This window comes from Rhea americana, unplaced genomic scaffold (genome assembly GCF_003343005.1).
Source record: "Rhea americana isolate MKP2758 unplaced genomic scaffold, rheAme1 scaffold_97, whole genome shotgun sequence".
Lineage (NCBI taxonomy): Eukaryota > Metazoa > Chordata > Aves > Rheiformes > Rheidae > Rhea > Rhea americana.
Window position 1 is genome coordinate 1548041 of NW_028187166.1, and position 69246 is coordinate 1617286.

A 69246-nucleotide genomic window follows, 5' to 3' on the forward strand; every position below is an offset into this window, starting at 1 on the left:
GTGGTTGCTGATAATGTCCCAGCTTGTTTATGTAGCACATGGTCCTCCCTGCTGTTAACCCACAGAGTTGGTCAGAGCTTGCCTAACTGCAGCCTTCCCCAAAAATGCTTTCACAAAAGCAAAAGGAAGGGGGAGGGGGCTGCATCCAACTCGCATTTGCTCTTTTTTGGCTCCTGGATGGGCTACCATGTCACAAGAACGAGCGTGTAAACAGATACTGCAAGTCATTTGTGTCACATGTCAATGCTGTGTCTGACAGCGGCACGCAGCACCCAGACACATGCAGACAGATGGGAGCGGGTTGTGGCCAGGCAGGCATGCAAACACATGTCTGACTTTGCTCTTCCTTAAGCTGGCATGTGGGGAATTTATGCCAGAATGGCTCTGCAAGCAACAGGATTGGCATCCTGGAAAAAAACAGGGCTGATGGGTTGCTTGGGTGTCTCACAGAGTTCATAGCACCGGGGACAGATTTTTGATGCCCTAATCCATTCTTTGTTGCTGACAATCTGTGTGCAGCCATGCTGCAAGGACTTATGCACAGTTGCAAGCCCTAGAGCTACAGTGCCAAATGATGGTAATGACTGCACCATCTCCCCATCACCACTATGTACCAGGAGAACTGGCACAGGGATGTGGGCATCTCCAGCGCTGTGCAAATGGCCCTTCAAGAGAGCTCCCCAGAATCATAGCATGGTAGCAGGGGAACAGACCGAGTGCCAGGACAGGAGGTCCCATCTGCTCCTGAGTTTTCTACTCACCTCTCTGTTTTTCCCTACAGATTGGTTGGTTTCCCTCAACATATGTGGAAGAAGAGGGGGTACAATGATGGTGGAACTGTCTGGTGGAAAGTCATCAAGCGCCCAGAACGAGCCGCTGCAGACCATGCACAGTTGTCCCAACACCCAAGGCTCCAAGTGAAACACAGTCGGACGTCTCCCAGTACTGTYGAGAACAACACGTCTCTTGCAGACTCTTTAGCAATCAGTTCCTCTGTACAGTGTGTGTGTGTGCGCGTGCATCAGGGGGTTGCCGCTGGCCTTGGTTGTGTTACTTGTATAGAAGATTCATGATCTATCAGATAATGTTTGTGTAGCAGCTGCAGAAGAGTCCTGGGAAAGGCACATTCCCCTGCATGGACAGAGCTGAAAGACTCTATGCAGTTACCACCAGAGGATGGTGTCCAAACTTGTTTGTGTTTTAAAATCCACCATGGTGTTGGTGGGAGGGTGAAGCTGAAGGTTTGCTCCTGGGCTGGTGCCCAGGTGTGCAAAGGTGAGCATTTTCAGATCTCTAAGGAGAGGGAGTGATGTGGCCCCGCTACAAGGAAATGCAGTCTCCTACCTGCCAAGCTGCCTCACCTGCTGCTCACATGGGACTCCACTGGATGATGATTTTGGTAGTCTAATTGGTAGGCTGAACAGCAGCACCCAGCGCCGCTGCTCTCTGACTGGGATGAGAGAGCACAGCAGGGACACTTGTGCTTGGAAYGAAGAAATGTCTGTTTGTTATTTCTGTACGGATGCCAGCTGCAAAACAAGGAGCAGTTTTGACCAGCAGACGTAGGCTGGAAGTCGAACTCCAGGCTCAGGCAGGGCAGGAAAAAACCTCTTGGCATCCCAAGCCCATTTTCTTTAAAACTACCTTTAGTCCCACTAGACTTGCTCAGGGTGGACTGGACAACCCTGGATGCTGACTGGTCCCACTGGTTAGCAGGAGGTCTCATCATGTTGCAGGCCCAGGAAGCATGCCTTGCTAAGCAAGGGTTTTGGAAGCCACCTGAGCACCAGGCACGCACACAGGAGCGGACAAGGGCGTGCATCTGCAGGTCCACCATGCCATCGCTCCCAACCTTTTATGAACGTGAGCAGCCTGGGCCAGGGCTGTTGCCTTTTCCTGCAGCTGTTAGAAGTCCCACCTCACTGAGCTTGGTGGGGCAAACCCAGACGAGTAAGGGCTACAGTATCACATCCCAATTTATCTCAATAGGTTGTGAAAGCATCTCTTCTTCCCCACCTGTGTGCACTTTTAGGGGCTGTGAGCATTGCCCCTTCCCTTCCTCCCACTGGCTGTTACCTGCTGCTGCTGTAAAGGAGATGATCCATCTCTCTTTGTATTGCCACTTTGTCCTGAGTATTGTCCTTCTGAGTTTGTTGCTTTTCAAACTGAGGCCCCCTGTAGTAGATAGAGCTGTTGGGTGGAAATCCAGGCCAAGTGACTTCTGCCAGGCACTGGCTTTGCTCTCCAGCTCCACAGTTTCCTTTCAGAGTGCTCTGTTTCGAGCAAATACGTGTGTGCGACAAGGAACAGCGTTCCTCTATCCTATTTTCAAGCTCCCAGAAATGCCCTCTGGTCACCTTGAATAAGTAGCCTTTGGAGTTGGTGSTTCCATACCTGAAATTGTTCCCCAAACACACAGGCCTTGGGGCTCACCGAGGCTTTGCTGTGGGGCACTCAGTCTCCAGGCCAGATTGTTGGTGTTACGCTAGCGCCCATCCAGGGATGCTGATGTTGCCCAGGTGCACCTCGATGTCCTCCAGAGCAGCCCTGGGTCTCTGACACYGGGGTGCCAAAGCTTCCTACAAATGGAACAGTGGTGGCTTGCTCAGGATATTAAAGAGGAGAGTTTGAAGCTGTCAGTGAAAAGGGAAATGGATTAACTTTGAAGCTGAATTTTGTTGCCCTRTGATGAGCCCTAAGCCCCATCGCTTTGCTCCCCAGCAGGGCCTGGAGTCAAGCAAGTGCCCCGTTGCTCCACGATCCCTGGGGCCATGGCTGCCGGTGAAGCTCTTGTGTTGCACAGTATCACAGGGCGTATGTTGCGTTACAAGCGTTTAGGCTGTACATGGCATATGGCCAGGGGAAATTTGCACCGTGTGTTTTGCTCTGCAAAACAATGGTGAGAGTGGTGTGGCTGCAGAGCATGGCTCATGGCTCTGCCAAGGTACTGTTTGGTGCTAATCTCTTCCAGACCAAGCCAACAAGATTGTCTTGGTGCTCGCTTGCGATGTTTTAAAGGGGTCCAGTTTGCAGAAGRAGTCAAACTGCTTGTGCTCTGGAAGGGAGAACTCCTCGGGGTGTAGCAAGCGAGGAGCTCAGAAATTCCCTGCTCGCTCCTATGCAAGCTGAAGGGCCCTGCTCTATTTTCTGTAGTTTTGGTGTAGCTGAGGGTGTATTTGAGGCGGATGAGACGCACACACACACACATGGAAAAACTCACGATGGTTCACATATGCCTCAGATACTGCTAAAGCCTTATGTGACCCTCCTGTTTCAAACACCTGATTTTCCAAACCTTTTTGTGGCAGTGAGGGCATCCCCTCTCGAAGAGCGTGCACGTCTCTGTCGCAGGAGATGAGGAGCCGTCTCTCTTCCRTAGATCCTGTAGCGTATCTAGTACCTTTGCCAGTTACCGAACTATGTGATAGACGCAGTAGCTGCCTGTAAGTGATGAGCGACTCCCCCCTCCCAATGCCCAGCCAAATCAGTCATTCCTCAGAAAAGATCTCTCTTGTGTTTACTGTTGTAAGAAACTTGTTTAAAAAGATTGTTTTGTTTGTAAGTAATTATTCAGCCATTTGCCACAATATATATCTGTGAATAAGAAGGGAAATGTTTTTTATGACGGTGAGAAAATTGTATATATATTTTAGTTCATCGCAGAACATTCAAAATTGCAATGGAATACGTTGGAAAATAATATGTAAATTCCTTGAGTTTTTCCTTTGCACTGCACTAACTGGGGTAGAGTGGGGTTGGGTGGAGGGGATTTAAAGATAATGCTGTTTGTTTATGGAATAGTTCATAGCTGGGAATTTGGAAATCATTTGGAATAGCTTGTAATGCTGGAATAGAAACTTTAGCTGCTACTTAGAAACCCTTTTGCATGTGGTTTTTCCAGATCTTTAAGTTACAATGCATCAGAACAAATTCCACAACAACAACAACAAAAGTGTAATTTTGTTGATAGGTTTTTTCGAACCATGGTTTTTACTGCCAATAAACATGCAATCTTTCCTGCGTAAAGGGTTTGGTTTTGTGTTGAGCTTCTTGTCATTAAACCCTTTTTGGTGCCAGTGGGGATGTGGGGAGCAGCAGTGGTTTAGGGTACTCAGGGGGACAGGTTTCACTCCAGAAGAGGGACAGAAGATACCATAGTGAGCTGCCATTCGATTTAATTAATAATAACTTATTAAGATTTTGCAGCTCTGTGAAGCCCACAGTGTTTTCTCTTGTTTTCTTTGACTTTCAGAGGGGCTGCTAAAAGGGACTGTAGAAATGAGCAGAGATGTTTTACCAGAAGCAGGATATTAGTTGTGATTTTTCAGGACCTTGGRTGCTTTTTTGGAAGGGTGCTGCTCAGCACCATGTCTGAGGTGTCAACTCCTGCTGGGGATAAACCTTTTCCCTGTTGCTGCCGGTCAGTCTAAGGGACGCTCTCCAACATGCACAACACATGAAATACAGATTTTCGACACTCTGGTGCTCTCCTGCCAGCTATAAGCAACTGCCTCTGCCCTCAGCAAATTGGACCCCAGCATTGGACCATCAAGTCGTGGTGGGACTGCAGGAACACAGCGCTGGAGCACAGAGCTGCCCAATGGCTGCTGACACTGCTGCAAGACCAGGTAAATGCAAAAACTTGCTTTCATGTGAGGTCCTGTCCCTACGGCATCACTGTCACTCCACGGGTTGGCTCCTCGGTGGCAGAGATGGAGCTGCAGTGTTGCAACCTGGGCATAGATAGATAGGCTCCGCTGCATCCTGGGGACATGATGGTGGTCCCCACCAGTACAGGTCCAAACCTTCCCACGGGGCTGAGTGGGTGAGGACTCTGACACCGTGGGGATAAATGGTGCATTTGTTAGCTGCGCACAGCTACAGCTGGGTGCTGAAACCATGGCAGGAGCAGCCTTCTTGGGGCATTAGCGTGACTGTAAACCTCACGGATAGCAGGGCCCRTGGCAGGGGCTGCCTGGTCAGCTGCTTTGGATGCACCTCCCAGCTTTACTGCTTTCCCAAGACCAAATTCAAACGAGTGCAATGCCGGGGAACAGCAAGGCAGGCTGTGCAYGTGGACCCGTCTGGTGGTGGCACAGGCACGTGCTTGCAGCCTCATGAACGCTGTGATCAGCTGCRGTTTTGCAATACGCTTGACTAGCTCGTTTGTGCATTAGTCATAATGTTTGATATGACCTGGAAAACTCCAGCTGGCATGCACAAACCACTGTGCTCCTCTAGTTCATAGTTAATCTATAAATTACATGGAAAGATGGAACTGGTTTAGGCCCTGTCTACATAGGACTGAGCAGCAAAAAAAANAAAAAAAAAAAAAAAAAAAAAAAAAAAAAAAAAAATTTTAGGTCTATAGCTGATCAGGGCATCAGTGCTCAGAGGGACTGAAGTCACGGCCACTTTCTCTGCTTCTTTTCTAGTGCTGTTGCGAGCTCGAGGAACATCTCAGGCTGTTGTAATACGTACTTCAGCTTGTATTGCCTTAGGTCATGCCTAACCCAAAGGTTATATTTGTAATCAGTACATACTGATGAAATGATTCTGTCCCGCCAAACAAAAACACCCCACTGCAAACGGGAGTTTAGACTTGTTTGCATTTCTTTGTCTGGGTGAGGGTTATCTTGACTGACTAGTTTGCTGAGTTTAGGGAAATATAGGGGAATTTTCTTGAAAATGTAATAAAAAAACTGATTTTATCTTTAAAACAAGAATGCTGTCTGAGACTAATTCTGAAAMAGCAGAACCCCATCCCATATATCCTAATTCTTCCTAGACTGGGGAAGTTTGGATGCAAATCTTTTCTGTATGGCGTATGCAGAATGAAAATGAAAAGGCACCAGGAGATGGGGAGCAAAGCGGGAAGCAGTCAGGATTACGGCGCAGCTGAGGGCTAAGAGCCCCCAGACGCCGGTGCCTGGGCTCTCCGCTGTGCAGCTCTCCTTGGCGGCCCGGCGGCCGTGGCGAGGGGGCCCTGAGCACAGGGGCAGGAGACACGGCTCAGCCCCCGCTCTGTCAACCACCCAACCCAGCCRCAGCTCCACCCAGAGCCCTGTTTCTCCAAGATAGCTAAATTACCCTGTTCGGAGGCTCCTTCAAAAAAATATATAGCTTGTGCATATCCTGCCCAAACAGGCCCTAATTTTGATGGTGAGTTCTGGGCAGACTGAAGAATAAAACTTCAGTTTGGGAGTTCTGAATTAAGTTTTTGGTTTTGTTTTTTAATCCTCCCTCTAGCATAAATTTTTGGTGTTCCCACCTTAGCTTTGGGCTCCTCAGGTCTGGCTTAGGAACCTTGCAAATTTAGTTGAATTCTGCCTTTAAAATTTAACTGCTGAGAACGTGTGCAGAAGGCTCAGATGTTGCTTTTCCTCGCTTTGTTTGCTTTGTGGCATCTGGCYGGCGGAGGAGCGAGCCCTGGAGCCGGCGGGCGCCCCGGGCACTGGCCCCAGCCGGGCTGTTTGTTTTGCACTGAGCCAGGGAGAAGAAAAGTAGCATTTTTCTCCCGTTTCTGATTTCTCTGCTCCCGCTGCCTTTTGCTCTTGGCTGAGGAGCGACAGAGGCGCGAGAAGGGGTGCGAGCAGGGCTGGCTTATCACCGCCCGCCCCGGGCAGCTGGAAGAGCTGCAGCAGGCGGCCGAGGCGGCATTGCTTTCTCCTGGGCTGGTTAATATTTTTGCGGCAGGGCAGCGAGGCGCGGGAGAGCCGGCCAGCCGGCGCRGAGGAGGCCGTCGGGGGAGGCAGGGGCCCCGCTGCCGCCTGAGTGCCCGGGGCCGCTCTGCAGGCCGGTGAGAAACTTCCTTGGGGCTGTCGCGGGATTTCTGCGGCGGGATTTCCGGGCGGGTTTTTGCAGGATCCTTCAGCGTGGYGGTGGGGGCGGGGAGCGGAGCGCGGGTGCGTTTCGGGCGGCRGGGTGCTGCGGGATCCCGCCGGCTCCGTGCCAGCTCCGGGGAAATTCCCGCTCCTTGAGAAGGAGGGGGGAGGATCTGGCGGGGCCGTGGCTGCCGCGAGACCCCGCAGGGTCTGTCCCCGTCCCCCTCCAGCAGCCATTTGCACTCCCGTGGGGGGAGGGGGGGCAAATCTCGCGCCTTTAAGCGGCCATCGTGGTCCCCAGCGCACAAAAACCGGGGGCGGCAGTGACCCGCGCCTTTCTGAGCTCGCCGCCCCCCGAGCTTCGTCAGCGGAGCCCCTCGGGGTGTCTTGGGGCTGTGCAGGGCTGCACCCGAGGCCCTGCTGGCACCCGCCGGGGGGGTGGGGGGTGAGGAGTGGGGCACCGAGGGACGCAGCCTTCCCCCCTCCGCAGCCCTGCCACCGGGGACGGGAGAGCTCCCGCCCCGAGGGCCGGGATGGCGGCGGTGGCCAAGATGGCATCAGTGGCGCCGCGCGGGACGAGGGCCGGGATGGCGGCGGTGGCGGTGTCCAAGATGGCGTCAGTGGCGCTACGTGGGACGAGGGCCAGGATGGCGGCGGTGGCGGTGTCCAAGATGGCGTCAGTGGCGCCGCGCGGGACGAGGGCCGGAATGGCGGCGGTGGCGGTGTCCAAGATGGCGTCAGTGGCGCCGCGCGGGACGAGGGCCAGGATGGCGGCGGTGGCGGTGTCCAAGACACCGTCAGTGGCGCTACGTGGGACGAGGGCCGGGATGGCGGCGGTGGCCAAGATGGCGTCAGTGGCGCTGCGTGGGACGAGGGCCGGGATGGCGGCGGTGGCGGTGTCCAAGACGCCGTCAGTGGCACCGCGCAGGACAAGGGCCGGGATGGCGGCGGTGGTGGCGGTGTCCAAGACGCCGTCAGTGGCGCTACGTGGGACGAGGGCCGGGATGGCGGTGGTGGCCAAGATGGCGGTGGCAGCACTGGCGGGGCGAGGACCAGGATGGCGGCGACAGCCGGGGTGGGTGCCGCCAGGCCCGTGCCTCGCTGCAGCGCGGCGTTTTCGGTCGTTGCAGGTGGCCATGGCCTCCCTGACGCGCGCCCTGCAGCGCGCCGCTCCCTGGAGAGCCCCCCGTCCCCTCGGCGGTGCCGGCCCCACGGCRGAGAAGAGCGTGCCGTACCGCCAGACGCTGAAGGACGAGAGCGACGGCGGCGGCCCCGGGCGTCCGCTGCCGCCGGCGGCCGAGGTGGTGGTGGTGGGGGGCGGCAGCCTGGGCTGCCAGACCGCCTACCACCTGGCCAAGATGGGGGTGCGCGGCGTGGCGCTGCTGGAGCGGCACCGCCTCACCGCCGGCACCACCTGGCACACGGCCGGTGAGCGCCGCCGCCCCGCGGGGCTCCCCTTCCCTCCCCTTCCTTTTAGAAAGCATCCCTCCCCCCTCCGTTTTTTTAAAAGCCTTACGTATCCAGAGAAATCCCAACGGCGCTTGCCGATTTATTTATCACGGAGCCGGAGCGGTTTCCATCGGCGGGGAGGGGGAACTGGGCATTACTTCAATACGATGCTCTGTGTTTTTTGGAGAGCGTGTTCCTACTCCATAGATCGCTTCCCCCCACTCCCTTTTCCCGTTCTGATAAGACACCAGGGCGGGGGAGGGAGATGGATGATCCATGGGGGGCCGGCGGGGCCGGCGGCGGCGGGCATGCGGAGCGCGGTCCTTTCTCCCCGCAGGGCTGCTGTGGCAGCTGCGGCCCAGCGACGTGGAAGTGGAGCTACTGGCCCACACGCGCCACGTGGTGAGCCRGGAGCTGCCGGAGGAGACGGGGCTGCACGCCGGCTGGATCCAGAACGGCGGCCTCTTCATCGCCTCCAGCAAGCAGAGGCTGGACGAGTACAAGAGGCTCATGTCGGTAGGGATGAGCCCTCGGTCACAGGTCCCCCCCCCCTTGCCCGTCTCTCCTAGTCTTGTTCACCTTCTTCCTCTGGAAGCAAGGCTGGTATTCCCAATGCAGACGAGCCTTGGGTGTTTAAATGGCCCGTCCCTGCCCACCTTCCCAGCTGGGAAATGGTCAGCTGTGCAATTCGAGGACAATCTCAGTGGCTACCCAAGGCCAGGCCATAAGGGTGCCATGCCTCCTCATCGAGGAGCAAGGTGAGGTCAGGGAGCAGGAATCACTGGCTGGATGGGCTTGCCTGGGAGCTGAGATTGGTACACATGGAGAAGCCATCTGAGAGCTGCCTCTATGGATGAGCTACGTGGTTTGACCTTACGTGCCCTCTGCTAACGGGTCCCTCACRCTGCAGAGGTCTGTGGAGGTGGTGGAAATGCAGAGCTGTGGTCAGTGATGTGGAAGAGCCAGGCAGGGATTCAGGTTTTGCTGCCAACAGTTTCTCTGCCACGCATGAGCTATGTAAAGCCGGTCCAGTGCCCTGCCCTGCCTGGCTGACTCTGCCATTTGATTTCAAAGGGCTGCAGTACATACAGGGTCTAGGGCAGCAGCTTCTTCAGTTCAGTCCCTGAGTTCCTGTGCTGTCAATGATATTGTTTGTTTGGAAATATCAGCATCCCTGTTAATGCTTGCTGACCTCTTGGTGCAGATGATAGTGGATGGACATGGTATCCTCACTCTAACCCTCTGTGCCCTCTTCCTAGGCCTTGATAGAAGAGTTCCTGGATTTAATGTATCTCACTTGAGCTTTGCTAAATGAAACCAAATCATAGATTTCTTCCAACTGCACAGGCAGTTGATATGGGAATGATGGGACAGTGAGCCTTTAAAAACTCTGCAGAGACCTTCTTGTGATGTTCACCATGCTCTATTTTGGGGCTTGCCTTGGAGCAGCTCAGAGCCGCAGGGCATCTGTGGCCAGGCATGGAAGTTCATGCAAGGTTATCTGGGAGCTAAGCATGTGGCTTTCTTCTTCATCATCTACCAGCATGTGATGATCCAAAGCTTCTGTTGCCCCCTGAATTCCTCGTTCTTTCATCTGCTTTACAGCTTGGGAAAGTCTACGGTGTGGAGTCTTATGTCTTGTCCCCCTCGGAGACCAAGGACCTGTACCCACTGATGAATGTGGATGACCTGTATGGCACATTGTATGTCCCTAAGGATGGCACCATGGATCCCGCTGGCACCTGCTCAACTCTTGCCAGAGCAGCAACTGCCAGAGGCGCTGCGGTAATTACTAATTAATGCCTAGTGAGTCTGGGAGGAGATATCATCCCCTGCCTTCCTCTATTCCCAGCTCCTCCTTTCACACTGGAGCAGAGCTACTCTTGCAACATTTCCATGTTGGTTTGTTTGCCTGAGAAGGGGGTTGTCCTCTCTGGCTTTGATGGTTCTTGTGGGCACAAATGCAATGCTAGCAAGATGTTGGCGTTGTTTGAGCTGGAACTGTGAGGTCTAGGAAGATTATACAGAAGAAAAAAAGGCCTTTGGGAGCAAGATGAGGCAGAGCTCAAGGCAGGKCCTCAGGAGAGCAGAGGTTTTAGGGTAAAGTAGCACAGTCCACTCTTCAAGGCAGGGACTTTCAGCCCATCTTGCTTAGTTCACATGCAAGGCATGTAAATAATAAATATCCTCTGCAATTACAGGTGCTCAGAGTAACTGGTAGCAGCCATTTAAGCCCAGGATTAGTGAAAATCTTGTTATCGAGCAATAGCGGTGATAACTGTTTGCAAGCAAAGGAAGGTGGCCAGTGTCAGACCTCTGCTTAGATTCACCTTTCCCATCATGGAGAGATTTTGGAACCAGATGTCAGGAGAGCTGGATTATCCCACTAAAGTTTCAACCCTGCCAATGCTTGTGTTTCTCATTCTCTGTCACTAGATTATAGAGAATTGCCCAGTGACGGGTATCCAGGTCAAAGTCGACGATCTGGGTGTGAAGAGGGTGTCTGCAGTAGAGACGCCCTATGGGATTATACAGACTCCCTGTGTGGTGAATTGTGCAGGTATGGGGCAAAAAGCAGTGTGGGTGTTGGACCTGTCTTGCTGGGGTAGCAGCCTGTTCACTACAGTCTGGCTGCAAGGAAGGATGTGGCTTCGCATTGCGAGAGCCAGAGGGTCTTATTCAATCCCTCTTTCCACATTCCTGCCTGTAGCCCCCCAAACAGCCTTAGGTCTCCTGCCACTCTCATGCATGCTGCAGCTGCTCATTGTAGGGTGGGTTGTCTCTCTGATAGGTGTGTGGGCCCGAGCCCTGGGCCAGATGGCCGGCGTTCATGTGCCGCTGGTGGCGATGCATCACGCCTATGTGGTGACGGAGCGCATCGAGGGCATTCAGGTCAGTCCTGCGCTGTGCTGCATGTGTGATGGCTTTGCTGGCAGACCTGGGAGTGTGGGGTTGGAGCTTCCCTGGTTCCTTTGCRTGTGTGAGCACGAATCAGAGCAGTCTTGAAAGCCAGCTTACCCAAAGGGCAGGGCAGGTTATGTTGTCGGATTACCCAAAGAAGATTCACACCAAAAGCCAGCTGGGTATTTAGCGTCCTTGTCACAGCATGGAGCAAGATGGTGAGTTTGCCTGTCCTCAGACTCTTGTCTGCACAGGCCATAACCACACCTGAARTGGAAAGGGATGTGTTGTGTCCTTYYTGCATCATTACTGGCTGYAGGATTTCCTGTCCTGACGCTGCTGGGCTTGTGCCTGAGCTCCTGGCTAGATACTCCTATGGCAACATGAGTGCAGTGACAAAAAGTAGACTTTTCCAGAGACACCCCACAAACCCACCATGSGGTTCACCACAGCTGGAAGGCAGCGCTGGCTCTCCTGTCCCCCAGTCATGGGTAGAAGGAGACAGGATGGAGCACCTGGGTACTGCAGACCGTAGAATCTCCCCACCCTCCTGCCTTCAGGTCAAACTGGTGCCACYGGGCCAAGCTCTGCAGGCACATATCGAGCAAGGCACTCCATGCCAAGTGCAATTTTCTGCATGGAAGGCTGAATTAGAGTTGTGCATTGATGTACAGTTCAGTTATTCAGCAGCAATAGCAGCACCACTGCTATGGATGCTTACCTAGGGCTCCTTGGTGCAGATCTCCAAGCACTTTCCAGGCCCCTGTTTTACAGGGGAGAAACAAGAGCCCAGGGCTAGCCAGGACAGAGCTCAGGTCTGTGAGGCTCGAGTTGGTGTTACAGCTGCCTGGCTACACAGCTTCTCTTTGTACCAAACGTTCATGAGTACCTGACTATTTTAATAGAGTCATATGTAATATTTAACAAGGTTTTAATTAGCAAGATAATTTTTAAATCTTTTTTCCCTCTGTAGGATTATTTTAGGGTCTCTGATGTGTTTTGTGTTTGATAACAGCATTCATAAAGATGCCAAACACTTTCTGAACAAGTCCCAGTCCCCAACAGGAAGAGGTACAGCTCCAAGCATTTCTAAATCATCCCAAGAAATCTGTTCCTGCCTTCTGGCTACAGAGATTTGTTTGTGAATCAAAGCAGACTTCATTCGCACAGGCTCTATGGGCTTTAAGGGTATCKTGCTGGTTCTCTCCTATTCCACTGTATTGGCATTTTCAGTCCTAGATACCTCATTTAAAAAATATAATATTGGTGTCAATAATTGAAGTTATAGTCTAGTAACTGCACTATACTATGCATAGGCAGTGCAAAAGCACTGTCTTTCACAGAAGAGGCTGCAGTTTGCACACCCCAGTGCCTCTTGTTTAATCCATGTAAGTTTGTCAATGTGAAATACAGTCAGCCCTACAACAATACTGTTCATGTTACCTAAATGTTTGTCAATCCTTTACTGAAGAGAACGAATCCCTCATTCTTTGCACACTGCTGCCTGTGGTGTTGTATCTTCCAGTGTAGGTGGGCAGAGAGGAATGATTCTTTCTTTAGTTTGGGTCAAAACATGGCAGGGGCTCGCTCTCACCAGAGCAGCTTCGGTGCCTTGCTTGTGGTAGAGGAACACCCAGAAAGGCACGGCGGTATTGCCCTGGCATCTGTACGCCCATTCCCACTAACCTAGTGCTCACCCAGGCGTTTCTGGAATTGACTAGCTGTTAACCAGGCAGGGCTTGTATGAGATTTGGCTTCTGACTTATGTACTTGAACTCAGGCCTTGTGAATACCTCTCACTTTCCTTAACCCAGGATAGACACGGGGTCCCAGCAGCTCCCAGGCATGTGCTACAGTGTGTGCTTGGGTCTCTGCAGTGCCCAGGTCATTTCAGCACCTCCTACTCCACCTCAGGCCCAGGGCTGGTGCATGTAGCTGATGTACTGGGAGTGGGCTCAGCCTGGTGCAATCGTTGTGGCCTCTCCTTTCCCCACAAGCTGCATAAACACTTTGCTGCTCGTGGTTTGATTGGGCTTGCTGGAGCTGAACTGGGCATCCCTCTTTGTGAATGGCATGGGCACCAAGAGAGGATTTGGGGGCTGCAGGAGCCTCAGAAGAGCCACTACTGATGCCACGGATGTGCTGGGAGCACAAACAGCAAGGAAAATATGCAGGTATTTGAGCACCAACTTGTCCAGCTGGGCCTTGCCAATGAGAAGACGACAACCCCACTGGCACGGATGGGGAACAGGAGCTCCCCATCAGCTTTCAGCCCCTCCTGTCCCATCTTGCCCCTCCTGCCCTGTCTCACCGTTCTGCTTTCTTTCCCTATTTTTAGAACATGCCAAACGTTCGAGATCACGATGCCTCAGTGTATCTCCGTCTCCAAGGCGATGCCCTTTCTGTGGGTGGATATGAGTCAAATCCAATATTCTGGGAGGAGGTGAGCGATGCTGAGCAGTTTTTTTCAGAGGAAATGAAGCATGTTACCAGGAAACCCACTTTGATGGAGTGGGCGCTGAAGTGAGCTCCTCATCTCCTAGCTCATGTGCCAGAAAGGCAGAACAGCACCTGATAATAACCAGCCTTCATGAGGCCCAGGAGGTGGTAGGTGGTGGGGGAAGCACAAGACCATGTTCCACTTGAGTCTATCCAAGATGCAGATATGGGATGGATGCACTACTAGCAAAAATGAGATAAGAAGGCTGGCCTGGCCCCTGAGAGGACTTAGGAGGTTATTAGGCAATTCCTTGCCCTGCTGCAAGCGCTTCTTCAAGTCAGCAAGGAGATGCCTTAGTTTGTGCTCTTTCCCCAGCTTTTTCTTCGAGTTTAGTGCTACATCCCTTCTGGAGGGGTGGCTCAATCTGCCCATAAGTGGTTTCCAAAGATGTACTGTAGATCCGTGGTTTCTCTTGCCATCTGAGGGAGAAGGTCCTCCACTTTCCCAGAAAATACAGGAGGGGTTCAAGATATCCAAGCCCACAGTCTCTTGTCTGCAGAAGACAGGAGGCTGTGCTTACATTCTGCCCTTGGAAGGTGAAGTGCTGGTGAAAGAGCCTTTGCTCTGGAGAACCAGCCCTCACTGCAGTGCTCTTTGGTGGGGTTCTAATTGGCTTCACACCTCAGTGCTTGTCTAGGCAGCTCATAAAGACCCAAAGAAATCAGAGTCTCAAAACCGGCCTCTGTTTTCCATGGGCTTATAGACTGTTAAAGCTGAGAATTTTTGACACCATAAGCCGAACTCACCATTTGTGTTCTGATTCCTGTTTCTCATCTTCAGGTATCTGAAAAATTTGCTTTTGGCCTCTTTGATCTGGACTGGGATGTTTTCATGCAACACATTGAAGGTGCTGTCAACAGAGTTCCAGTGCTGGAGAAAACAGGAATTAAGTCCACTGTCTGTGGGCCAGGTAATGTTTCAGTAGTGGTGTCATGGCAGCTGTATTTCTTGGCAGCCTTTTTTTGGAGGCATGCTGACCCCTTCCCTCCACTTTCAGACTTTAATTCTTGGCAGGTATGGTATTAGGATGGAGGATCAGACTCTGACCAAAAAGGAGAGAGGGTGTTAGTATGGGCTAGGTCTGAGATTTAGGAGTTGAAAAYGGCTTTCCAGATCACTGTGTGCCATGACCACCCTGTGTATTAGTCCAACCCTTCCTTCCTGCATTAGCTCTTACCCATATGGCCCCATTTATTCCTTGCTGTGTGGCCGTGGGATGCTAGGGTTGGGTGGAAATGATTAGTTTGATGTGCTCAAAGACAGGAGAGAATTTGGCATGTTCTGTGAACCGCTCTGCTTCAAGCAGCTTGTGGGAATGTTAATTAGAGCCAATATTGACTTGACTGACCTGCCTTGGCACTGACAAGCCTGGCAGAGCTGGTGCTCTCTCCTGGCACWGTGGCTGTTTTGATTCTTGCACATGTCTGCTTTGGAAAGATTGCAGATCTGGTGGCAGTGATTGGTGAGTTTGTCATTCTTGGGGGCGGAAGGGAAGCAGGGGTGGGCAAATTGGCTCCTCTGAACYTCAGAATTTATACAGTGTGTTATTTTCCTGTTGTGCATCATCTTTCTCTGAAGCAGCTGCTCATGTCCCAGATAGCCCTTGGTGTTAGAGAGCTTGCAGATCTCATCCTGTTCAACGATGAGATCTTACTGCCCTGTATTCCTACTGCAAGAGTGCTTGAATGTGAGCACTGGCTCCAGGCGCAAGAGGTGCAGTGTCTCCAAAGCCTGMTGAGGTCAGGCAGGCAGAAAAGCAGGGGCTGGGGAGCTTCGGGGCAATGTACTGTCCTCCAGTGGGCTGTGTCCACAGAAAACTTCATAATTCATGGGAGACAGAAACTTACTGAACACAGAGAAATGCTTTGATTTAGCTGCAATAGTGCTGTCTTCCTAGAGGTGGCATCCTAGGCTAACCGTAGGTAGAGAAGTAGTTGGGGAGAGTATTACCCATTAGTACCTTTTTTGGTCCAGATTGGGGGGGGGGATGGATTTAACAGAGATTCACAGTAAAATGAAAACATTTGCAGCTGATGATGTTGCCRCTAGTTTGGAGAATTAAGGGGTAGATGTTCTCAATCAGTGGCCTGTGTTTTTGCAAGTGTTATTTTTTTACTATTATTTTTACAGTGGGTTTCCATGCTCCTGGGCAGATTAGATTTACCAAGATGTATATCAAAAGGTGTCCGGTGTGAAGTTAAAGGCAATACATTTCTTTAGGGAAGTCCAAGCAGTAGCTCRGCTATCCCAGTTCAGATGATGCTATCATTACGGGGAACTTCGCATGGGATCTGCCAGCAGTTGAACCCAAGCCCTGCACAAAATCACAAGCCCCTTGGCTTGCCCCTGCAATCCACCATATATTAAAAAAAAAAAAAATCACCTCTCATTTTGCTGAAGCACTTAAAAGAAAACCCTCTAGCCCCTCAGGGAAGGAGCAGTGCTGTTGTACAAAAGAAAAGTAGGGCACATGTCTTGCCCCAAAGCAGATGAAACACGCTGAGTACAAGGTAGAGGTCTTGGCTCTGGGTGGTGCAGGTTTGGTTCAATTGCAGTGTAAGTACAACTGGTGGTCTCCAGTGGGAGGCTGACTTCTTATAAATATAGGCCTAATATTTGTAATACAATAATGTAATGTCTAAAGCAATGGGAATCTTTTTGTCCTACTTCTTGATTTGAACTAGCATCTGCTCTGCTTGCAACAGCTGAGTCGCGCTAGATTAAAACAAATAGCAAATGCTTGTCATTTCCTCTGCATGGTAAATATTTCAGCAACAGAACAGCTAACCCCTTTTAGAAAGATGTCCTTTGGAGGGGGAGTTGCTTGTGGGTACCCGAAAGGGCCGCCAGTGTGCCCAGCAGTGCCACGACCCTCAAGCTCCCGGCACTGGGGACTGCAGCAGATGTCRCTGCGGTAGTTTAAGGCGTTCCTACCCCAGCTGCTTTTTCCATTTCTGAYGGTTTTGAGGTGAATTCAACCCAGAGCTGGCCTAAATGTTCATCTCGTTCCTCTGAGCTCTGGAATGAGTAGCCAAATCATGGGCCACTATGAGATGCGAGCAAGGGTTTCAAAGGCACCCAGTGTAGCTATAGGAAAGAGTCTGCAAATACAGGGAGAGATGGGACTCTTTTTCTAAATTCACTTTCTGAAGAGCCTTGCTGTACCTTCAGGCTGATAAATTATTCAATATTTATTATTATGGTAGTGGAACTGAGGTGTTGGAGTGACGGACTCCACTGAATGGGGTGTTGGACAACCATCAGAGGTGCAATTCTTGCCCAAAACATTAATTAGCTCCTGTTGACTCTTCTTTTGCCTTCTCCTGAGGACCGAGATCTTGGGAAGCAAACTGGCCATTGCCAGGGAGTGGTAGAAGCAGACCTAGCCCTGTCTCTCCTCTTTCCTTCGTGTGGCTGGACAAATCAAATCGCTTTAAAACTGGGAGAAGGATTACACCCCTCCCATCAGGCTGTTTTGTGGTGTTCTCTGACAAGCCATGCAAAGGCAGAATGGCAAAGCAGCTGGTTTTTGCCACCTGCAGCTGCTGTCGCCCATCCCTGCCCCACCACGGCAGTGCTATATATATGTATGCGCTTGTATGCAGGTATGTGTGYGTATACTCATACCAGCTTCTGAAGCAATGTCTAGATGCATAAACTTGCTTGAGGAGYTTGTGTGAGAGCTGGGTGCTGTGCTGGGTGTCACAGCACCTGGCAGTTTCCCTTTGGTCCCCACTGCCTGGGCCCTGCTGAAGAAGTGGCAGATGGAGGGTGCTCAAAGCTACTCTGAGTCTTGCTTCATCCACCTCTTTGGGAGGAGGAGCAGGATGAGACCAACATTGGAAGTTGCAGAAAACCCACTCCTACCATGGGTACCTATATCGTGGTATATTCCCGAAAAGCCTGGCCTGGCCTTGCTGATGAATCCTCCTGTCTCTGTCTTCCAGAGTCATTCACGGCCGACCACAAACCACTCATGGGCGAAGCCCCAGAAGTCCGAGGCTTCTTCCTTGGCTGCGGCTTCAACAGTGCTGGTAAGAGGAGAGCTGAGGAAATCACATCTCATGCATCTTAAGCTTTGTGAGCATTTAAATCTCTGTCTACAGACCCTGAGCAACTAAATGGGGAATTTAGCCTCTTTGCCTCATTTTAGTCCTTGTCTCTTTCCCCAGGAATGATGCTTGGAGGTGGCTGCGGGAGGGAACTGGCTCACTGGATCATCCATGGGCGTCCAGAAAAAGACATGTATGGCTATGACATCAGGCAAGTCCCCCCTGGCTCTGCGACACTGCTTCAGGGCACGTCCTCCTTTGCTGAAATGGCTCTGGTCTGTCTTTGGGGAACAGTTTTGAGGTAGGGCTGGTGCTGGAGCCTGAGACTGGACTTGCCTGTCACTAGAAGTAGGTGATGGGGACAGAGGACAGCCATTCCCCTGCAAGCACGGGGCAGTCCCTGCACAGCAGCCTGCAACTCTTCGAGAAGCTGGAATCAATTATGCTTAACGGCTTTAATGAATTTACATGTTGGGTTTATCTCATTTGCCTCATTCCATTTCTACACAAACAACTTCCATTAGACACGAGGAGATTGTAATGATGAGAAAGGACAGGGTAATTACGTTTGGGTTTTGTTGTTGTTCAATTAGTGCCATGCCTAATCCTCTAAGTTAATAATTGGAGGTGATGATTTCAACTGGAGAAAAATTAGCTTTCCCCTACTCTCTCTGCAGCATGACATGGGCCCAGAGATTTTCAGTGTGCAAATGTTGGCTCGTGAGTTGCTCTTTACTTTTCCAATTATATTTGACTAGGTTTGGGCTTTCTTGTGGGGCTCATAACAATGGCAAAAAACTTGTCAGAGACAAAGCTTTTAAAGTCACGTTGCTTTAGAAGAAAAGCTGTTAGAGAACCACTGAATCAGCCTGGGACCCTGTGAAGGAGAGAGGAAATCGGTGCTGTTGCCTGTAGAGGTCAGCAGAAAGATGCCTCCAGTAGCCTTCCTCCAGCTGGCATTGCAGCCAGAGCCCTCAGAGACCCACTGCTCGGATAAAAGAAATCACTGTGCTGGGCAGGCACACTGCTGCAATGTCAGGAGCTGGGGTTGGCACAACCCGAAACCRTCGTGAGACTAGTCTGGGCTTTGAAACCTCACTTCCACTCAGGAATCTGCAGAGGAGCTCTCCAGCCCCTGCAGAGGCACCTGGATTACCCGAGTGTCTCCAATACTCCATCTCTGAGCTGCAGTGACATTTCCACAGTTGTTGCGAGTCCTCCCTCTTCAAAGCATTCTGCAGTGTTGAATCTGAGCAGGTAGCCTGCGAGGCTGGCATTTCCCTCGCTGCTGTCTAGCAGATGGAGAAGCTGTGGCCCTGAGGAGAGCTTGGTAACTTGACAAAGGTCACAAGAGGGAGTCTGTGTCAGAGCCAGAGCTGTCACRTCTCTGTTTTGCCTCTCCTCATTTTCCCCATGATCCTTTTGTCATGGGTTGCAGATATCAGCCTAGAACTCATCGTAAGCTTCCCAAATAGACCATGTCACTGTACCTCCTTCTACAGTTTTAATTTCAGTTTCCAAGTGGGGCTGGATGCCAGAAGGTCATGCCTCTTGCGGTCCTGCCCATCAGGAGTAGCTGTGGGGMTGTACCTGCTCTTGCCAGCCCCCGCCAGCCTGCTGCTAAACTGCCCGGGAGGCACCCCCATGCGGACTCTGCACCACTCCCCAGCCATCCTTTTGCCAGCCATCTTTTGCTTTGCCTTGAGCACTTGCTGATTTTGCTTTACATTAATGTACTGGGCTGCAAATGGGGCAGCTGAGGAGTGGCTTTGTGCCCACTGACATCCTSTCCTTGAGCTGGGGTGTTCTGGTCAGAACTGCTGCCAACATGATGTCTTAGGGCCCTAGACCCTAGTGCAGCTCCCATGTCTGCTGCCTTGCTCAGAGTGCTCTGCCCGTTTGAGTTTTTGTTCTTCCTGGAGTTCTTCAACTGATGCCATTGCTCATCGTGGTTTCTTTTCTTTCTTTTCTTTTCTTTTCTTTTCTTTTCTTTTCTTTTCTTTTCTTTTCTTTTCTTTTCTTTTCTTTTCTTTTCTTTTCTTTTCTTTTCTTTTCTTTTCTTTTCTTTTCTTTTCTTTTCTTTTCTTTTCTTTTCTTTTCTTTTCTTTTCTTTTCTTTTGGATGATGATGATTACTGAGCTCCTCTTTAAATAATTCCCTTTTCTACATATTTAAATATTTATCCATCTAAAACGCTTGCTGTAAATGTTTCCTCTGGCAGCTGTTGCTCTTCTCACTGCTGTCAAAAGTGTGGCATGCTAGGAGATGGGCTGCAGCTGAGGAGGTGAGCGGGGCTGTGCCATGCCGTGCCGGGTGTGCCAGACTGGCAGCAGGGTGGCTGCACCGTGTCGAGCCCAGAGCGATACGGAGCCCCACAGAGCTGAGTCCCGCAGAGCTGGCTCATGGGATGCCCACAGCTGCTTTTCAGGCAGCGTTGTTTGCATTTTGGAGCTCTCAGGACTTGGGTCATGCCAGGCCTGGAAGGATTTGATGGTGTAACATGACCCATGGATCTGTCCTAGCAAAACTAGAAAAGGCAGCACACGAGCACCTCCGATCCCTGCTCTGTTCTGCCCCTTTGGACATCTCCTGGGAAGCACCAATGCAGTGTACATAGCGGTGGAGCAAATCCCAACAGAGTTGGGAGGAGAAAACCCCTCTTGGCTGCCCCTATAAAACAGGSAGTGGGAATAAGGAGAAGCAGAGCTCGGCTTCCTGCACAGCCTGCCCCAGTGCTGCCATCCACCACTTCCCAAGTGCCCTGCATCTCCTCGGCATGCAGAAAGCAGGGAAGACCATTGAAAATATTGTTTTAAAAGGCCCTATAAATTACACTGCCTGGCCTTCCCCCCGATGTCTGGATCCCTTTCTGCAGACCTGGGGGCTCTTGGCTGGATGGGAGCCTGCCGCAATGCTGAAAGCCGCATTCCCCTGCTCRCCAGAGGCAGCGAGTGGGAGAGGTGCCACCAGCGTGTACGAGAGGTTATTGTCTGTGAGTTATGGGTCTCTGGTAATAATAATAGGAGCATGTGCTGAACTGGCACATTCCTTCAAGGAGCTTTCTGTTTGAAAGATGAAAATATGTCAAACAAATTTAAAATGCTTTGTTTTTTATTTATATTGCAGTCTAGGGAGAATTGGATGAAAAATGTGAGGAATGTTCACGGCTCTTTCCTTTCTGAGGGCTGCCTTTAAAGCAAGGTTGTGCAAAAGGAGTGCTCTGAGACCATTCCGATGCTGAAGCAGAGCAGAATGAACCCAAATTCTCTTTTTTCCCCCCACCCACAGTATTCTGCTCTCAGTTWCGCTGGGGTAAATTCGCATAAATCAGGGCAGTGGCACAGTCTGGGCAGCACAAAAAGCCCCTGCTTGGGAGGGCAGAGCTACCGGCATGCGCGGGGCTATGGGTTGATGGGTCCATGCCTTTCTCCCTGCCTTCCAGGCGCTTTCCCCACTCTCTCACAGACAACAACCGCTGGCTGCGTGAGCGAAGCCACGAGTCCTATGCCAAGAACTACTCTGTGGTCTTCCCCTACGACGAGCCCCTGGCAGGACGCAACATGAGGAAAGACCCTCTGCATGAGGTGAGTGGCTCCCCAAGCAATGTGCTAGCTCCAAAGCCCTGTCCGCCCATGCTAGGAGGGATCCCYGCAGTGGATAAGCATTTTCAAGATACAGCACTTAAACACAAAGCTGGATTTTCCGCAGTTTTGCAGGCAGGCAGCATTGCAGCTGCTGCTGCTCAGAATCACCTAAAACACCCTGCTGTTGCCGGTGACTCAGGAGTGATCTGAGGGCTGGCTCCAGGTCTCAACCGACTGCTGCAAAGCAAAGAAACTCCATTTACCTTCCTCACTGCAAAGAAGGAACCAAGTTTCCGGAGCCCGTTGCAGCTCATTGTTAATTCAGACCATGCCATTTCTCTTCCGATGGAGAACAGAGACTTAAGCAGTAAAACAGACATTCCTCCCTGCTGTCCCCCATTGTTTGCTTGACAGCTCAGTTGTTTTCTGTCACCGAGGATGCAATTTATTTTTTAACAGAACGTCTAATAAGCGATGCCCATTTGACTGACAGCCTGGTATTTATACATGAAGCTCCAGAACATGTGCTATGTTTTATAAATAGACATTGAATCATTTCTAAAATATTCAACAAAATCTATTATTTTCTGAACAGAGGCACCAAACAAAAATATCTTAATGGATCCCTAATTAATTGCATGCAGAGATATTTGCTTGAGAACACAGAGGAGGAATGAAAAGGTTGCCATATAAAGCTTAAGTGTTATTATATAATTACCATTAGAAATGTTGGGGAGAATCTTCCTCTCTGGATTTAACATCTTTTGATCACTAGTGCATCCAAACACAAACTTCAGTGCAGTGCACAATTGACCTGTGGGACTGCTTGCTGTCAGATGCTGTTAAGGCAAATACTTTTGGTGGACAAAAATATTAGGGATTTCAAGGGAGTTGGAGTTTCCCACTGTTTTGAAAATCCAGTCATAGAGCTGATTTCTAGTACTGTTTGCCCTTCTTGCCACAGCCAAAGCCAGAGTGTCGAGGATCTGGTCTTGTGCATGCCTTTAAAGAGGGCAGCCTCAGTGTTACCAGCTAAATGAGAATGGCTCCACAATAAGATTTTTATTTTTTCCCCATTTTGTTCCTGTTTCTCTGGCCTCATCTTACCTAGGAGCTGCTGCAACAAGGCTGTGTTTTCCAGGAGAGGCATGGTTGGGAAAGGCCTGGCTGGTTCAACCCCAACGGAGCAGCTCCGGTAAGGATAGCAATTGCTTTCAGGGGGATTTTCAGCCTGTGCCTTGCAGGTCCTCGGCAGTGCAGGATGTGCACTGTGCATGCAGGACATGCACTGCACATGTAGGCAGCATGCTGCACTGTCTTTCCCAGCGCGGTAGGAATGCAGCTGAAATCTCCATCCGCCTGGGGCCRGCTGCCTTTTTTAGACACTTGGCTTTGGCTGGTCGCCACCTTTCTCACCGCCCTCTGTCCTGCCTGCTTCTCTCCTCAGGTCCTGGATTATGACTACTACGGAGCTTACAAGCGGCAGCGTCACAGCAACTACACATACAACCGGCTACTGGGGGATGAGTACACCTTTGACTTCCCCCCRCATCACCACGTCGTGAGTGGGGCCTGCTGGGGAGGCGAGGGGCCGTCTGGGGCAGGCGAGGAGCTCTTAGGGAGCAGAGCCCAGCCATGAGCAGCAGCATGGTGCTCTTGGCCTGGCCCACGTTGGAGGCAAAACCTGCCCCACGATCGGTTCCTGGTACATCCACATAGAGAGCCAGGGTTGGAGCACAGAGATGAGGTGAAAGCAGTGTTGCCCACCTGAAACCTCTGCATATCTGGACTGGGAAAGTCAGTGATGTCAGAGCCTGGGCAAGCAGCTGTGGGTCTAGAAAACCCGGTCAGTGAGGTTTAGAGGAACTTGAAACCAAGGTGGCTTTGCCCATCTTTCACTGGGAAAAATGTCCCAAAAAGGATTAAGAAAAAAGAGTGGTCCGTGCTTGGAAATCTCAGTGGGGGAACTTTGCTGGGGGAAGTTCAGACACATATGCAGAGTAAGCATATTTGTTCCCTACGGCAGAGTTCAATGGAAAGTCCTCCCTGAGTTGCGTTGCCTCTCTGCTCCCCTGCAGAGCTGCCAGCTGGAAAAGAAAACCAGCCCTGGCAGTCTGAAATGGGGGAAAAACACCCAACTTGATAAGCTTTAACTATCACTGTTGGYAACTATCACATGTTATTGCTGTAAAGAATGGGATTGGGTAGACAGGCAGTGCTGTCTKTTTGTCAGACTTGCTACATTTAGTGTCTAATTTTTGAGGAACGTTTTGAAGCACTACAAGCTTTAAAGGCACTGAACATGGCCTGGTGTTGTTTCTCATTACATACACGGTTTAATGTGTCTCTCTCTTTTTAGAGTGAGGATATGGCTCGACTTCAGCAGTGTGTTTGCTTTAATTTTAGATCAAGAATGAATGCTTAACGTGCAGAAATGCCCTGGCTCTCTTTGACATGTCTTATTTTGGGAAATTCTACCTGGTTGGTCCTGAAGCGACAAAAGCAGCCAACTGGCTTTTTACTGCTGATGTTAGCAAAGCACCAGGTACTGGCTCAACCTTGTTATTTCAGCTTCAGAGTGCCAGGGGTTTTATTGATGTTTCTGCTGAGCATTGGACTAAAAGGCTGCCCTAGGAAATTACATCTTTAACTAAAACAAATAGTGGGTGACCCAATCTGGCTTTTATCGTAAATGTTTCTTTTGCAGAGGATGTGGGAAGCATCCAAGAGTGACCRCTTTCCCTATCCTCTCTGAAGGCTGGATTTTGCTCTCGTTTGCATTGGTGCAAGCCTGCTCTCTGCACCTGGGATGAGAGTGGGGAGTATCTGCCCATCAGAGTCCAGCTGGAGTTCACAGCTGGAGAARTGGATGTACTGGAGTAAATAGCAGTGAAACCTAGCAGGCAGTAGTTTCATCAGCTGGTAGGAGCAGGACAGTGTGGTAGGACTGATTCTGAGCTCTCTTGCCGCAGCATGAGTTGAAGTCCRTGAGAGTAACAAATATAAGGTAACAGAAGAGGAGGATCAGCCCTGCTCTGCTATTGCTGCTCCTTCTTGGAGTGAGCTGGGGGCAGAGGCAGGCCTTCAGCTGGGGGTGAGCTGCTCTGCATATGCAGGCTCCTGTGGCCCTGAACAGCTCTCATATCCTCTGCCTCTTGAATCTCTCTTCCTCCGGAGCTGAAAATCTAAAGCTCCTCACTGCCACCCAGCAGATCTGCTCTCCTTCACATGCTCCAGTTTTCTCACAGCTCTGCAGGTGCAGTCATTGCTTGCTGCAGTGTTTGCAGGTGAGAAGCTGGCCCCCTTCATCAGGGCTGYGAGGTAGTTGGTTGACATGTTTCCAAGAAGTAGCTTCAATAAATCTCCAGGGGAAAAAGAGTTGCTCCTGTCTCCTTTCTAGCCCTGAGAAAGCCAGGGTAGGTCACRTCATAGCCAAGAAGTGACAAGTGATTTAGTGACTGTGAAAACGTTCATCTTGCCTGCTCAGCTCCCCCAGTGCTGTTTTCTTGGTGCCCTGGATCTGCAGCAGGTGCCCATCGTTCTCTCTGCTCCTAGGCTCAACTGTGTACACCTGCATGCTGAACAGGCGAGGGGGTGTGGAGAGCGACCTGACTGTCAGCCGGATCAGCCCTGGGAACCCAGCCTCACCACTGGCCCCTGCCTTTGAAGGTAAAATCCTGAGCACAGGGGATGCTTCATGTCCACTGCCTGCTGGAAGCAGGGAGCATTTCTGCAGCAGACATGGGGGTGAGGCAGGGATCTCCAGCTGGGTTTACTTTCCTGTTGCCATCTCGGGAATGGTTTGGCACTCAGCCTGCTCTGTGCCATGGGGCCAAACTCTGCACAAGTCTACCTTGCGCTGGGGAGCACATCCTGTCCCRTGCTCACCCGTGGGGCCACAGCTGTCCTGGAGCTGATGGTTCAGTGGCCACAACACCATTGTGTTAGTGCCTCATTTTCGTGCTAGCTCTTTAGCTAGCATGCAAAGGAATTCCAGCTCTTGGTGCCAGGTGCCTCTTTGGCTGAGCTGGGGGAAATCCAGCATAGCAGGAAGGCAGAACCAGRGATCTTTCATTTCATGATTCTGGTCTCTCCTTAATGAAGCCTCAAAACCTTAGCTAAACAACAAGTTGACCCAATTTAAGTAGCTGACTGTCAGGGGGAAGAACACCACCAGTGTGAGCAGYTTTTGTGCCTGAAATCCACTTTGTGCCTGGTGCCCACCCAGCAGTGAGGTATGTGCCAGTGGGGCATCCCCTGTCTGGGATGCTCCCAGCTCTCTGTCTGCTTTGGGAAAGAGAAGCTGTAGCTGCATGTTCAGTTTGAGCCCTGCCAGTGTCCCTTTAATCTTTGCCACACTCGGAAGTGAGCTGTGCTTCTGTTGGCCTTGGCCAGTGCGTGTGGAGGCTGATTACGTTACCTGCTCCCGGCCACCTGGCCTTTTCCCGCTGCGCCCCTCCTTGGTCCACATAACCCAATTATCCTTTTTTTTCCTGGGGGCTTATGCTCTAACTAGGTTCTCATTGACTTTATTGGGTTTCTTAAGCTCTGGATGGCTGCTCTGGCTTCTCCCAAAGTCCTTATCAGCTGCAATAAAGAGGAATTAAAAGGAAGCAGAGCAGTCAACCCAGAGGCRAAAACGGAATTAGGAAGCAATAGTGGAGGAGGGCTTTGTGCTCATCTCCAGAAGTGCTGCCAAATGGCTTTGCCTTGCAGTGATGGCTGTCTGCTGGTGCTACTGCTCTCCCAGTGAAACCAGTGCCTCTCGAGGGAGGAAGGGACATGGGAAGCAAGGTTTTAACTTAGATGTTGAACACAGGCGGCAGCCCTGTTCCCACATAGTGTCACTCTGAGATTTGCTGCTTAAGAGCAGCTCAAGGAAGCGAGCGGCCCGGGAGCACAGTCACAGGCCTGGGGAGTGGCAGCAAATGGTGCAAGGTTGCAAGGTGCAGGTGGGATCTCCCTGCTTCATCAGCCTCCCTTTCCCCAACTTGGGATCGTGCTGTGCAGCTCCCTTCTCCCGCAGGTGAATGCTGTGTCCCTCTCCTCTCTCACTCAGATATGCACCTGTGTTGAGCAGGAAGTACGAAGGGAAGTGGATAGCAGAGCTGCGGTGTTTGGTGGGTGATGGAGGAGTTTAATAAAAGCAGATCTATTTTTTTCAATTATAGTAGGTGGCTGCACTTATTATCATTATGACAGATTATTGGAGAGCAATTTGGTAGTGGCAGAAGAGGCAGAGGGAAGATCGATTATGTATTAATCGGCTCCGTAACCCTGTGCCTGGGTAATTCTCACCTAGAATTACTGACAGAATGAATTCCCCCTCATATACACATGCAATGCTCACACTGGTTACGGCCTGATATCTCCACCCCTCCTTTTCTCCTCAACAACATAACAACTTCTACATGAGCCGTCCTGGTGAGGACCAGGAGAATCTCATGCTTTGCCCAGTGGCAGGGATTTCAGCTGCAGAGTGTGTATCTGCATGCATATGTTTGCAGAATGCTCTGAGTGTTCCTCACTCCCTTAAAACTGATATGAATTCTGTATTAGGACAAAATATTGGAAACTTTTGCGGTTGGTCTTGAGGGACAAGGAGTTTTCTCTTTCAGGATCACCTAGTCCTGCAAATTGAAGGACCTATCCTTGACGCTGCTGGCAAAGCTTTGTGTGGAAGCATAGTACATGGGCATTTCTAGGGCTTGGAGAATTGGGAAAAACTGCTCTAGGAGGAAAGCAGGAACAATGCAGGCAATGTCTACAAGCCATGCCATGGAAGTCGGGGAAGCTCTATGCACAGAAAAACAAACATAGTGTTATGCAAGCCTGGCGTGGCTATAGCCGAGGCAGAGGCAGCAAGCGCTTGCATAACACTACCTTTGACATTAGCTTCTTGGAGCTGCTTGCATAACAGCAGAGCAGTAAACCCTGAGGGGAAGAGCTTTCTGATCTGACTTTCAAAAGTTGTGCATTTTCTCAAGATAGAGGTAGGGGCTGCTCCTCTGCTGGCCCCAGCGCCTGCAGAGCAGCCCAGTGCCCGCTGGCTGGTGCGGCACGGGCAGAGAGAGMCGTTCCTGCTGTCTGGGTGTGAGGAGGATGAAACTATGCCTTCACCTGGCTTCAACTCCCAGCCTTCCTTTTTTTTAATTGCAGGTTTTAAAGGTCATTTGATTTTCAATTTGCTGGCTGAGCCCCACAAGTAAAAGACAGTTTGGAAGTTAGCAGAAACACCCCTCTTCTCCCAGCATTATTTAGCTTTCCACAGGCAAAGCAGCCCTAAACCAGCCAGGGTGATGGCCTGGCCCCATGTTTCTGTCACCTCCCCTGGGAATGGAGAGTGCACGGTGCTTTGCAGGATCAAGCTCATGGGAAGGGCTTCCCATGGCTTCCAACCTGGGGAAGGACTGCAAGATTTTCCCCCTTTTTTGAAGTTACCCCTCAGCCATGCAAGCTCAAGAGACCCAGAGCTGCAACTCAGCCTCTGGAGAGCAAAACCAGCCAGGAGCTGAACTGARCATCATCCCCGGCCCAATTCTGCTGGGCCTGAAAGGCTGCGGGGTGTTTTCCAGGGGACGGCTACTACCTGGCTGTCGGTGGGGCTGTGGCGCAGCACAACTGGTCGCACATCACCACGGTGCTGCAGGACATGAAGCTGCAGAGCAAACTCATCGACTGCTCAGAGGAGCTGGGCATGCTGAGCCTGCAGGGCCCACTGAGGTGAGCGTGGGCAGAGCGGCACCCAGTTTTCCTCATCACCTGGCAGGGAAGGATGGTGGAGGGAAAGCTTGCTGGGGGCTGAGCACTGCGTGAGCCTCTGCAAACTGGTGAGCATGCAGGGTTTGGTGGGGAGAGGAGCCCAGGGAAGGAGGGGAGCAGATGGTGATTGTAGTGGGAGAAATGATAATTGGTGAACTGAACTCATGTGGGTTCCCGTGCTTCCGCTGAGCTGGTACAGTCCTCTCCCCAGTGTTACTTGGTGTAATTTTCCCCTGGTTTTGTTCATGCACTTGCTTGCATTCAGGGGAATGTGTCCGTGTTCTTGTTTTGGGCAGTAAATCAGTCCCCATCTGTAGTGCCTGCCCTTGGGTCCGGGCATGTCTCTAAACTACCCTAGCTATAGAGCCCTCTGCCAGGGCAGGCTCTTCTCCTGGGCCTCATTAATACATTAATCCAGAGGCAGGTTCACGGTTCTGCAAGCGTTTTGGCAGCAGGACAGAGCCTTTGAGCCCTCCTTTCTCTGCTTCTACCCATGCCTGCCTGGCGGCGTGGAGGAGCTGTGCCTCTGCACAGGGACCAAGGAGCCCCTTCCTTCCCTGCTGCTGGCGCTGGGAGGGAGGCATGGGGAGACAGATGGGTCTCCACATGGGGCATTGGGTTTCAGGGATAAGTGCCAGGATCTGGCTAGCRAGCGACATCCTTTCACTGGAGCCACTTTGCTGTTTCCCCACAGCCGCACCGTGCTCCAGGAGGTGCTCGACACCGATCTCAGCAACGAGGCCTTCCCCTTCTCCACCCACAAGCTGGTGAAGGCAGCAGGATGCATGGTAGGACAGAAACCCAAGCCCCCCGCAGGACACTGCCTCTTGGGGGTTGCTTGCTGGGACCACCATCCTCTTGTGTTTCTTGAACCAGGCACCTTTCCCTAGGGAGACGTAGTGCCCCCATGTTTCTGCAAGGGGTGGCTGGGAGGTTGTGTTGGTTTCTTGGAAGTCTGAGAGTTAGTTTATCCTAATTTTGGAAGAAAATATATCTTAAAACCCCCAAGGYTATTGTAGAGAAGAAGTTTAATTTTCTGGCTATGCCTGCTTCAAGGTGTGCAGAGCTGTGAGAAGAGCTGTTTTGGGGTTTTTTGGATGGAGACACATGTCTACCAGGTAACGCAAGTATGAGTGCAGTGACACTTTCCAGGAGCTATGAGAGTTGTCACAAGCTGGGTCGTCCCTTGYGCAGCATTTGAGCTGTGGGAGCTTTGGGCTATGGTCCTGTCATCTACAGGCGGCTTTTGGGCAGTTTTTCAGGGGCCTTGTGGCAGGTTCTGGTGGAAAGGAAAGCTGGAAGACCAGAGCAAGAGCTTGGCTTGTTCCTGCCCTATTTGCCTCCCCTTTCTTTCCCAGCTCCTAGCTGCTTTTTAGCTGGGCCCACTCTGAGCTTTGGAAGGAGCTCAAAGTTGTCTGTGTGCTGAGTCTTTCTGTGGGAACATCAACTTGCAGCTCTGCGGTGGTGTCAGAAGAATAAAAGAGGCCTGCTGCAGATTAGGGGCTAGCGCTGATGGCAGAGGTTTATCTGACACTCTAGATCCCCTCCCCATTTCCCCACCTTTATAAAGGAGGGTGAATTAAAAGCAGAATGTGTCGTGTAGTCCCTGTAAGGGCTCGGGAGCCTGAAGAGCCAGTGCATTTGATCACAGGAGAAGTCTGACAACCTTAAGCTTTCTGTACGAGTCCAGATCATCTTGCATTTGCTGAGATTTTAGGACTCACGTCACTAGTTATACAACAGAAATGCAGAAATGGTAATGCTCCATGCTAATACCTAGGGCTAAGCCCCTCGGCATCTGAGGGAGAGAGCAAGTCTGCTTTCAGCAGCGTGGTGAAAATCCACCGCTATTGCCCGGTTGTGCAGCCTGGGACAGCGTTGCGGCTGGCGGGGTGCCAGCCGGCTCCCGCACAYGGAGCAAGTTGTCCAGGCCCCTCTGATGGGCCACAGGCATCACCCCAGCGCTGCTGCAATGGGCTGAGGACGTGGCGTGCCCTTGCGAAAGGGAGGCTTGGCTTAGAGCGCACGACTGGGTTGCAAAAAGACGAATCCGTCCTCATTGCTCCGGGTTTCACAGCTCCAGCTGATCAGGTTCTTCCTTCTCATTCGGTGCTGTGCAGYGAGAAAAGTGCCTCAAGTCTCTTCCCCCGTCTYGCCTGACAGGCATAAACGTTGTCTMAAGTTATCCCTAGGGAAGGGGAAGAGGGTGGCTGTTTGGGTTTGTTTTTCTTCCCATGTGTGAAGTTGCTGATTTAGCCAGTTGAAACACTCTAAACAGAAGAGTCTCTGACCATGAAGTGTTGTTTTGTCAAAACAGAAACATTCTGGAGGAACTTACTATTGTTAAGTTTTGATATTAGGGGAAAAAATTCTGCAAAGGTTGGACGATGAGCTTTGCCTAGGTTTCCTGTTGATGTGTGCACCACAGTAAATATTACTTTTAATGTTTTTTAGCAAAAACACCGTTTGAGGAGAGGACTTTCATTTTGTAGCCCTGCTTTTGTAGCCAAGGGAAATCTGTGATGGTAGCAGTATCAGCGCATTTATGGGGCAATGATTTCCAGTTGAAGTGGATGGAAAATAAGGAAAGTTTAGGATTTTGACTGCTCTTGCAAACGTCTCAGTCGTGTGCTGCGTGTAGTTTTCCTAGTGCAAGTAAGATGCTTGGTGGTGCTGGGACAGAGGCTCAAGTCCTTCCTCCCTTCCACCTCCGACTGACAGATGCCAGTTTGGCTGCTCCAAGCAGCACGTGACGCTGCCAGCTGGTAAAGGCTGTGGTGCCCCATGCCCCCATCTGCGGGAATCACTGTAARGYGGCTCACAGATAYTCACTTTTTCTCCTCAAATGAGTGYGAGGCTGCAGCAGGGAAAGAGGTGCGCATACCTGGAGGGGAGCGTGGTTTTGATAGGTCTAATTGGTTGTTACAGATTGCCCAACATGCTGCATATAACGGTTTCTGCTGATGAGTTAATAATTCTCCTTAGGCACTCACATCTGTGACAAGCTGATAACATCTATTAATAACCTACTTATCCCCTATGAAAGGTATATAAATGCTCCCTTCTTCAAAAGTATGATTATTTCGTTTGCATTTCACTTAAAAAAAAAAAAAAAGAAGAAGAAGAAGAAGAAAAAGAAGAAAAATCTGTTTTGCAAGGAGGAAATATCTGGTAGAAATGTTATGGCTTCTTTTGAGAGTAAATGCCCTGACTGTCAGAGAAAAGCTTTCTGGCCTTTGCACAGAGGCAACACTGAATTGCAAATGTCTGAGTTGAGATGGAGAGGAAAATTAAGCTATATTTTCAGGCATTTTTGGTAAAATGGGCCATTTTATTACAACACAAAATTAAAGCAAACACTAAAGTGTTTATGTCAAGCAGATCCCAGGGCTGCAAAGTATAGGATTCTTCCCCTTCCCCCTGMAAAGTTCTATGAAAAAAGTGAAGCTCTTCTCACATGGGTTTATTGAAATACTTTATTGAACTTACTTCAAACCAGTCATCCCCATATCCCTAATGGTAGCTTGGGTCTGCATGGAGAATTGTTCAATCAGTTTATTTCAGTATTTCTGCAGTTTTAATAACCTGCAGGATGCTCTCAGGAAGGATTAAAGGTTCTCCCTGTGCAGGGCGGCTGCCTGCTGCCCCGCGGCAGCCAGGGCACCACTCCTGCTGCTCCCAGCAGAGATTTGCCTCCCTCTGCAGACAAAGCGGATGCCAGGAGATGAGTTGTTGGAGGAGGGTGTGGGAAGACCAGAGTTAGATGTGCAGTTAGGTTTTTTTTGATTCCCAACACCTAGTCCTGTGTTCAAACCTTGCTTGCATAAAATTTCCAATTTGCACCTGGTATCTAAGCAGGAAAACCCTGGGAGATGAGCAACAGCCAGGTGTGAGGTGTGCAATCATGGGGGAAGGATGTAGGGTACAGTATTACTAAAAAGTTGGGGGGGAGGAAGGGGATAAATAAAAACTGCAGGTGCATCAGAGCATGGAGCAGCCTTTCTGCTCCTGCCAGGCCCGGTGTCGCCCCAGGAGATGCGCGCTGGCGCTGCAGGGAAAGCCCAGCTGTGTTAGCAGCTGTAAAGCTCTGCTTCTGCAAGCACAGAAACCCTTCTCGACTGGTGACTTACGCAGGGAACCTTCCCTTGCCTGAGCAGCTGAACAACATGATGGGAAAAGGAAGAAAGCCTTGCTCCTGCCGTTGCAGAGCACCGCGCTCTCGGCGGCATGCGGGGCTCCCCGTGGCCACGCAGTGGGGATGAACAGGGAGGAATTTGTTACATGCAGAAACCAGAGCAGCAGTTTCTTGGGCTGCTGGACTGAAGCCATCCTTGATGTCGTCCTGATGCCTTCCATTGAGATTAAGCTGAACCCAGCATCTTTAAAAAGATATTGTTAGGTTTTCATGTATTAACTCAGTAGTTGAACAAAATCAGCTAAAGTAAAAGGAGAATTCCAGTGGAGTTAATGACCCTGGAAATTACTGATTGGTTGTGAGTTTATATATAGCATATCACTCTGTATGAAGTGTCAGAGAAAGAAACCCATTTGAATTTCACTGCTGGATACAGGGTAAAGTTCAGGTTTTCATTTTCTAATACACTTAAAATGCCTTTGAATTGCTGCTCAAAGGCTCAGGAATTGATGCTCTTTTATAACTCCATTTGAAATCTAATGGAAATACCTGCTCCTAAGAGAATTTGACTTGAGAGGGCCAAAACCTGGCAGGAATGGTGAGTCCGACTGTTGACACCCTCCTCTCTTTGCTGGGCTTTTCCCACAGGCTTTGCACTGTCGACTGGGATATGCATATGTGGGTGCAACTTCTGATCCCCGACTGTACAAAACTTGGTACTGCATTTTCAGATGATACTCATGTCACTGATCTGCCTCATCAGGACTGCTGGGTGTTTGGTCCTCCCAGCAGCAGTTATTTGAGGGGAAGCTTCTCTCTGGAGGAACTTACTCTTGAAAGTAAAGTGTATTTTAGCTGCAGCGCTGCCTGCTCAGTCACAGGCAGGGTTAATGAACCGTGGAGTTGACTGTCAATCCCCAGAGCATCTCCTGCCGTGATTAATACAGTAGCTGCCTGCCACGTCTTGATCCCTTGCTGTTCCCTAATTAGGTGACACCTTTGTGCAAAGTGAAAAGCTTTCCCGTACCCCTCGTGCTTGCGCACCTCCTGAGTCGATTTTCCAGCTTTCATGCTTCGTTGCGCCGCTGCGATGATGGTTGAAGGAAGGCTGGCTCCCTCGGCACGGCTCTATTGTGAGGAGGCTCAAAATAAATTCACAATACCTATTTTGTTTCATTTCCCCTCCATCTCCTCTCCGGTTCCATTGTTGTAAAGGTTAAAAAGTTAAAAGCTGCCTTCAACTCTGCTTGAGCACACTTTTATTTTAGCAGTGTCTTTCAAGCACAGGGGTGTTGGGAGCACRGGGGGACGTGCCAATCGATCTGGGAGAAGTTTTCTGATTACTGTTTATTGCCCTGGTGGCCATCATCTCAGCAAGCKCCTGCCAACAGCTTGCCAGAAAGACCTGTGAGGAGGTTGGTTATTGCTCTTTATTCCTGGTACGAGGTGAGAAGCGAAYTGAGGCTTTTGCAAAGGAATGGGTGGTCCACGTCAGGACCAGCACCGGGCTTCCCCACTGTGTCCTCCTGGCCTGGCTGCAGGCAGGCAAGGCRATGGCTGTCATGAGACCAAATCCAAGACAGGACAGAGCCTGGAGGGAGGCACAAAGGCGCATGCATTCCCGTTGCAGGGTTGCTAGTGTTGTGCGGATGCTTTGCCTGCCTCTAAGTTGGTGGCAGGCTGTACGTGATCCCCTTTATCAGCTGGCTGGTTGGCATTTGGCCACCCTCTGCTTCTCCCTTTGGCATCCAGGAAGGTGGAGCACAGGAGACGAAGGCTGTCAGGGCAGCGTGGTGGAGCGCGTTGCTCCTGCACAGGGTGCATCGCGTCTGCTCCCGATTACCCCGGGCGCTCCTCAGCCAAGGAGTTGTACCGAGGGAAAGAGGAGCAGGATTTCTCTGCTTTGGCTTGGAGTTTTTTCCTATGGCCTGCAAAATTTCCTTGTGTGAAGTCTAAACACAGTACCCAACAGCTTATTCTTTGGCTTTTTCCATCCCTGCCTGTTCTGGGTAGAGGCTGTGGTCATCAGTTGTTAYGCTGTCTGTCTGAGGGACCACAGCTGAGCCCAGCTCCCAGTGGCAGTAAGAGCTAAATAGATAGCGAGAGACATTTCCTGCCCCAAAGCAATCCAGAGTTAATGTAGGTAGGACAGACCCAAAGCTGAGCTGCTGATCGTTTCAGGCTCTTCCTACTAGCTACACAATCTCTTCCTATCTGGAAACCACTTTTTAAAGACTGCATACCATAGTCTTGCATGAAACTATGGGCTGATGCCTCCTGGCAGCCGGGGCGTGCCTTTGCCGTTGACATGCGTGTGTGTTTGCCTTGGGAAGCTCCTGTGGRTTTCGCTGTAAGGACGCGCACAGATGGTGTGTCAGATTTAGAGGAATGGCAAATTACAGGCAGAGAGGGTAAGTCAATTTTCCTCTTTACTGTTAATTAGGATGGGTAGGAAATGTTCTTTGTTCCCACAACACCGAGAAGCCCAGCATGTGCTCCCAGTGATGCAGCCAAAAGGAGCGTTTAACTTGCTGTGAAAAGTTGCGAAAGCTGCCCCTAGTCAGGGTGCTGGCGTGTGAACCCATCGCCTCTGGTACCAGGGGCACATTCACGCACAGGCGCCCTCAAGCAGCCTTTATTCTGAGCAGATTTTGGCCATGCYGATGTAAAACAGGCTGCTCTCTGCAAGATGCAAGCAGCAGGTCTGTGCTATTGGTACATCTGAGCAGGGAGAACAACAGGRAAATACTGGTAGGGTGCTTGTTAAAGCACACGATGGGTGTTGTTTCTTTAGGTGCCTTGATGTGAAGCCTTTGGCTCTAATCCTGGCTAGGGTAGGTACATGAGGAAAACAGCCTCAGTGGAGAGAGCTGGACCCTGAAATCACTGTCGTGCCAGCTCCCTGCAGCACCGTCTGACCTGGCCGAGCAGCACAAACCCTAACTCTGCTCTGACACGTTTTCCTGGTGGAGGCAGACAAGCTTTAGGATACTGCCATGTAGCCTGGGATTCATTAAGGGCTATCACTTGCTTTTGAAAGCTGTCTCTCCCATTAAGGCTTACCAAAGCTCCAGGGGTTGCTTGTCGCTGGAGACATCCCTGGAGAYAGCAGGTAACCAACACTAGGGCAGGCTGAAGAGTTGCTTGTGGCTGCATCACATGAATATTTCATCCTCATAATCTAGATTACTGCCGTGTGTCATGTTAAATGATGGTCTTTGGAGCTGGCTCAGATGAGTGTTGCTGACAGCTTCTCTCCTCTGAGCAGTTGCAAGGGGCTGTCATGCCATTTGTACTGCTAGATAGYGTTGTTCATTGCAAGCATGTCATGGTGACTCAAGGCTCTGCGCGGGCTACAGCTTGTCGCAGCACGCCTTCATCTTCCTGAACATGTTGTGCTGTTATGAAGACATGTTAGCAGGCAGGAAAGGAAAACACTAGGTAGTGGGAGCTATGCATAGGCCTGGAGCATGTGCTGATATCCCCCACCCCTTCTGTATTCCTCTGTCCATGGGAAGCTGTGTCAGGGTCTGGAGCTGGAGTCCAACGAGTCCAGGCCCAGAGTCTGAATCACCAAGACCTGCTTGTCTCTCRGGGACCTGAAATTGTGGCTGGCCCCCAGTCTGCATGTGCTGCTTGTTGGTGGATGATACGCACACGGCCTTAATTCAGCTGCTGATACATGTTTTCCTGGTGCCACAAAGGCCCCTGCAGGTCTTCTTTCATTCTTTATTAATACAAGTTCTAGCACATGAGCACTGAGCAGATAAATGTCTCTGGCTCAGAGTGCTAGTGTGAAACAATGTGCATCAGAAGTTGCTGGACTGCTCATAACTGCATCYTGCAAGGATATAAGATATAGCATAAGTACCACAGGGATTTCCTCCTTGAGCCCTGGGTGTCTCTGCCAGGCGAGAGGCCAGGAAACCTCCTCACTGCTGTGAGCGAGGGTGGTATCAAAGTGAGCAGTGCCTGTTTCAGTCCAGAAAACCCRGACAGGGAGAAAGTGGAGATGGCAGAGGCAGTGAGCCAAACTTCCAGTTTCTCTGCTGCTTTGTGTGACCCAAGGGAGCTCTGAACTTGAGCCACCAGGTGCCTTGGGGCCGTTCTGGAGCAATCCTCTGGAGAAGGTCTGCCCACCATTCATCTCCKGGACTTTCCTCTCTACCAGGAGAATCAGCCCCTGGATAAAGTAGCGTATTCTTGTTCAAAATGTCTTTTTCTAGAGCTTTTGAACTTCCTCTCCTGTCACACCACATGACTCTGCTCCTTCCCCTTTACTCTCCGTATTTAGCCTGGGATGCTTTTTGCCCAGGGCTGCACCATGAGCCRGACCTTCTCTGAACGTGGAGGACATTATGGCCATTAATGATTAAGGAGACTTGGSAAAAGTTTGAGGGCGCTGCTTTACCTTGTAGCAAACTCAGGGCACCAGCTTTTTCAAGACACCTGAGGTTGCCTACCCACAGCCCCCAACTCCCACATTGCTTTGGCCAGCTCCAGAGGGCTCCCRGCTGCTCCAAGGTCTTGGTGCTTTGCTAATTGCCTGGCTCTTGGGCCCCTGTCAGCAGATACTCAGGAATCAGCCCTGTCCAGACCCCCATGTCCTTTCCATGTTCTCTCCTCTTTCCAGGTTTGCCCATGGACATGATGTTACTGTTTTTCCTCCCTGCCCTGGTCCTGGCTGAAATCTTCTGGCTCACTGAGGTCTTAGTAGTGAGATAAGAGACTGCAGATTCCATCAGGGTTGCAAGCCAGCTCATGGAGGTGAAAAAGCGATCGGTGCTTTACCCACCAGCAGCCCTGCAGAGGAGACAGGCAGGGGAGGTGTGCAGCCTCTGCCAGTGCGCCGGCCACCTTTGTGGGGCGGCAATAACCGGAGCCGGGGAACGGGATGCAGAACAGCAGCCACGTTCAGGCCCAACTCCGAGCTTTTCAGCTCCTGCTTCTGGGCAGCAGGGCACAGCGGGGTGCAAGGCTGGGGCTCGCAGGCAGGGAAGGGGGCGATTGCTAGTGCAGAGTTATTGGCTCGCTGTTGTCCTGCTGCTGCTGTCAGTGGGTGCACGCTGTCATCCATGGAGATGCGCTGGTCTTTGGCCCTGCTTTGTGCACCACCATACAGAAATATGGCCCTGTTTTGCCTTGGGCCAGAGCCTCCGGGAGGTCCCACAAGGCTCGCGTGAAGGCAGCCCCCGAGGAACGGGCTGCAAGCGCCGCTGGCTGGGCTGGCTCCAGGGGGTGCAGACTCACCTTCCCTGGGGGGGCACAGATTCCTCCACTTCCTCCCCCGCAACAAAGGCGTGAAGCCTAAGGGACAAACCAGAGAGAAATACAGCTGAGACTCGAGGGATGWCTCCAGGGAAGGTGTCCAAGCCAGCCTGGCCACAGCCAACATAGAAAGCTTTGGGGYGAGGACAGCAGGAGGATGCCAGCCTGTGCCTACCTGGGTGGCAAGGGGAGCCCGGCGAGATCTGGGGCCTGGATAGGATTGTGCCAACTGCTTTGCCATGGGGGAGCTGTCCCAGAGCTTTCAGGACATCATGGGGCTATGCTGCAGCACCAACAGCAGATTTCTCTCCAGTTTGTGCTCCTGGGGAACACAGGCAGATGGGGAAGGAGATCTCCGAGGAAAATGCCTCCCCCGAGAAACATGGCATCTGCTGTTCAGATCTGCTAGTTCTTCTCTAGAGTTGCAGTGAATTCAGTGTTGTCTTCTGTCCACCTAGTTTTGTGGCAGCAACAAACACTTTGGGGCACAGTCTTGGTTGGTGTAAATCCGTGCATGTGACTGGCCAAGATGCAGGGCTGAGCCCCAGCTGGAGCACGTGCGGCTTTCTGCAGGCCCATGTTGGGAGAGCTTTGGTTTTGCTTGCAGAGGGCATCTCCAGCTGGACAATGGCCCCAAAGCACCAGGCTGAGAGTTGCCAGCAGGACAAGCCTTAGTGGGGATGGTCTTACCCCACTGACAGGCTGATTCTGCAGCCTGAGCCTCCAGCAGATTTGGGTGCTCGTAGACTTTTTTCTGCCATAGCTGAATCAGCAGAGGGAGACAGAGGCCCAGCTGGGCCAGGGAGCACCACTGTCTTGCTGCAGATTGGCCTCCTCAGCCACAGCTCAGTGGCTAGGGAAGGCTGGAAGAAAATGCAGCACTTCTGCCTTCTGAATTTCCCTCTGGAAACTTGAGACTAGGTGGAGCTGGAGGGGCACAAAGAAAGATCTATGATCCAGGCTCACACTCATATCTTTTCCTGTTAATTGTGGTACTAAGGTGCAAAGGTTAGGCTGTCCAGAGACGATAAACAAAATTCAGTATGAACTAGCTTCATGCACTCTGAAGAGCAAAGAAAATGTAAAATATGTGTTTTCCATAGCTAAGACACTTGCACAAAGTTCACTTGCAAGCTTGCTCGCCCTGGCCATGCCGGGCAGCAGAGCTGGGACCTCAGGTGGCAGCTGAGCAGCCTCTCTGCTGGGCCCTGCCACCTGGCTTGCAGCCAAAGCCTCTGTTCCTAATGATTTTGCATTTCACAGGTCCGCGCCATGAGGTTGTCATTTGTCGGTGAGATGGGCTGGGAGCTGCACGTGCCCAAGGCAGATTGCGTGAGAGTCTATCAGGCAGTGATGAAGGCGGGTGCCCGGCACGGCATTACCAACGCTGGCTACAGAGCCATCGACAGCCTCAGCATCGAGAAAGGTTTCTGGCTTTCCTTACAGCAGCGTGGTGCGATGTCTCCAGCCAGGGGACGCAGGGCAAATGGGTCTTCCCAGCTTTGAGGATAGGGTGTCTAGCAATTGGATGGCAGAAATGCAACTAGTCCCCCATGATCCTTGCTGGGGCCTTCCTAAATACGGGCCTCTCTTGAGGGCACTTTGTCCTGCACCAAGTGATTCAAGGGCAGCAGGGATGTCCAACAGGCCTCATTGATATCTCGGTCTCCTGATATTCTCACTGCGGGCTTGCTGTGGAGCAGAGACAGACTGGGAGGCCTATGTTCGCCTGTTGTTCTCTGCAGGGTATAGACACTGGCATGCAGATCTTCGCTCCGACGATACCCCCCTCGAAGCAGGCTTGGCCTTCACCTGCAAGCTTAAATCTGGCATACCCTTCCTGGGACGGGAGGCCGTGGAGGCCCAGAAAGCATCCGGGATCCCCCGCCGCCTCGTCTGCTTTACCATTGATGAGTGAGTATCGCTGCCCCGGGCTCAGCTTAACACTGGCAATATCAAACACCCATGGATACCACCCRTGTTCATCTAGGGATTAGCACCCAGACCTGCACTGGAACAGGTCCCACCTCCATCGCTTGCACTCACGCACAGAGCTCAGTGCAAACGTTTGCTGCCATTTTCCATGCTCTAATTATGTCTCCGATTTAAATCCCACCTCATATTCCCTGCCGGATATTTAATGGAAGTTGGAAACAGTGTGACAGTGAGTGGGTTTATCTCGTTTCAGCCAAAATAGCAGGAGGCTTTGCAAATCAGGCTGGAGGGATTTTGCCAGTGCTGGGGATCAGCAAGGAAAGGTTAAGGAGCAGGAGGGCTGCGAGGCAGTGCCCAGGCTGGGCCTGGCCTGGGGGTGATGGGCACCTAGACTGGCCCCAGGGCATGCCAGCAAGCAGCACTTCGGATGTCAGGCTGGAGCCAGCTCGGCCAGCRTTGCTGTCTCCTCCAAACACCTTCCCTCTGCCTTGTAGAGTCCCAGCCCACCAAGGGCTTTCCTGACAACTGCTGTGCTCTGGCCTTGCAGGAAGGTGCCRATGTTTGGCCTGGAGGCCGTCTGGCGGGACGGCGAGGTGGTTGGCCACATCCGTCGGGCAGACTTCGGATTTGCCATCAACAAAACCATTGCGTACGGCTACATCCGCAACCCTGCTGGGGGAGCGGTGAGTATAGAGACCCTGGTGCCCACAGCAGGCAGAGACATGAGCCCCGTGGGCCTTACTGGCAGTCCAGGATCAGCRGGATCAGGAAAAGGCTCAGTGGCCTCCCTGAGGAAGGATACTCTGAGCCTGAGAGCAGCCAGGAAAGTGGAACTGGGCTGGGACAGGGTCGAGGTTGATGAACATAGGGAGGTGACACCCACAAAGTCCAGGTCCAACAGCAGGGAAGAAGGAACAGAGCTAGAGCTGGCATCAACGGCAGCAAGTGTTGCAGTGAGCCCGCGAGGAAACTGTGCTTCCTTCTCCCTCTCCAAGGGTTGGCAGGGGGAGGGAAGTGTAGGGTTTATTTTTAAAGCCATATGCCTGAGCACATTGCAAGCACACCGTCAGCTGGGGAGCGAGACAGGGCGAGCCCCCCTACATTTCCCCAGCACAGTGCTTACCCAGTGCTCAATGGAAGAGCGAGACTCCGAGCGCGAGAGATGCCAGCTTCTTAGCAGCAAGTGTCTTTCTCACCAGTGCTCTCAAAGCTGTCGTTTTGCATGGCCCCAGCACTGATCTTCAGCCCAACTGCAATCTCCAGTGTTAATGGCATCTGAGTATTTAATTACAAAAGTGAATTAACTGATGTTATTGGGAAGAACTGCCCAATAGGAGCACAGCAGGCTCTTAATTAGCCCCAGGAGACTCTTAGGTAGTAAATCAGATGCCCTCATTAACTGCTGTGCTGTAGACTCAGAGGCAAGGGAGTTTGCATGGGGACAGAGGGCAGTGGATGACATCCCCTGGGACTACTCCTGTCACAATCCAAGGATAGTGCATGTGCTTGCGCTTTAATCCACTTGCTTGCCTTGACTTTTAATTCTGTGTCAGGATTAATCTCCTGTAATTAACCACTGAGAGTTTTCCCTCCATGGCCTCTCGCTTCCCCATCTCCTTCTGCCTCCTTCAGCATTTCCTAGTGTGATAGGCACCTCTGAGCACTTGGAGGTCTGACTTCAGGAGCTCTGGGCAAGGAGTTTCAGCTCTGTGCTGCTGGCAGTGCCCGTGGGCTGGTGAGGGGGAGCAGGAGGGTGATGCAGTGCTGTGGGGTGAGTGAGTACAGTGGGTCACACGTTTAGGGCTGCTCCAGCTCTGTGCTGTGTTTTGCACTTTGAAATTGCTGGTTCCTCTTCAGTGCCAGAGGGCCGGGAGGTCCATGGGAGGCTTTGTGCTTTTTGCTAGGTTGTCACCAGCAGGGAAGAAAGAGGGGTGGGAAAACCGACAATAAAACCTTGCTTGGTGCTTGCCCCCCAAAATTGTTTGATATCTCACATCTTGTATTGCACCTTTTTCTGGGGAAAGCCCGGAGCCTCAGTGCCATACAATAGCAAACTCATGCGGGAGAGACAGAGCGAAGGTTGTAGGGACATGGCATGGCTGGGGCGGTGGCTTTGCAGTGCCAGACATGTGCAGGGAGCTTGTGTTGCTGATATCTGCGTCGAGTCCTTTCCCATCACAGCCACCTCTGCTCTCAGAGCAGGGGGAGCAGCCGACCACACTGGCGAGCTCTGGCTGCTGCCCCAAGGCAAATCCGCTTGGAGAACGCAGATTGATGCAGCTCCAGAGCTTGCGGGAGGAGGTGGCAGCCGCCAAGCTTGAYGCTGGCATGCGGCTCAGGGGCTGCACATCTCTCTTTGGGGAGCTGTGTTGGGACGTGAAGGCCGGGAGGCTTTTGGCAAGCAAGGTTTATATTTTGAGGGGTGTCAAATAGTCCCTCTGGAGAAGGCTGATCCACCCTTGTGGCAAGGAGGGTGACAGCAGAGGCCGGCAGTGCCTGGTGCCCGAGGGTTAAACCCTCGGGTGCTGCCTGACAGCRGCTCTGCACAGCTTGGCTCGTCCCCAGGCTGGCTGCCGCAGCGGGGACTCCAACAAATAACTCCACATCGGGCCCCTCACGAGGATGTGCATTTCTCCTCTGCACACCTGGGTTTCTTCTCTCATTTTCTTCCCCCCTTTTCCACTCTCCTTCGTGCTCCCGGCCTCCCCCGCCTGCCTCCAGCGGGTCCCGGGAAGCGTGACAGAGCAGCGGGATGGAAGCGGTGCGGGCGCGGGCCCCTCCTGCCTCCGGAGAGGCGCAGAGGCAGGCAAACAAGCGCTCGGTGCGTCCCTGCCGGGCAGATTGATTGTGCAGCTCTCCCCGTTCAAACACCCACTGCAAGGAAAGCTTTAATGCGGCAGCCGCACCGGCGGGGCTGGCAGGAGGCAGCTGCCTCCCGCGCCCCCGAGGGCCTTTCAGGCAGCGCTAACCCCAAATTAAAGCGATTGGGGCTGCCAAATGGGAAGGCGCCGCGTACGGGTGGTCCCGCTGATGGGCCCCCAACCTCGCGCGCTTCCTTTGTGCGGCGGGCGGCTGCCTTCGCTCGCAGTGCCGGCTCGCTGCCTCCTGCAGAAAGGCATCGTTCATTAAGCAGATGTTAACGTGCAGCCTTAATCTCTCTGCTCTGTGTGATAACTCCCGCTTGATTTACACAGTAATTGCCGCTGCAGGAGAAGGAAAGGGAGAGCTTTGCGTATGTGCTTTCCGGGGCCAGGGAAGGTGAGGACGGCTCTGTAGCATCGCAACTAAAGAGTGGAAGGAGCAGCAGCAATGCAAAAGGGCCAGGGCAGAAGGTGTGGGTAAGGAGAGGAAGCCACAGTTCTACTGCTGGCGATTTGCAGTTACTGAAAAGCGTGGGCGCCTACTCCCCAGGCCCTGGGCTCACCGTGGCTGAGCGGCACGGCTCGGGGGCACCGGCGGGACGAGCTCCCGCTCAGGCTCTCGGTGCAGAGCTGTTTGCCTAACGCGGCCTGCCTGCCCTGACTCCTCTGCAGACAAACCGCTGCTGCTGCTTTTAAGGGCACTGTGCTTTAGATGCTTTTGAAAAAAAACCCATAGCAGATGCCTCCCCTAACAATTAAACACTGGATTTTTTTTTTTAACTTGGTGCTTTTAAAAACCTGTTTTCCTCCTCTCTGTGCATCCTCCTGGGATGGCAGAACCAGCTCTTCTGCAGAAAGTGCATCTGCAGGGTGATGAAGGAGCTTGCACATGCTATCCCAGCCTCACGGAGGGCCCYGTTCGCCCCGTGCCCTCCCTCTTCCCTACAGCCTCCTCCAAAAGCACCAGCAGCCGGGGCCAGGACTCCCGGCTGGCGTGAGCCGAGCGTCGGGCAGCGCGGGAGCCCCGGTGTCCCTGCCCGCTGTGCCGTCCCCGGTGGGGCACGCGCGGCCCCCTCGGCGGTGCCCAGCCCGGCGCGGCAGCCGCTCGYGGCTCTGCCTTGCAGGTCTCGCTGGATTTTGTGAAGAGCGGCAGCTACAAGCTGGAGCGGATGGGAGTTACCTACGCAGCCCAGGCGCACAGCAAGTCCCCCTTCGACCCGGACAACAAGCGAGTGAGGGGCATATACTGAGCGACGGGCGGCGGAGCCGTGGCGGCGGGCAGCGGACGAGCCGACGCTGATGACCACGGGGTGGGGAGAGCGAACGGAGAAATTCCCAGGTCCCTGGGTGACCCAGCAGGCTCCCGGGGCAAACCTACAGTCTGCAGTGAACTCATCAAGTGAACGTGGGTCAAATTAAAGGGGAAGAAGGAAAAGAGATTCCAAAAAGGTGAAAGATTTTGTTTCCGTGGCAGTATCAGTATCACTGTGGCAATAATTCTTTTCCATAGCGTAATTGGCCAGAAAACGGTGTTTTCCATGACTACAAATGAAMTATTTTCAATTTTTTGCTTTTCTGGAAACTCTTACCCCCCAAACATAGTTCCGCACTGCCTGGAAATGAATTTTTTAATTACTTRTCTACCTTTAATACAGCTGTAGCCTCCAAACCTGCTCTGTCCCTGGGCCCTYGCTGTGCGTCTGTCCCACTCAGATGGGTGCCACATCCTCTGTGGCTCTGCCCTGGCTCGTTGGAGGTGGGACTGGGTGCTGCTGGTGTCTCAGGGCTGCACGCTGCCCAGGAGGCTCCCATGGCATACAGMAAAGGGATTTTTTGCAGCTCAGCAGGCAGCCTGGGAAAGGTGGGACGGGCGTGGAGGGCTGCGTGGAACCACGGGTGCCACCRCCTCTATCCGGCACTCGCCGTGGGAGTTTTGCTTGCTTGGGGACGTCCTTGAGTGGTGAGGATGGTTGGGTTTAGCTGGGGGCTGCAAGGCGGTGAGTGTCGCTTGCTGCTGGGCACGTTCTTCCCGGCTGTGCAAGCGCCCAAGGCTCAGCCTCTGTCCRTCTGCGCGGCAGCAAAAGGAATTAACTTGCCCTGGGTCTCCCCGGGGGGGGGCAGGCTCCCGCTTGGCCATATTCCAGGGAATAAAAGGAAGTCCCAAGGGCAACTGAAGTTTGACTCCGGCTCCCTCGCTGCCTATAGATAACCTGTGAATTTGGGAGAAGGAAAAAGAGTTTGACAAATGCATTTTGCCCCACGGTTGCTTTGCCAGCGCAGTCTGTGTTCACGCATCCCCCGGGAAGTCCCGGGCACGAGCCGGAGCACCCCGGTGCCGTGCTGCCCGCCCCACCGCGGGAGCCGCCGCCGCGGGCGCCTTGGCCCTGCCACCAGCCCGCAGCGGGAGCGCGGCCTCGGGCTCTCTCTGGCCTTGTTAAATTAGACACCGTTGAGGGCAGCAAGGGGCTTTTACTGCCTGCTCCCGCAGCAAAGCGAGGGCAGCCCCTGGCCGAAGCTTTTATCCATCCATAGAAATAATCATGCTATGTGCTTTTCTTTTTATTTATCCTGGCTGGATTTGCTTGTTTTATATTTCTTTTATAGCTGATTCCAATTCTTTCACCTCCTGCAACAAGCGCCATGGGCAAGAGTGTGAACTCTCAAAAGCTTTGGTTTTACTGGAAACATTAGAAAATGCACTTGGGGTGGCTTTCCTGTGAGCGGGGGCGATTGCGCGGCCCTGTGCGGAGGGCGGGGGGGGGTGGACCACAGCGGTCCTGCCTGCTCATCCTCGGGATGAAGGAGCAAACGTTCGCGCCGGTAAGTGGGGAGGGGCCCGAGGAGGCAGGCCTGCCCGCGCCACGCCGTGCCGGGGATTAACTGTGTGCCACCTAACATCGTACAGCTTTATCTTTCCGAAAGCAGCTTGCAGCTTTCAGACTCGGAACGGCTGGGAAGGGTTTGCATTCACTATGGAAAACAGGCCCAAAGGAACGGGGGAAAACGGGATGGGGGCTGCCGGCGAGGAGGAGGGCAGCGGCCCGGGCTGGGCTGCCGAGGGAGGGTTTTCCTTGGATCGTGGCAGTGCATTTCGGTCGGCTGGGCGCAGGAGCTCAGGAGCGCAGCTGGGGGGTCTCCTGCACCCGCGGGCCTTTCCCCTGAGGCCCAGAGGTCTTTTCTCTTCGGAGCTCAACAGCAAAAAGCTTTTTTGTAATTTTTTTTTAATACATATATTTAGCTGTTTAATCGAGTGATGTTTCCTGCTAAAAGGTTTGTCTTTCCACCCGTGTCCCTCCCCCCTTTCTAAATCCCATCACGGAGGTATCGTTTATCCCTGTCCCTCGGCATCTGGTCGCGTTAAGGCGGATAATCCCCGGCGCAGGGCCGCGGGAGGAGGAGCAGGAGTGGGGGGCCGCGGCGAGGCGGGGGCTGGCCAGTCTCCCCCGGCCGCAGCCAGGTCCCAGTGCCGCAGGCCCACGCGGGTCCGCGTTTCGGAGGCCGGAGGCGGCCGCGCAGGCTCGCGGGCTGAGCAGGTCGCTGCCCCGTGCCTCGGTTTCCCCCCACATCCCCCCCAGGTGCTTCCCCCGCCGCTGGGCTGGGAGGCACAAGCACAAACCTCCACGTTATCATTCTGGGGGCGGAAAGCAGCATTACTCAGAGCCAGGATTGCTAATAACACACTAATAATAGCGCTTGCCAGCTCCAGAGCGCTCGCCGAACTCTGACTCACGAGCCCCAACAGCCCCCCGGCGAGGCGGGTGCCGGGCACCGACGGGCGCCCGGCCCGGCTTTCCCGCGGTGGCAGCGGCTCCCTCGCTCACCGGGCGGGACGCACCCCGGCGCCGCGAAGCCGAGGAGGCTTTGGCCGGGCTCTCAGCGCCTCTTGCTCTTGCCCAGGCTGAGGGGGACGGGGGAGGCCGGCCGAGGCGCCGGGGCGGGCGGGCAGCGCGGCGCGGGGTCCCGCAGCGTCTCCGYGACGGTGGGAAGCGGCTGCTTCTCCCACTCGCCCTGCAAGAGAGGAGGGGGGCGGTGAGAGCACACGGGCTGCGGGCGCCCCGAGACCTCCCTTCTCATCGACGCTCACAAAAATGAAATGCCCTTCAATGCTGGAAGTGTTTTTAGCAACGCCGGGATGCTTTCCCGTAAGTCACTGCAGCAGCACCTGCGAGCCCGCCCGTGGGGCAGGCTGCTGTGCCCGGCGCTGCACGGAGCCGCCAAACAGAGCTTTTTAACAGATATGGGCACAAAAGGTGGCTTTGAGGTGTGATCTGCAGCGCGCCAGCGCGGTTGCCTGCGTGCGGCTGCTCCGAACCGGCCGGGCTGCAGCAGCCGGGGCGAGACGCGGCGGAGCRGAGCTGGGAAAGGGCTGCTCCGGCCGGGGCGCGAGGTGCCCCGGGCAGGACGAGCGCTCCAGCCCGTGCTCGCCTGCGAGGAACAACCCGCCGGGCACAGACAGCACCGAGGGCTGAGCCCTCGGGGCAGCATCGACCTCGGGCGTCGATAGAGACACGGGGGCTTGCAGCAGGGTGCGGGAAGGCAGCTGGGCGCCGGCAGAGCGAGGCCGAGCGACGCTCCGGCACYGCCGCAGCCAGGCTGCCGGCTGCGCCTTCGCCTGAAAACAGAGCTGAGCCGAGCTGAGCTCCGGTCGGAGCAGGAGGACGGAGGTCTGGATCCGAGAGTTAGAGCGGTGAGCCATCAGCAGGAGGAGAAAAGTTGGATTTATGCTTTCTGAGGAAATTCCCTGCAGTTTGTTGAGTGGAACGGGCTGGCAAGAGCTAGYGCCGGGAAAGGCGGCGGAGGTGGAGGCGTCCTGGCGGCGCGACGTTGGGGGCAGCGGGAGAGGGGCAGAGCGAAGGAGAGCGGCTGCTGCAGGAGCCGCACGGGCTCAGCGCAGGGGCCGACGCGGCAGCGGCTCCCCGTCCCCGCAGGCCTCCCTGCCGCGGGCATCCCGCCTCCCGCCGGGCTCCGGGGTCCGCGATCGCCCCGGCTGCCTCCCGGCCGCGCTGCAGCGAAGCTCGGGGGAATCCGCGGCGCCGGATCCGGCCAGGGGCTCCGCGCTCCTGAGCCCCGCTCGGCTGCCCCGGGACCGGCCGGGCCCCGAGCCCCCCTGCTAGCGCTCCTCCAGGMCCACGCTGCCGCTTCGGGGCAGATCGAGGGCGTTTGGTGGGTTTTGAGCCCTTCCAGAAACCTCTCCAGGGTCGGGATCGCCACGCCGCGGAAACGTGTGAGCTTAATTAGAAGCCGTTCTCTTGGCGGGTGACACTGTGCAATACATGAGATGTCTTAAAACTCGGCTCGCTCCGAAAACCCGAGCAAAGCAGGAGGGACGCTCGCGCAGAGGCGCCTTGCRCCTGACCCTCCCCGTGCTGGCGGCAGCTCGGTGTGGTTCGAACCTCTTCCCGGCTGCCCCAGACCCCTCCGAAACCCGCAGAGCCGCCCGGGTCGGAATTGAGAGGCAAAGTTCATGCTTCATCTGCCGCACGAAGCCTCTGTAGCGCTGCTGTCCCCGCACCGACGGGCACRGCGGGGAGCAGAGAGGCCCCTGCGTGGGCACGGCTCGGACCCGGCAGCTTAGACCAGGAGACCTGGGGGGGGGGGGTCTGCCTGCTCCAGAGCTGACTTTGCTCTAAAGGAGCTTTACCAGCGGAGAAAGCTGGTGGTCTTCCTCGAGATCAGCTCCAGGTCCTCCTCGCTGCTGTGGGAGCGCTGAATCCAGAAATAACCTAGCACGTAAGTCACAGTCCCATTACCCTGATAAATGGCAGCAGGAACTGGCGGTGATATGGACCATCGGTCGTTTTAAATCTTCATCATCGTTGTCATGATGATCATTGCTATGCCTGGTTTTTCTTTAAAGATCCCACAGCACTTTAGCCCTCTGGTCTTGCTCTATCTCTGCACTTGGAGATTGCACAGATGCTGCATGCAGTGAACTCACTCTGCTAGGACCAGACRTAATTTGCCAAAATCCTGAAAATCACTTCATGTTTATCCTTCTTGGGAAGACATTGCTGGTTTGAAGCTCAGGTCTACTCTGAGAAGTAAGTCTCAAAATTGCTTTATGCAAATGTGTCTCCTCTAATTGAATCTGGCTGAGCGCATCGACAGCATGCTCTTGGCTGTGGCACATCGTCTTAAATACCTGGCCTGTGATGGGCCAGGTGATAAGCACCAGAAACCTTCCTCGCCTTACTGGGGTCGCCCTGCATGGGGTGAGGGGCACTTCTGCTGAGCTGCTTTTTACCTATTGCCTTGAGTTTTGCCACAAAGCGTGTCAGAATTTGGTTTCAAAGTTGTACGTACCGGGAACCGGATGGCTGAGGATTTATTGCAGTGCATTGAGATCGGCGCAAAGCCGTAGAGGGATTTGAGCACGTCCCTGTTGAATGTGTTCCAAGGGACAGAGGCAAACTGCTGTGGGACGGAGACCTGCGGGCATGTGCAGACCTCCTCGTCGTTGAACCTGGTGCAGGAGAAACGCCAGGCTGAAACGCAGCAGAGATGTGCTGTTCCCTTTCAAGGCTGGACACATCCAGTTCCTCCTTGCCTAGAGCTCAGCCTGGAAAGACTCCAAACTCAGCACATGACAACGGGGAGARACCTGCTCAGCACAACCAGCCCCTCTGTGGGGAAGATTTGGGGTGGCCTGCACTGGGGCACYGAGTGCAAGGTCAGCATCTCCCCCCTCTCGTCCTGGAGAAACGAGCTGCAGCCTTTCCTGTGGCAGGGATATCTGATGTCTGCCTTGGAGTAGAGGACTGAGACTGTACATAAGTCTCTCTTGCACTGTGCATTGCATCTTGCATGGAGATCCCTCACCTGGTGAATCTCCCTTCCCAGTGCCTCCCACTATATCGTCCCTCAGGAGCCTGGAAACAGTTGCATCTGCAGGGGAAAGGGAAGGGCAGGACTACTCTTTCCCACTGATTCCCATTTTCCCACTGCAGCAGTCACTGGATGCCCTGAAACCCACATGGCCTGAGTGCCCCAAGCCGGGCTACTGCGCTGCCAGAGCTTTAAACCCCCCTTTTCAAGCCCTTCTCCAGTATTGCTAGCGAACGGTTTGGCATCAACCCTTCTGCCTTCAGCTCCGCCGTGCAGGGGCTCGGTACCTGTTGACGAGATTGAAGTATCTGTGCAGGTAGCCGGGATCCACAGCGCTTTTGCACAGCTCCAGCTGCGTCTGGGGGTAGTAGTGCACGTAGTTCACGCACATCTCCTCTGTGATGCTGAACCCGCCCTGCCGAGAGAGGCACACGTGCCGTACGCGCCGCCGGGCCGCGGGGCCTGTCCCCGCGCCGCTCGGCAGCGGCGTGACCCTGCCGCGCGCCCGGCAGCCGGCTCTGCTCCGCACGAGCCGCTCGCGCGGTGGGAAGGTCAACGGGCTGCAAAGACGCAGAGCGCACACCTGCATGCACACCTGCATGCACACGCACATGCRCACACACCTGCGCGCGCGGGTGACCTGCAGCGTGCTGCCTATCTGGCCATTTATGCAAGGGCAGCCAYGCAGGCTAGCTCGTGTAGTTTACGTTAAATTGCAGAGTTTCTATAATCCCTCTGCTATATTTAGCTTTGTCCCTGTTGATGGTACCTCTGACAGCCTCTTTCTCACTGCCTATGCAAGAAAATAATATGCACTGCCAAAAAAACACCACTTCTCTTTAATTACAGTTAATACCYGGTGGAACAGTTTGCGATGGGAATTAGACTGACACGTGCTGCTTTTCATTTAGCACCTTAGCATCCCAGCTGCAGGCGGCAGAGCCTGGTGGGTTCACGTCRCTACGGCCCTCCCTCTGCTTTCTGGCTCCGATGCCGGCAGGGTTCACGCGGTGCCGGCCTCGCGAGCGCTCCCAACCGAGCCGAAGGGCGAGCGCCCGCGCCCGCACTCACCACCGTCGCTCGGCCTCTGTCCTCCGTGTTGTACGTGCAGGTTGTGATGAGCTCGTCGCCCTGCGCGGTCAAACACAAACACGCAGTTCTGTTACGCGGCAAAGTTTCCCGGCTCAAACCCGCGCGGTTTGGGATCGGTAAGTTCGTAACGGCTCGGGGCTTCTCGCGCAGGTCTCCGCTCTCCGCAGCAGCTGGAATAGCCCCAGGCAAGCTGCCTCCCCAGCCCGTGCTGGCCTCCGGGCAGCGGGAGAATTTGCGTTCCCTGGGGAGGTTCCCATAGCCCTGAAACGGTGTTTCCCGCTTCCCTCACTTTCTAAGGATTTCTGGAGGGCTGAAGCACCTAAAAATGTGCTTTGGCACTGTTTGGAATGTACAGAATTTGAATAGATAGCACCCGGCAAGGTGCACTTTTTTTTTTTAAGCAATGACATATTGCAGGGGATGGTTTGGGCTCCCCCCCCACCCCCCGCCCCTCCAATACAGAAAAAATGACAGAAACCCTCGAGTATGCCTTTGCTTATTTGCAACGTGAGGAAATCCTCTCGCTGCAGGCTCTGCCCGACTTCCCCGGCACCCCGGGATGGAAAGGGCATCTCCCGCACGGACGCAGCTCCGGCCCCGCTCGGATCCCCTCCCGAGGAGCCTCTCCGACAGCAGCAGAGCGAGCCCAGCTGAACGCTTGGCTAAAAGCTACGATGCTTAATCAAAGCTAAAAGCTAAATTTAGCTATAGGGACGGTTCGGCTGCCCACGCACCGCTGCGACATGGGCCSTGGCACACCTAAGACATCCGCACGGCGGTGGCGGGCAGGACGCGGAGCCTACGGGAGCGCCGTGCCCTTCGGCAGCCCCGGGGAGGTCCCGGGGCGCTCGCCGGCTCCGCGCGGGCAGCGGCCGGGGGGCGAGCCCCGCTCGCAGCGCGCTCCCCGCCGAGTGGCGAGGCAACGTCAAGGAGTCGCAGCTCTGGGGGCGGCCGGTGGGTCTAAACCTCTGAGTCAGGGCAACGTCCTGGTCTGTTTGGAAGCTGCTGTMGTTTTTAGAGCTACTCACAGGAAAAACGGGAACCACCTCCTTCAGCATGCGGATTTCCTGGGAAGGAAGGAAGGGAGCCGGGTTAGAGCAGTGCCAGGGTGGCTTGCGCCCGTCTGCTGCACCCGGGGCCACGGCGCTGGATCCGCCCCACGGGGGTTGTCCAGCCGGGCGTCCAGGAGACCCCGGTCTCCGCTCCGGGCCTGGGGCRGCTGTACCTGGAAGTGAGGGCTGTAGTGACTGTCCGCGTTCACGACTTGCCGCTCTCTCCCGTCCCGCGCCAGCACTGTCACCACTTTCCTTCCAGCCAGGTGAGTGTGGAGCTGCGAGGCGAAGATGTGGATGCCCGCGGCCGGCAGCGCCTGGAGGAAGAAGCACTGCTGGAGCCTCCGTGCCCAGCCACGTCCCTCTCCCCTCCCCGCATCTCCTAGCCTCTCGCTCGGGACCGGCTGGCCCTTCGCCGGGCTCCCAGCACACACGTAACGGGGCTTTGGGGATTGCTGTAGCGTTGGGGAAGCTCGGAAGCGAGCTTGTGCGGCGGTACGGCCGCTCAGTCCACCGACGGATTGGCTTTTCCATGCTGCCATGCCCTACGTCAGCAGAAGCAGCCGAGCCRACCGCTGTTTGCTGCCCTGCGTTCGGTGGTGGTGGCGCGGGTGAGTCCTTGTGGGCAGGCCCTACAAAATTATCCGCAAAAACTTCCCTGGGAGCGGAGTGGCTGTTTAGAAAACACACTCGAGAGCTCTTGGAGAGCTCCTTGGAAACAGAGGCAAATCTCTGCGTTACCAGAAGGGAAAACGCTGCCTCGGCACGGTGAGCGCAGCCGTAAGGTTTCCAAGATGGGGAATGGTGCTGCTGGGAGCCGCGGCGGACGGCTCCCGAGGAGACCGGCCTTGGAGGGGACCGTGGCACGTCCCAGACAGCTGGGTACTGCTGCTTGGTGTTCGTTTTAAGCAGCAGATTTTTCTTTCCAGCGTAACTCCAGAGTCCCCTCATCGGAACGGGCTGGAAGGGTTTCAGGGAGTTTAAAACCAGGACTTCGGAGCTCTGTGCTCCATGCGGTATCATCTCCGCTGTCCGCGCCCTAGGAAAAGCCGTCCACGACCCTCGGCTGCAGCGCGCCGCCTCCTGCACTCRCGGGCACGTCCTCCTCCGGGGACGCCGGCCCGCCCCGGTGCACTCACCAGTTGGGTGCACTTGTCGGTGCAGTACCCCGTCAGCAGGAACTCGGCTTCCCCCGGGGGGATGGCCATCGCCGGCGTGTAGACCAAGCCGAGCTCCATTATGCCGGCGTCGTAGCGGCGCAGGGTGGCCGTGTAATAGAGGCGGATCCCCGAGGAATCGCGGCGACCTGGCAGGCGAGAGGACAAGGCTGCAAATCACGGCGGGAGAGTTAGTTAGCTGCTCCGGGGACAGCGTCGGACGTGGCTCCGCGGTAGAGAGCGGGGRGAGGTACCGCAGCCTCTCACTTGCGGCTCTTCTCCCGCGTGCTGTTCTGGTTATGTTAAACTCCTAGACAAGGCCTGGTCCCTTGGAAAGATCACTCAGCTAAGGCCGAATTGCTCCCAAGAGAGAGGTAAAGGGAGTGCTTTGGCGAGCCCAAAGCAGAAGGACAGATCTCGAGATGCTTTGGAGAATTTCCTCAGAAATATGGGACATCATTGCATCTTCTTCAGCTGCGTGATACGTCCGAAAACTAAGGCCATATAGTTAACCSGAGGCCTGGTAGGAGGGAAAATGCCTATGGAGCAAGTACACCTGGTATTTGTAGAGCTCCAGGCCTCTCTTGCATTTGAGGTCACTCTTTTTTAACCACAATAATTCCAAACACAGGTAATGAGAGCTGGCGAGGGCCTGGTGCCCGCGGCGTGCTCTTGGCCGAYGCTGGCCGCAGGGCAGCAAGGGTCAGCAGCAAGTTCTGCTCTGTGCGAAACCGAGCTCTGGCTCCCGCTCGCCCGGGCCTCCTTGGCAAGCAAAGGGCAGGTTCAGTAGGTCACGAGGGGTTTGGACTTGCTTTGGACTCCTGTCTCTGGGCTGGAGCCAGGCAAGGGATAAGAATAACTGGGGAGACACTATTGGTTAACATGCAAAAGCAGATAAATTATGAAAGACATGAGCTCCGTATTTATAGACATGTTTCTTCTCGAGTTGCCGAATGTGCTATGATTGATCTTCAGTACATATGCTCTGGTCTCCTAAAAATATACTTGAGTAGTCAAGAAGTTACTTGATTTTATGTAAATGAAGAAACTGGGTTGTTTGGAATCCTTTTTTTCTTTCTTTTTTTTTTTTTTTTTTTTTTAGTGTGTCTCCTGACAATGTTATCGAAGCAGGGATACCATTAAAACGGTATCTAAATTTCCCCATCCCCAGCCAGGCTGCTGGTGTCTCCCTGGTGTTTTTGGTACCAGTGTTGCTCTGTGCTCAGGTCCACCACCACCTTTCAGGAATCAGAGGCCCTCAACACACTTGGCCAACAGCCCCCACTAAAAGCTCCAATTTTTGGTTCTTTCCTTATGTTTTGGGGCTTTTTGCTTAGAAACTTCCACGGGTCATGCCTGAAAGACTGCACAAAAGCAGGAGCCTTCAGCTCTGCATTACACACTTACCTTCGAACACCTGAGGATTGTGGTAATGAATCTCAAGACGCAAATATCTGGAGGAGCCTGGACCACCAAAGGCAAGACCTGTTTCTTCGGGATAGTAGAAGGCCTGGGGGYAGAGCGGAGAGTGTTAGGGGAGCTGGGTTTTCTCGGAGGAGGCTGACAAGGCATGGAGGGAAGTCTCTGGGCATAACTGTGGGCATAAACATTGGCTGGGGACATGGCTTGTCCCCTCCATCGCATTGMGAAGGTGAACTGGCCTTGCTGGCCTTCAAAAAGCTTTTCAGATGCCCTGCATGGACATGTAGTGCCACACTGACTGACACGGGCGGAACTGCACCAATTTAAGACAAGGGGCAGGCCAGGAAAGAGGTGGAGATTCAGACATGGCCAGGGCAGAACGGGGAGCTTGGACAGGGATGAACTTAGATCATGGCAGAGATCAGGGTTGGGGTAGCCCATGTGAGGAGGGCTCAACCTGGTGGCCTACTCCCACGTGGGGAGGATGGGGAAGGAGAGGGAGGTGGTGGCTAATAAGTGACAAACGTGCCTGGCACAGAGGTCTCCTTCCTGCACCCACCTGTGCTCCCATGGCCCACGCTGCCAGCACGTGCCTACAGAAGTTCAGTCGATCCGGCTTCATCTTGGAATTGCAGGGCCCGTTGTAATGGGGGAAGCTGTCAAACTCCGCTGCGCACTGGAAGACTTCCATATGGTGGACAAGGGCCTCGTTGCCAGCTGTGATCACGGGCTCATACTGCAAAGGGGGACCCGGAGAAATGGGTAGGCACATTAGGATCCCTCATGGAGAGCCGGTCTCCACGGGCTGCTTCCCTGCTCTGGCTACAGGACTGACCCAGAGTCCACCAGAGCCCACAGGGAAATATCCCACCCCTTCCCTGCAAACAGATACGCCGGATCAGCAGAGGAGCTTGTGCTGTGTTGTGACCGCTGCAGCCTTTGCTAATTTTACTGAGTTGAGGTGACCTCAGGGGCATTAATTTTTCACATGGAGGGTCTTGGACATGAGAGCTCTGCCTGCAGCTCTGGAGCTTCATCTCTAGCCAACAGCTGTTCAGTGCACAGGGCATGGSAGATTTGGTGTGGAAAGGGTGATTTCAAACCCACTGGAGAAATGGCTCTGGCTAAAAGTGCCAGCTGTAGGAATGATCCGCAGCAGCGGAGAGGTATCGGGAGTTATGCACTTTTTACTTACACACAGATGATTCATTTCACACCATCTGCTGGGGAGAAAATCCTCCCTCTGAGTTTTCCTTTGCAGCGTTGTCTCTCCCTTATAAAGCACTAAGCCTGCATTTCGGTTCCCTTTTCAGGTTTTCCCTCTCCCCCTCGCGCAGTTTGGGCTCTGGGTTTGCCAGGCCACCTGCGGCACCGTCCTGACTCCTGGCTGAGCGAGGCTGTCTGGACGGCAGGGCAGGAAGGCTGGTGGCACCCTCAAGCTTCCTCTGTCCTCCCTGAGAGCAGAGCTGCCCTGAGCCCTCCCCAGCCCCTGCTCGACGGCCAGGCGTGCAGGCACAGCCCCGCCACCTCCTGCCCACAAGCCCTTGGTTTCAACTTCTTGCAGCCAACATGAGGGTGTTGCTGCCTAATGGGATGGCTCAGGGAGGTGGTTAGGACCTGATGGCAGGGGAGCTGTATAGATCCGAAAGCCTCTCTGGGAAAGGGCAGGGAGGAGGTGGACTTTGCAGAAGGGCTTTGGAGCCCATGAACGCGACTGACCCCAAATCCAGCCCCCAGATGAACCAGCAAAGGCCGTTTCCTCTTTGGAGGAAGAGGAAGCTTTGCACTAGGGAAAACAGCCCTCTTCTCCTGCATCTTACCATGATAATGTGATGCTTGGAGAAGCTTTCTGGAAGCTCTGCCATGTAGCACCAGTAGGTTGTCTCCTGGCTGGGAATGACAACATCAGGGGCTGTTATCTCCATGGTCTTCATGTCACTGGGCAACTCAGGGATGGTGATGTTGGGCTTTAGCAGTTGCACCCTCTGCAGGCCCCTGGGGATGGTGGAGGTGTTGATGGCATGCAGGGAATGGATTGGCTTCTCCAGGATCCCGTAGATGAGGTGCACAGTGCCATCCTGAAGTGAGAGCAATGTTTGTCAGGTAATTTTTATTATATATATATATATATATATATATATATAATAAATACATATAGATGAGCCTTGACGCCTCTCCAGATGAGAGACCACCCAGAGTTGATCATGAGCAGAAACTGAGGGAGACCTAGGGGAAAAGAAACTATTTTGTGAAATCCTCCCTTCCTTCCCAGCCTCTATTAAAGGGATATGGAAAGAAGGTCTCACGAAAGGCTACTGAAAGCTAGCAATGGTCCTGCTGAATTCAGTGAGCTCTGGGCAGGAGATAAGAAAGAAAAAGAAATCTTTTAAAGGACTGGAGAAAAAAGACCTGCAAGGCTCTTCCTGGTTCGCACAGATTCTTTCCTCCAAGTTTCTCAGTATTTTGATAGACAGTAGAAATTTCTCACCGGGAGACATGCATTTGAAAACTCAAAACAGAAACTGCAGGAAACTCCATACCCACACTGGCTTCAAAATATCCTGTCCATCAAATGCTTTCATCTGAAATGAGACTGGTGTCAATTCCTGCTCCTTGCTCAGGACCCCTGGGCAGCCSATCCTTGGCTGAGACCCTGTTGTTCTTTGATATCCACACCGGAGGTGTTTCCCTGGTCTCCACTCTTGCAGAAGAGCAGTGAAGGCAGAACCAGAGAGATTTCATTGAAAAACTCACAAGCACACCTCAGCAGCTCTATTTATTGTACCTTAGCTCCAGCTCCTGCTAAAATCCTCCTCTTTGCCACTCTTCAAGCAACACCTCTTTGAAACACTCCAAACACTTGGCTGCAGCCTACAAGCTGCAGTGATGGAGAAGGGTATTTATACAGACCTAACTCAGACTTAACAGTAGCGGATGATGCAAACCAGCTAAAATCCACATGGTACAGAGGTTTATAATGGGTTTTAAATAGATCRTGCAAAACATTACTCATATCCTAGGGATGACATCTGTAGCACATTTCCTTTCTGCCCCAAACAGCATGAAAACTTGCTGYTCTCCTGGAAATGCAGCCCAGGTAATATAGTATAATATCATATTATATAATATAATCATGTGGACTCAGGGTTTGGAGCCCTGCTGGGTGTCATAGGGGCAAGGCAATATCAGCCTTRAAAGCTGGGCTGATGGAGGTGGGTGCCACAGAGCAAAGGCAATGCTGTACCTCTATAAGGTAGTCCTTGGGGTCACAGGTGCTGAAGGGTCTTTGGAAGAGGAGGTAGAGCCCCTCGGGGGCCCTCTGTGCCCCAAGGAGCTGGTAGTCCTGCTGGGAATCCATGTGGAGCTGCCCGTTCTCATCACTCCAGGCATCCTATGGAAGGAAAACCACTGTGGTGAGCAGGAATGCCAGGAGGCTTTGMCAACTGTGGCCAGTCCCAGGTGCAGGAGGAGCAAACGGTGGCACCTGCAGCTGGAGCCATAGGTCTCACCTTGGTTTGCCCTCCAAGGTCCACCCTGGTCTGTGTCTTGGAGGCCATGAGCACACGTTCCAGCAGCCCTTCAACCCGTGAAATGTATGATCGAGCRTTAAAATCCCACAAAAAGGTGTGTAGGGGTTGAGATGCATTTAGGGGAGAAGAGGTTAATGGGGGTGAAGGAAAGCCTGCAGGGATATAAGATTTTGCACTGATCTGTGYTACGTTTGGCATTTATGTGGCTGGAGGAACTTTCTGGGGAGAGGGTGGCAGGTTTTCCAAGACTCTCAGCATAAAACAGCAGCTTTCAATTAAAGATCAGACCCTTGATGGCCTGCAGCATTGGCCCAAGAGATCACTGCCCCCCTTTAAAACCCTTATTTTGATGTAACCGGACTCTATCACTCTTCCCCAAGCAGTTTCCCTGAGCCCAGCAAGCCTCTCAGAAAAGGGCTCTTGGTTAATGATGGTGACAAAGCCTCACCAAGAAGCAAAGCAGTGGATGAATCCGGTGTTTAAAGAACTGAAGGTCTGGTGTATAAAACCCTGCAGGAACCTGGGGTTAAAAGGGAACAATGTCGTTGTCCTGATCCTTTTCATCTCCTGTTGGTGTCTTTTGTCTACYGAGAAGAGGAGCCTAGGAGCTACCTCACTGCAAGTATACCAGTGACATCAACTCTTTTATCTTGGGGGGAAAAAAAAGGAAGGAAAAGAATAAAGCATCCTGGCATCATCTCAGCCAGAAATATGGAGTGGTATTTCTAGAACATATTGTCCTTAGAGGGGGAGAGTAAAATCAGCTAGCTGAAGCTTGCATGGCATTTGTTTTTATAGGAGTGTGTTGTGCAAATTAATCTTGTAGTACATGGGGGGCTAAGCAAATCTGGATCTTTTTAACAGCTGACATACTTATCTAGAAGAAAGGCTGCTGAGAGAGAAAAACAGGGCTRTAGAGATTTACAGAAATCTCCTTGCAGTATTTAAAGGATGCTGTTCAGCACCCACTGAAAGAGAAAGCCAAAACGTTGCATGCATGCTGCTTAACTCAGCACTGTTTGTCTTTCGGTGAACACAGGAACACAGACTAGCAATGATCTTTTATGTTTTTTTAACATGATGCTGTGAAATACTGTAGCATTTGGGTCATCACACATCCTGAATGGCTGGCAATTAGCAGGAAAACAGTGCAGATGATAAACCCTCCTTTTCAGCCTTTCATTATACTGCAGATCACACCGCAGCTGATTGTAAAAGAATATATTTTATGGTTAATTTCAAGGAAGTAGAGAGGTACAAACGTAACTTACTGGAAAGCCTCACACAGGGAAAAATATGAATTGCTTTCTGCAGTGAAGCGTAGGTGCAATAAGCTTAACCTGGTTGTTGGGGGATAGGTAGCTGCTGGAGAGCACAGGATTAGTTGTTGTAACTACGGCCCCAGTGCAAAGATAAATCAACAAAGAACCTGTAAAATGGACTGCGGAACAAAAAACAATAATTTGCAGTTGCCAAATCAAACAGCAAAATTTGAAATGAGTTTCCTCCACACTCTGTTACCATCAGCTGTTTATGTACTGCCTATATACGTTCGCACGCTTAATTTCTGATAACCCTGTGCTGCGAGCAGTTGGCCGTCAGATTGCATTTTCCTGTGTCCTGTTATCTTTGCTGAGCTTCAGATGTGAGTTATGCCTGGCTTATTGATGCTGGCAGGAGCAGACTTTCTGCCTGAAAACTTTTGTTCTTTCTCAAAGTCATTAATGGGAGCTGTGGTCAATTTTTAATGCGGCTGACAGAAGTGCACAAGTGATCGGAGCTGTTGATGCATCSTGTGCGTGTGCGTGTGYGTGTGCATGCACTGTGGCTGTTATGTGCAACCACCTGTCAGAGCTCTTTGGAGATAAACGTAATGAAGTTATCCAGTTTGGGGTCTGCTGTTAGCCGCTCTGAGCCTCCACCCGAGCAGCGTGAGCAGGCCAGGAGACGGTGCTCAGCAGCGTGCCGTGCCGTGGTCCCGCTCCACCTCCCCGAACCACAGCTCAGATTCGCCCACTGGCTGGCAATCCCCGGGGGAGAAGCCCTGAAAACCCGCAAGCAGCTTACCCCAAAGTACGAGTTGTGCCCATCGCTCCAGAGCACGGCCAGGTCTGCGTTCTCGAACTCACCCCGGTCTGACATCCCAAAGAGGAGCCCAAACTTCGGGTCCTTGACCAAGAGCTGGAAATTCACCACTTGCTGGGGGTAGCTGATGTTCCAGGACAGCTCAAGCAGCGCCTGGGGGTCCAGCGGCACCTTGTAGGGGAAGTAATTCTCCTGGGGAGCCGTGCCTTGGAGGGCCACCACCAGSACCACCAGGAACACGGCGATCATGGTGAAGTACATGGACACCACCTCCCGCAGCTTGAAGCTGGGGCAGGGGCACGGCTTGCTCCCGGAGGTCTGCATGCTGGTGGAAAGGACACCTGCGCGCCGTGCTTCTGCCATTTATGCGCTGGCCCTCCTGGGCAAGCCGGGTAAGCGAGGCTCTTTAATTGCATTTGCTGGTTGGGAAATTGGATTGTGGTATTGACCCCCCACCGCCTCCTCCCCCCCAACCTCCTGGCCAAACACTTGTCATTCTCTGCCTCCCCTTAATTGGCTCTAATTGCACATGGACATTATCAACAGCAATTGGACTTGACTGGGCTGATGTTGTTCTCTCTCAGATCATCCTTAGCGGCTGGAGAGGGCTGTTCACCTGCAAGCTGCTCCTGCGGAGCGCTGCGTGGCCGCGCTCTGCCCCGCTTGCTGTGCCGGCYGCCCAGCTCCGCGGCCGGCCCTGCCTGCTCTCTGCAGTGCAAACCCTCCAGCATCGCTCCCTAGAGCCTCTCTGGCCGCAGTCTTGGGGACGCCGCAATCTCGTCACTTCTGATCGTCTCCTCTAGGCCTGATCCTCTGACCCCTTTCGGTGCTGCTTGCAGAGGGCACCGCAGCGACTCAGCTCAGTTTTCCAGGTGAAGATCTGCCATAGCTTTGGTGTGCAGGGCTCGCGGGACCTCAGCTCAGAGAGCTCCTGCCCTTTCTGTTTTGCATTTTACTCCGGCGAGTTTATCTGTGCCCTAAGCACCTCGCGGCCAGCAGCTGGGATGTGCTCCTCCTCTCAAATGGGACTGAACTGGGATGGACAGGGAGCAGGGACAGAGAGGAGCATATCCACTCTGCACTGCTTATTTAGATAATTATCCCCTGAGGCTGAGTGTCTGGGGAATAGAAAGGCAAATGGGAGATGCCGCAGGCTTTGAGATTTGCTCTTGTGTTTTCTAATGATGCCATTAGAGCCCTGATAGCAAATAGGGCCCTGTCTGAGCCCCCCCACACGAACCAACACTGACAGTGTTTTAAATATTTTCCCTGCAAAGCTACATTTCAGGGAAGACGCTGATTTCCCCCGAACAGCTGGAAAACCTCTTCCCCTTCTGCTCTCTCCTCTCTTCGCACTTTTRGCCGATTCATTTCCAGCCCTTGCAAACCCAGCACAACATTTAAGCAAGAATAAGGACCCGTGTCCAAAGCCCAGCTCCTCCCGCAGCCCTGGCGGGGCTCTGGGCYGAGGCCCTGCCGCCCGGTGCTTTGGGCCTGTTAAATAGTTGATATCTCTTTGCTTTTGTGGCAGCTGGGACTTTGGCTTTCGTTTAAACCCACCTCTTGTCCCCCACCCTCCTCCTAGTTCCTTTACGGTCTGATGTGTTCCCTTTTGGCTATTAACTTTGGCACGTTAATTGGAATTATATTTGATACTTTTTTATTACATTCAGTATGGCTTTTTTTGTTATATTTGGTACATTAATTGGAATTATTAGTACTGCCCCAAGCTGTCGGGGCACATCTGCTGCTTTGGTTTAGGTCRGAGTTCGTGGTCTTGTTTTATCAGCGCCGGCTCTCGGGACAAGCGCTGCTCTCGGTCCCCTGCTGCGCCGAGCCCCCTCTCGTCCCCTCCGGCTCTTGGGTTTCTCCTGCAGTCCTTGGAGCAATGTCACCGGGGCAGAGCCGCCCTCCCCAGCCCCGGGCAGTGCGAGAAAAGAGATTTAGCTCAGCGCCCGGGCGTTTTAATGAGCCGTCAAGGCGCACACCTCCCGGTTAAATTCAAGGAGGTTTTACCGTCCTCCAGGAAGGCGGCAATTGATCCGGAGCATCTCTCCTTGCTCGGTGACCTGCTGGTTAGAGGTTTTGCTCTCTAATGCACGGTGTCGGGTGAAAGGCAGCGCGGAGAAAAGCCGGCGAGCTCGGCTCTCCCGGAGGAGCGCGTCCGTCCCGGGCTGAGCCCGCGGGAGCGCGGAGCCCCGGGGGCCGCCGGCCGCGGGGGGGGGGGGGGTGGCAGATCCTGCTTGTGTCCGTTTTGAAGGCACACGTCGTGCTGGCTGAACGTGAAGGACGTCGGCCCAGGTCGAGCGCCGGCGAAGCCCCGCGCCGGTGTTGGAGCAGCCGGGCGGGCGAAGGGGCTGCTGGCCGAGCCGGGTCCGCTCCTGCCCGACGCTGCCCAGCGACGTGCGGCTTAGCCCCTCGGCACTGCAGCTCTTCTTCGCCGAGGAGGAGGAGGAGGCCACATCTCCCCTTGGCGTGGGGCTCCTTGGCTAAGTCCTGTGCGTCTGGCGCTGTAAGAGCCTTGTTTGGAGGCATCAGGTGAAGGTCTTTGCGTATGCAAACCCTGCTTCTTTGGGCAGATGTCTGGCTGCAACACCAAAAAAAACCCCAAACAGATTTTTGCCTTTCCCCATTTTTAACCTTCTCCAAGTACAGACTTGCCCGCTTCTCCCCCTCTCTTGGCATCGTTTCCTAATTGCATGGGGAAAGAAGCTGAGCTGGCAGCATGGCAGGAAGGAAAGCGATCCTCATCGGGGGGAGAAGGGGGTCCTTAGCTAGCGAGTTCACCTCCATCCATCAGAGATGAAATCCCGGGTGCCTGGCGGATGCAAGTGGCATTCCTGAGCTCTCCTGTGCAGAAGGGATTTGCAGCGAAACAGCATAACACTGGCAGGTCAGCTTGAAAACAGCTGAACTTTGGAGATAAGCAATGAGAATTTATTTAAAGAGAAAAAAAATGTTTTACATGTATGTATGTGTATATATATATATATATATATATATATATACATAAAATGTCCCCTTCAGTTTATCCTGTGTAGATGCTTATAAACCCAGGCAAGCAGCAAGGATCTAGCTTTCCACTCCTTGTTCTGGGGGGTTATTTTCAGATTTCAGTGAGAAGTAGAAATGCCTGTTTCTTCACTCTGAAGCAGTCAGGCTCCTTGGCTGCGGCCGAAGGGCTCCCTGCCGGCGGCTGGCCCAGAGGGGCATCGGAGAGGGCCATGGATGCAGCTCATTTCCTCCAAGTCAGAGCTTTGAGAGAAACCAGCCTGGGYCAATACTGGCATGGAGGCGTCAGCATTAGCATGGGAACATCCCGCACTGGAGGAGAGACTCTGGTATCATCACCCACAAAACTCTTCTGCCCTGCGCCGGAGCCGGCCGAAGCCTCCAGTGCCCGCTGGGCATGGGGCAGAAAGGAGCTGAGGGTGCAGTAAGGTGCAGCTGATATCTGGAGAGCGCCTCGCACCCCGGGAGAAGGGCTCTTCGGAAGGGACCGTGCTCCGATGAGCACCCCTCGCCGCGTCTCCGCGTGCTCGGTGCTGTGCAGACCCCACCAGCGGCAGTGTCCCCCCCGCCGCCGCGTGTTCCCTCCGCTGTCCTTGGCAGAGCAGCACGGCAAAGCCCCCRGCCACGCGCTCAAACTCCCATGGCCTCCGGGCTTTGCATTGCCTCTAACGACCCCAGATGAAAACGCGCTCTCCGGTTTGCAGAGCCTTGAAAGCAGCAGCGCCAGGCGCGTCCAGGGAGCGCGGGGAGGCCGGCTGCCTGCGCGGCTCCGTGCGTCCCGGCGGCGAGGGGCAAGGGCTGCCCGCCTCGACCAAAGACTTGCTTACAGGCAAGTAGGTTTAAGCACAGCTGATGCACTAAATTAGGGATTGGAGTAGGCAGCGCCCCTCCAAGCTATAATAAATTGCCTCACTGCCCTGAGCGTAAATGCAGTTTGGGCAGGGGGAGGGAGAGAAGGGGAAGCTTGCCGTCTGCTCTCCCGGAGCCGGGGCACGCGGCGCACGCAGGTCTCTGCGCCCGGGGGCCTCTGACATTCACAGCTCCGCGCCGCTGCCAGATCGCGCGCCACGTGCCACTGCCCTGATCGAATTTTCCTGGGCGCTGATGAGGTTAGGCAGCGTCTGACTCAGGCTGGCCACCAGGACCCGGCGCCGTACGAGCAGGGGGAGACAGGYCGGGCACGTAGGGGAAGAGGCTCRCTCGGAGCGCCCGGCCGCGCAGGACCCCGGGACACTGCCCTGCCTGACACCGGSTCTGGCCAGACCCACCTCTTGTCCMCTTCTCAGGCTAAAAGGGTTTTTTTCTTTGGGTTTATATAGCAGGTGCTACTCGATATAAGTCCGAGGACTGGAAGAATTGTTCGTTGTCCTTTAAAAGAGGATCATTTTGCCCAGTTTTGTTCCCATGGCAAATCAGGAGAGGTCCGCAGGCTGCTCATTGCCTTTGTGGTGTCTTCATGGTGCACTGAGCAGGCTTTGGGGCATTGGGGTTGCAAATCTGAGCTGGCTTTTGCCTGATGGAGACATGGCTGAGTGCTTCAAAGCGTCTCTCAGAGCTAGTTTGCTGGGCCACACTGAGCAGTTCGGGGTGGTTAGCTCCCAGCCCCAGCGCTATGCAATGGGGCTGCGTGACAGTGGTGCACGTGGCTGAAGCAGCCACTTTTTAATCCACAGATAGGGTGGGTGCTAACCGAGGCAGGACGCTCGGAGGAGACTGTGACTCCACCGGCTGCAGGTGTGCAGAGAAGTTTCCTCCTCCTCGTACCTGAGTTTATATCTTATGGCATGACAGTGTCACATGGTGTAACTTGACTCTTGTTAAGCCAGTGCTGTTCCCAACTTCTTGTTTTCTCCTTACTTGTTTCGCTCTTTTGTCTTGCTCAGGGCCAAGTCCTCTCTCTCGTACACTGCATGCTGCTTCTGCCACCCCCTGCGAGAACAGGGTCTGAATGGGACCCATCCCCTCCCCACTGCCCCTGGAGGAGCTTCCCCCAGTTGGCAACAGACCTGGACCTCAGGCGCCCTGCATGGCTCGATCCTGCTACTACTGCGGCAGAGACAAGGACTAGAGTGCACGAGGAAGGCCGAGCAGCTCCTGGCTCTTCTGGCTTTCCTCCTGGGCCAGCCTGTCACGTACCCCGCGCTCTCCTGCAGCATGAGGGGAAGGTGCATGGGCTGTAGCAAGCAACGTGGAGCGCTGAGTTGGTTATGCAAGAGCCAGGAAGAGGCCAATGTTTGGGGAGCATCATTTGGTCACTGCTCCTTGGGCGGTGCTGCCTCGCCAGGCACTCGTGCCCGAGTGCCCAGCACAGCACCTCTCCAACAAGCTGCTTGCACAGCTCGGCATCCTCAAGAAATCCCCTCCCCACGGCTCCCTCCCGAGTCCTGCTGCAGCTTGGCCACCTAATGAAATCCTACTTCGCTGTGCATGCTATATTAGGGTTTCCATGGATATGGTACAACAAACACRGGGCTGTGGCTTTGTTACATAAACAGGAGAGAGTGCCACAAATACCCAAAATATCTGAGAAGGATGGGAAGAGATTAAAGTGTCCTTTGGGTTTGTTTATAAAGGCAGGGAAGGGTTGTGTGATCAAGTGGAGAGTTCCAGTGGGAGACAGGAGAGATTTGTGTTAGGTTTGAGACGCCGAGAGTAATGAAGTGGTGGCCTCAGCTCATTGCAGCAGAGTGCAGGTCAACATCTCTCCTCTGCTGCACAGCCACCTCTCAAGGGAGGGATGGATCCTGACACGCAAGCATTTGATACGGCCCAGAGACGAGAGCTTGGGTCTCCCAGGCAGGGTGTTCGTGACAGAGAGACTTCTCCTCAGCTGGCTGTGCCTGGCGAGCTCCCTGCCTGCTCAGGTCTCTGCCCGGTGGCAAACCAGCACCGCAGGGCTGCTGAACGCTCCAGGTGTCAGAGATGCCAGGGAGGTGAAATAGCCGGCAGAGTGGGGTTTGCTTGGCACAAAAGCACTGCATGGTCTTGTTGGACAGGTTACGAGGCTCTGAGCGAAGCTCTCTGGCTTGTGCTTAAAAAGTCCAAGGATGTGAATAAGACTTAAACATGTATTTAAGTATTTATCGTAGCAGTTCATGAAATCAAACCATACTGCGACCCTACTGTGTGGCTTGTGTCGGGGAAGGGTGCTACTGCTCTCTGACTCCTCAGACTATGTCCTGATATTGCTTTCCAGCCCCCAAACCCATACACAAGCTGGGCTGGCCCAAGGGTCACACATGTACCTCCCAYACAAGCATTTGAAAACTGAGTAGCTCCTGATGACTGCCTCCAATCTTCAACAGGCTCTTTTAAAAATGATCAAAAAAAGTGATACTGGCTAGGCTATTTATTGAACCTTCTCATGCCCAAGAGCTGTGCTTTCTGCAGATCGAGGCACGAATTGCATCTTTCTGTAGTCAAGTACATCTACTGTGAACTTCATGCGGATCTTGGCCCTACCACAGTTGTGCCGTATGTGAAGGGATCCTGCTGTCTGCAGCTGGCAGGGGCCAGGACTGGTGATGTGGTGGGAAGATACAGTTATCTGCTCTCCCATACCTGCCCACACCTGAGCCTGCTCAGCCAGAGGCAGCCAGCCAGTGTTGTGCCAGCTCAGGTACAGCAAGTTCCTTGTGCAGTTTGAGGACTCACGTAATTTGAAGAAGAAGCTGCTCTAGAAATGGAGGTGGGATGTAAGGGAGATGGAAACATCAGAGTGGCTAAAATTGTATTGCACTCCCACTCCCCTGCCAATAAAAACACCATAAATAAAGTGGCTTTGCAATAACCATCTCCACGCATTGTAACACAGATTCACGTGTCCCTGCAAAAGATGCTCCTTGCAGGATAAACCCTGCTGTAGCTCCGTTCTGCTGGAGAGGCACAAAAAGCTTGGCCCAGTCCTACTAACATGATGATTCTTTTCATCCTATCCATGCAGATGCTATCACCATGTCCCTAACCAGTCCTATCAGTAGCTTTCTTTTCCCATGTTCGATACTCCACTGTGGATGACATCCCCACAGTGGCATTGCTGCTTCCACTCCCTCAAGGCCTTCCAGATGCCCTTCACCTCGAGGTGCTCACTCATCCATTTGTTTTCTCTCCTATCACTCTGCCTCTTTAGTCCAAGTAGCTACCTTTCCGTGCTTCGCTGCCTCGTCTGTGGTGGAGAATGCCAAATTCAGAAAGGTCTCCTTTATCATTTAAAAACATATCAAATCCAGTTTTTGCTCATCAGGCATACAACACCCTGCATTTCCCTTCTGCAACACCTGTCATCCCTGATTTTGCTGGCCCTGCCTTAACATTCATGAATCAATCCATCATATCACTGGAGAGGTGAGGAAACRTTTTTTGGTTTGACAGAAAACAACAGCAAAAGGAGCTGGAATTCATTGTGGGCAAGGGTCCAGGAGAAGGTCTGTCTGCCACGAGAGTTAGCATGGGGGAAGGTGGATGCCAAGACTTTCTGCGTGGTCTCTGCACCAGAAACATTACAAGGCCTGATGCCAGCCTTTCTTGTTGCTTTTTCTGTAGCCATTGCTTTCTGGCACTGAGCTGCTTCCTGAAGATTATACAGCAAGCCAGCATCAGCATCAAGAAGATCCAAGCCAGAAGAAGACACGGGAGTGAAAGAGCCCAAGGAGTTTGAAGATGGAGCTTCCTCAGCTTACCAAAAGSGTTGGTGTGCTGAGTGATAGAGATTGCAGGACTAAATCTGCCTTGTACGCTTGATGTCCCTAATAGGCAAGATAAAAGATAGAAACAGTGGATAAATACGATCTACTTCAGAAAACTCTGCATGGCTTTGGTACAGGGAAGTCCYGTCCTACAAACCTCTTGCCGTCCTTTGAAGGAGTCAATAAGCTCGAAGGGAAGGTGGTTCTAGTAGATAYTGTCTCTTGGGCTTTCCGAAGGCTGTAGTAGAGGATTCTGCCCTATTGCCACTATAGCCTGGCTGCCAGCAAAATCAGGATCATTCCCCCACCTCCTCCCACAGCCTTTCATACCAGCAGCCCCCACATTCCTGTAAAATRTTCCTTCTTTTGTCAGCGATTTCCAGCTGCACAGGATCGCATTACAGCAAGTTAAACATGTCATGTTGTGCACAGAGGCACAAGTTGATGGGTGCAATGCAACATGATGTGCCAGGCAACCCATACCACGGAGCAGCTTTTAAAGGCATGTTCCCTCAGAGCACCTCCGACCCGCGCCGTGCTCTCCGAGGCTGATGTTACCTGCAGAGCTTTGGCTTCTGTCGGYTGTGGGCGAGGGGAGTTTAACCCAGCAAGTGTGGAGTATGCAAGCTTGTGGAACCACGTAACTCATTAGTTCAGATTAAAACAATTCACTTCTTTTAAGAAGTAGTTTTTATTTGTTGTTGCTTTGTTAACTTTTTTTAAACTGACGCATCCCTTGGTGCTCTGAGGTCTTCGCCTTGCAGGACAGAGACCTCTCAGACAGAGTAAGGCACGGCTGGCCCCGGCAGGCCTGGCCCCAAGGYGTTTTCACTTCCGTAGGCGTCTGAACGAGCCCTGTAAACCCCAGCAGTGGGYGGCAATAGGTGTAGCGGAGGTGACAAGCTGGGGCATGGTCAGGTCTATGGTTGTTAGGAGGGCTGTGTTATAAGCCCGGCAGTTCCTGCATCACTGGCTCTGTTTGTGGGTGATTAAAGCAGAGGCTTTTACTAAGCGCTGTTACAAAGAGCATAAACCTGGGAATCAGACTGCTGCTTTCACCAAAACAGAGCATTTGCCTTGTAAGGGCAGCGAGGGTGACTAAGACGATGCGAGCGTCTGTGCATGTCTCAGTAAGAGGAGGATGACACTGCGGAGAATTACCAAGCCACCTTCAGGAATACTTGGGATGGGCTTGGAGACTGTCTCAGAGAAGATGTGCTGCGAAATGACGGCAAGAGTGGGAAGGAAGCACTGGGCAGGTTCGTCCAGGCCGGACAGCTGCTCTTAGTACCACGAGGTGAGTCTTCTCTGTGGTTAAAGTCGCACACGCAGAGGTCTACTTACTGCCGGGGAGCTTCAGACAAAAACAAGTGCCACCGAACAGCGACAGAGAAGGCTCTGGCCTTAGGAATGGGGGAAAAAAGAAAGTATTTGGCAARCTGCTACAAGGTCGTACTGACACTGTACCTGGCTGCTGCATCCAAAYCCGCTTCCAGCTTGCAGCTGTGTTTTCTGTTGAGATATGTGGAACGTGTGTGGGGTGTGCTGGTAAAATGTGTGACCGTGGTTTACGAGAGCGCTAACTCTGTGTTTTCGTGTTGGAGCTCTGCAACCTCATTCTGARGAACTGGCAGAGGCTGTGTGATGCTTTAGCAATATTAAGTGTCCTCTGCTAAAAATTAGCTCTGTTTTGGATGTATGTGTATTTTCTTGTATTTCTGAAAGGCCGTCAGCTTGATTTGTGTTGTGTCCACTAAACAACTGCAATTGCTGAAAGAGGCTTGAATCTATAAATGGTGCCATCATCTCCACTGAGCTGCTGYGGAAGTGAGGCTGGTGGAGGATTGGAAATAAATAAGGAAAACAGGAAAGTGTTTCAATAGCCCATTGCTCCCAGCAATATCCAGATTTACTTGTGGTTTGYGGCCACATAACCCGTAGCTCAGATGGCATCTTAAATCTGAAGGACGATGTCACTTGGGATAGGATAACTGGAYGGGAACCTGCTCTTCCCTGGTGACAGAGCATTACGAGTTGCTCTGTGGAGACAGAGCTGTCTGAAGATGGGAAAAAAGTCTAGAGAGTGGAGATCTGAGTTTCAGCTTCTTCATCTGC

The 69246-nt window shown here is 53.1% G+C and overlaps 3 protein-coding genes across 5 annotated transcripts in view; 2 read left to right on the top strand and 1 right to left on the bottom strand.

Annotated features, from left to right (window-relative positions):
- VAV2 (vav guanine nucleotide exchange factor 2) overlaps positions 1-4026 on the top strand; it is a 141882-nt gene extending 137856 nt beyond the window's left edge. For both annotated transcript variants that reach the window (XM_085325380.1, XM_085325379.1), the window contains one exon: positions 782-4026. In XM_085325380.1, coding sequence (XP_085181506.1) covers positions 782-829 — 48 coding nt within the window. In that variant the 3' untranslated portion in view covers positions 830-4026. The remainder of the gene's footprint in view (positions 1-781) is intronic.
- A 2605-nt stretch (positions 4027-6631) lies between these two features.
- SARDH (sarcosine dehydrogenase) lies at positions 6632-45360 on the top strand. Of its 2 annotated transcripts, none has more exons than XM_085325423.1 (21): positions 6632-6799; positions 7955-8252; positions 8611-8789; positions 9879-10058; positions 10710-10833; positions 11065-11165; positions 13513-13617; positions 14455-14584; positions 17622-17708; positions 17847-17937; positions 21169-21310; positions 22422-22505; positions 22758-22871; positions 23717-23855; positions 24866-24979; positions 27886-28033; positions 28767-28860; positions 38739-38901; positions 39221-39389; positions 39958-40093; positions 43396-45360. In XM_085325423.1, the coding sequence occupies exons 2-21, from the start codon at positions 7961-7963 to the stop codon at positions 43519-43521; spliced, it is 2718 nt and encodes a 905-aa protein (XP_085181549.1). In that variant the 5' UTR covers positions 6632-6799; positions 7955-7960; the 3' UTR covers positions 43522-45360. The 2 variants fall into 2 exon arrangements, with proteins under 2 accessions (XP_085181549.1, XP_085181550.1); XM_085325424.1 differs by lacking the exon at positions 6632-6799 and adding an exon at positions 6888-6905.
- Positions 45361-46144: 784 nt separating this feature from the next.
- On the bottom strand, positions 46145-59758 carry DBH (dopamine beta-hydroxylase). Its single transcript, XM_085325232.1, has 12 exons — positions 59417-59758; positions 57064-57210; positions 55640-55897; positions 54379-54555; positions 53805-53907; positions 52380-52546; positions 51414-51557; positions 51217-51255; positions 50168-50227; positions 49384-49511; positions 48575-48734; positions 46145-46279 (listed from the first exon to the last, which is right to left on the bottom strand). Exons 1-12 carry the CDS (start codon positions 59756-59758, stop codon positions 46145-46147), a joined length of 1860 nt encoding a protein of 619 aa, XP_085181358.1.
- Positions 59759-69246: the final 9488 nt, after the last annotated feature.